The sequence below is a fragment of the Equus caballus genome, chromosome 4 (assembly GCF_041296265.1).
Source record: "Equus caballus isolate H_3958 breed thoroughbred chromosome 4, TB-T2T, whole genome shotgun sequence".
Classification (NCBI taxonomy): Eukaryota; Metazoa; Chordata; class Mammalia; order Perissodactyla; family Equidae; genus Equus; species Equus caballus.
The window spans coordinates 89,672,064-89,744,152 of record NC_091687.1 but is presented as its reverse complement, the minus strand read 5'-3'; the positions used below and the strand labels follow the sequence as shown (position 1 = coordinate 89,744,152).

At 43.1% G+C, this 72,089-nt stretch overlaps 2 non-coding genes across 2 annotated transcripts; both read left to right on the top strand.

The window, feature by feature from the left end:
- The first annotated feature begins 48,107 nt into the window (after positions 1–48,107).
- Positions 48,108–48,188, top strand: MIR29B (microRNA mir-29b). The gene has a single exon (NR_032825.1). It is a non-coding gene; the product is annotated as a microRNA mir-29b (primary transcript).
- Positions 48,189–48,502: 314 nt separating this feature from the next.
- Positions 48,503–48,567, top strand: MIR29A (microRNA mir-29a). Its single transcript, NR_032824.1, has one exon. It is a non-coding gene; the product is annotated as a microRNA mir-29a (primary transcript).
- Positions 48,568–72,089: the final 23,522 nt, after the last annotated feature.

Below are 72,089 nucleotides of genomic sequence, written 5' to 3'. Positions count from 1 at the left end.
AGCTTTTTTCCATTGGGCTCATCACCATATTTCAGCGTCTGCCAAGTGCGGTACCTGACACATGGTAGGTGCTTAATGCATGTATCTTGAATGACTAACAGACTCACTCTGTTCTCTGATCACTACCAAATAGAGTGGGGCCAGGAAGAGAGCACCGACCTGTGAGGGTGTTATGGACTCATGTGGATTTAGGCCCTGGACACCTATTTGAAGATACATTCTCTCTCTGTGCTTCAAGATGAGCATATCAGCCTGGGCTTCAGTCAGCTACTACATGGCCCTATCATGGCTCTCTCTTTCCCAAAAGAAACTAGATATTGTGTACATCCCCATCGTTAGTGTTCAGGACTGGTCTTTTATAGCTTGTTCTCCACATTGGTCTAGGACAACATCTAGGTAATGCTGGTACTTTTAAGAAATCATATAATTACGGATTTTTAAAACATTGCTAAACTTCTGTTTCCTCCATTATTCCAGATTCCTGTCTGTCTCTCTTTTTCTCCGTCTTTCTCTCATTTTCTTTCTCTGTGCATACACACTCACACACACCTTAGTTTGTTACCTCTCTCATAAACATACCTCCTTTCTTTTTAAATAAACTGCATGGTAATACCTGGAAAACCATTTTGTAAACCAGAACTGTATTATTTATATTTACATTTTTTCTCAGTTTATTTCCTTTACTTCTTATAACTGGAAACTAGATATTATATTCAGCACCATTATGTCAGCTTATTTTTCCTCTTGGAAATAATAAATTATGATGAGTTTGACCAAAAAAATATAAATCAGAATTAGGTGGCATTCAATACTTAGCCTTATGTTCTGCCTTTAACTGTGCAAGTATATGATGATTTCTGCAGACTCATAGTAAATGATGTGAATTTTCTTTTTTTTCCTCTGGAAAACAGATGGTATAGTCTAAAAGAGTGAGCTCTGAGCTTGTATGTTTCATGAAATACACAGGTCTGTGTACATAGTTACTCTGTGAGCCAAGGTTTATGCCTTTTATACTTTTTTTCACCTAAAAGAAACCTGGACAGCTAGAAACTCCATTAGTGTTAGTGTGAGCAGCCTTAGAACTTATATCCAAATCCAGGCCAGGCAAGAATGCAGATTCACTCAGTAAAAATTCATTAACAGCTCGCCTTGTACCAGAGTGCCCCTCCTCTTGGCTTTGGAAAGCTTCAAAGTAGGGCAGTGTGTGTTTGGGAATAACCAGTCAAAATACCAAGACTGATATAGGTAAGAATGTAATTTTTAAAAATGTAAATAGGGGGGTGGTGGAGCATACATCAAAACAGAACACAGTCTTGTCCTATTGGAGCTATAAAATTAACAAACACATTTGCAAAATGTACCTTCAACCTTCTCAAACTCAGAATTTTTGCTGGCACTCCTCTTTTTGAATCTCTATGCTGAATTGTTTATTCTTCTTTTAGTAAGGAGAAGAAAACGTTCTCCTTCAGAATTCATTGGAAATTAAAATTAATCTCAGCATTTCATATTCTTTAGAGTATGGTAAAGGCTGATGCAAGGGCAGTGCTTAATTTGATCAGCCATGGAAAAGGAGGACAGGCAGTCGTCCTGGCCCGCACATCTTCGCCATGTTGCAGAAATGGCGTTGTTTTAATTGTAATTCTTTCATTCCATTCCTTGCCAAGCCCAGTGGCTTCTGTTGTAACATGTGGCGACTTCTCCCTTGGAGACAACTCCGTCCAAGTTACCATAATATTAGGACTGGCTGCAAAGACATTTCTTCCCCTAAACCCATGCCAAATCTAAATCAAACTATCTTCTCCTCCCTGGCCATTCAAATAGATCCAGCTCTTATTTGAAAAAGACAAGAAATGCACAGGCGTCTTTCTTTTATGCCTGTTGGAACAGATAAATAAACAAGGCACATCACGCCTACTGTTGCTTTGAGCTTGGTCACTTCCTTCTAAAATAGACTCTGATACTGTGCTCATTTTAAGAATTGCAACTTAGATGTTCTAGAAAGAAGAAAGCGTAGTTTAAGTCTAGCTACAACAAACTGTCTGCTCTCAGTGCTGATGGAGGAAAGAAAGGTAAACTAAAATCACAGGCCTCCAGCAGGTGCGGCTCCACTGCTCCTGGACGAGCTTCAGCCTTGAGAGGCCCAGGACCGGGCAGGGTGGGGCAAAGTTCTCCTCCTTAGTGGCTTTGGACCATCCACCAGCTAAACAGTTAATACTAAACAGCAACATCAATACGTTCTGGTTTTTGTTTTTTTGTTTTTTGTTTTTGCTAAGGAGGATTCACCCTGAGCTAACATCTGTTGCCAATCTTCCTCTTTTATTTGCTTGAGGAAAGCTAGCCCTGAGGTAACATCTGTGCCAGTCTTCCTTTTATTTTTTATGTGGATCACCACCACAGTATGGCTGACGAGTGGTATCGGTCTGCGCTTGGGATCTGAACCCATGAACCCCAGTCACCAAAGCAGAGCGTGGCAAACTTAACCACTACCGCATGGGGCTGGCCCCGCCTTCTGTTTTAAGAAGGAAAGCCTAACACAATAGAAGAAAGATTCCTGATAAATAAATTTGTTCTGACCTGTAAACCTGGTCTTTTTTCCTTTGGCATGTGACCCATGTTTTTACATGCATGTTTTATTCATCCTTGTTAAAGTAATTATATTCCATAAGCAAATTTATTAGTATACATCAGTTTCTTCATATTTTTGGCAAGATTTAATTTCCTTCACTGCTTAGTTTATTGTTTTGAAGTGTGAGTAACTTTTAATACAGCTTATTTTCATGGGTCATATTTCTGTCTTTTTAATTTGTTGATTATTTGGTATATACAAAAGATTATATGTAACATACAAGGAAGCTCTAAATTAAAAATTGCACTCCAGTGAACCACCGCCCAATTTGTGAATTAGAACATTACAGATACTTTTGGCTCTCTCTGTGTACTTCATTCCTATTGTTCTCCGGCTTCCTCACAATTCTGAAATTTGTGTTTTTAATTCTCTTGATTGTTTAACAAATATATATATTTTATCACACATGTGCATTGCTGAAGGCATTTTGAGCCACGTAAAAAATGGTGACACACTGAGTGTGGTTTTTTGCAGCTTATGTTTTTCCCCCCATATTGTTGGTAAAACTGATTCATGTTGTTGTGGGGGAATAGCTCCAATTCCTTCATGTATGTGTTATAATATTCCAGTGTGTGCAAATATGTCACAGTTCACCCATTATCTTGTTTATGGGAGAGCAGAGAAAAACGAGGAATCGCGTTTTAGACGTGTCGACTTCGAGATGTCAGTTCCAGTGGAGATGTCGAGTAGACAGGTGGATATTCAACTCTGTCATTTAGGAGAGACATCTGAGACGGGGAGTTCAGTGTGGAGATGGCATGGAAAGTGTTACCTCTCCAGCAGTTTCTAGAATGCTGTTTGACCTATAAATTGAGATTTTTATTTTAAAAATTATTATTGTTTATTTCTTAAAGTTCTGTCTTTTTGTTTTTCCAATGCGAGGTCACTTGGCTGAGTTGTGACTTGCAAAAGAACAAATGAGGAGAGTATGAGCTTCAAAGAAAATAGGAGGAAATGTTTTACAAGCTGTATAAAGGTTAGGAATTATTATTACCGCTCTCATGGACTTTCATGAGGTCCAAATGAAACTATATATATAAATTTGCTTTGTAAACTGGAAGAATAGACACTTAATTCTTATATTTGATTTTAGTACCTTGTTAACTTTTAGCTAATGTTCACCTGGTGCTTACTTTACATGTATGAGCTCATCTGATCTTCACAAGAACCTGTTACAAGTAGATTCTATTTATTCATATTTTACAGATGAGAAAACTAAGCTTATAAATAGTAGACCCAGGATTTGAATCTGTGGAGTTGGCTCCTAAAAGCTGTGGTCTTATCTACTATGTGGGACTGCCCTGCCCCTCTTTTAAATGACAGATTTCACCCAGTTCCTTCAGCTTCAAGATATCAAAAATTTTAGGATAACGTTTCAGCATGGCCACCTTGAGCCCGGCTACAAGACAGCACTGCAGGCAACGGGGTCCTAACAAAGGCCTTTGTCTGTACTGACTTAGTTTCCCCACAGAACCCGGCCTCACACTTCACAAGAGCACTGCCTGCTTACCCAGTGCCCACTCTGTGCCCATTAAAAATCATGTCTGCTTATTTGCCCCAAGCCTCCCAGTGAGTCAGTATGGGCCAGGGACTAGAACCCGGATCTCCTGCCTTTCAAGCATCACATTTGTTCGGTGTTAATAAACCATATTTCTCCAGGGGATCTGGCAGAAATTTGAAAGTGCTTAATTTTACTGCAGTAAATACTAAGAATCCTTTTTAAAGCAAGGAAGCCAAGTCCCAGCCAGGGAAAACACAATTTGCTCTGAGGGCCTTTGACAAACTCACATGGGCACTAGGATTAGATCATAGTTCATTGGCCCTGATTCCATCTCTCCCTGGGGCTTGCTGAAGGAGGTGAGACCTCAGCTGGACCTGAGAATGCTCTTGCAGATCATGCTAGAGAGCACAATGTCCCACTCACAGAGTCCGCGGGTCACAGCTTATTGCCAACAGGAGGGTGTGATGGAGAAGGTTGCTTTCCCGAGACACTGGTGATAGAGGTCGGGACCCAGATGAATTAGCCCCACTGTCAGAATTGACGCTTCTCTGCTTTTCTTGCTGTGTGATGGGTGCCGTGCTGTTAGCTTCCTATGTTTGTGAATGCGCTCTATTTTCCAAATCCACATCAGTCAAGAAAAGGATGTAGGCATTTAGGAGAAGGAAGAAGGAAATCTGAATGATAAACTACTCGAGTGCAGAGACCAAAGGGAGTAAGTTATTACTTTTGTCATCAGAAGAATGCTAGATATATTGTAGACCCTCAGTGAATCACACGTTTTGATAAACTGATTAAGAAACAACTGAGAGAAAGGTTTCAGCAAGATGAGAGCAGAATTTCCAAGGTTGGTGTGATTGTGTTCAGATCGGAACTGAGTTTGAATGTATTTTTCGGATGGAAAGTTATCACAGGGGACCCACCATATTAAGGTGTACAAGGACTTGCTTTCTTCCTTTTGATTCTCAGGATTCCCAGGGCAGCCACAGGTGACAGAAGCTTATGTCCATCTCTGCCTTGACAGAGGGCGTTAGGCAGTTGTGGCAGAAACAGACCAGATTCGGGCTGCGCTCAGCTCAGCAAGTTGTTTCCGTCAGTGACTGTTTGTGGACAAGATGTTTCGAAGCTATAATGGTCTGTTGGACTTTTCTTTCCCTTAGACAAAGTCTGTGTTCACAACTTTCTCTGCCGGGCACGTGATTGCGTTGCCACTTCCTGCAGCCCGTGTCGCTGTGGAGACTGAGCACGAGGCTCTGAGCCCCGGGCCTGGCTCCCGGGCGGGGTCGGCCCTTCTCTGTCCTGTGTCGATGATAATGCCCATCAGAGGACACGTATGAGGAAGAACACCTGGATGTTCCCCCAGAGCCGGGTGATGGGAGGGTGCACCAGAATCCTCTTAGTGACACAACCTGCCTTCCTAGCTGTCAGGTCTGAGGTTGTCCTCTGTCCCCAGCGACCCTGCTTATTATCAGTAAATGATTTCCTCATCAGTCCTTTTCCCAGAAGCTACATTTTTATGTGGGTGGTAAAAAGGAGAATTGCTTGAGAGCTAGTTCTTCCTTTACAGAAATACATCCAAAGTTAAAATTGGGGCTTTGTGTTTCCAAGACACGTTGAATGAATAGAAGGGGAAGAGATCCTGGAGCTTTATCACGATTCTTAAGCTATCCACCTAGATAGCGAGACGCAGCTGTGTATCGACACACAGATAACTTGGAAGGTCAGTAAGGAGAACTGCCTGCTTTAGTGGCTGTTATACAGATAAAACATGAAAGATCTAGGTGCCAATTATGCCTCATTTCTATGCCTCTGTGTCATAAGTAATAATGTTAAAAGATCACTTGGAGTTATGTGATTTGGTGAGATGATAGTTACAAAGAATTTTAGGTTCTTTGAATGAAAAATCTGATGAAACTGGGAACGTCCTCCTCCTGTTTACTAAAACCAGCGTAGCTAGCGTTGCACTGTTTCTTTCCTTCCTTCCTCCTTCTCTTACTACTTCTCTCTTCTTCCCGTCCTTCCCCTCCCCTCCCCCTTTCCTTCTCTTCCCTCCTTCCACCCACAGTGTTTATACAAGGATAGCACAGGCGTTAATCCCGCCTTCATGGAATTTACAGACTGTGGAAGAAGGAGGCAGCATACAAGCAGACAAAGGCTGTTACAGGTCCTGATGTGCTGTGAAGGGAGAGAACGTGTAAGGAAATAAACCCCGGTGTGTGTCACTTCTCTGCGTACATATTCAGAAACTAAGGATGATGACAGAGCTGCTGTGTTGTTACCTGTTAGAGGGTAGATTTATAAGCATGAAGACTTTGGTTTTATAAAGCTTTCTAGTACAGAATCACTCTTGAAAGTTAGTGTTATGAGTTTGTTTTCATGTTAGTAAGGATGGATGGATGGAGGGATAGATAGATAGGTAGGTAGGTAGGTAGGTAGATAGATAGACAGGAAGAACTGTCTTTTTATCTAACTATTTATCTTTCTAACAAGCGGAAATGACAATCTGTGAAAACTGATTTCTCACCTGTGCTTTATAAGATTGGATGATGACTGTTGGTTGAGTTGTGATAAACCAGAGGAGAAAACTTTTTTCAGTTTTATTTTTTGACAAATAAGGTTAGACCTAGGCTATACATATTCTCTACCATTTTCAGCAGAGGAATTGGAAAAGGGAGAGCTCATTTCTGTGGTGTTTGCACTAGCGTCTGTTCCTAAAGAAAATTCATGAAAAGCCCCATAATGTCCTCAGATTGAAAACAAGGATCAGAACTGCTGTCCAGGCAAGACTCAGGGGGCAGGAGAGAGTGGGTGTAAGGAAAGCTGCCCTCCCTGCCAAGGGTGGCCGCCCTAGCTGGCGAGTCAGCTTGCGCCGGCTCAACCTCTGAACATGGATACCTCTGCGTGTGCTGGGAGCTGCTTGGCACAGCCCATTTCCTATTTCCCGTCACTTGAAAAGAGGGCCCTGGAACTCTGGTTCTTGCCAGTCCTCACCACTAAAGCAAGCAAAAACAATGCCTTCCGTGTGGGTACCATGTCCAGTGTGTAGATTCTCAGGGTCTGTTCTTGAGTCCCTTGGGGACAAATCTTGTCTTGTGTTCTTTGGCCCTTCTGACTAAAAGCAGCCAGGGTTTCTAAACACTGATTTTTTTAAAGATTTCCAAACAGAGGCAAAAATTAGAGCAGAAACCTATGAAAGCTGAAAATTCTCTTTAAAATTACCTTTTCTCATTAGGAGTAGAACACTAACTAGACCATTGAAAGTTTGTTCATGTTTGTGATTGATTCTTTATTTAAATAATTTTGAAGTAAATACCTCATCTTAATGTTAACAGTTCGCTGTCCGTCTCACCACCATCGTTTCCATGAGGTTCTAGGTCTTTTGTGAAGGAATCAGATGCGGTGCTTTCTTTATGAGATGAACTAACTCTAGGTCCCAGCGATAGTTGGCACCTTCTAAATACCCAGATGGGCACAGCATTTGCCTTGAAGTGAAGACGTGTGGAGGGTTTTAATCACATCATGTTTTATTTTTTCTCTTTTAAATATTGCCTTTTCAATAGTTGTTTTTCAATGAATGCCTGATTGTTTACTGTCTTTTATAACTAGGAATTTGAACATTAAAAAATTGTAGTCAAGATGCAGATGGAAAAAATGTTTTACCTCTCATTCTCTCCTCCCTTGCATTAGAATAAAAATAAATTGTCTTCCTTTTGGAAACTTAATAGTTTGAGAAGTGCCATCATTCTCTTCTTGAAAACTTGAGTTTAATAAATCAGTTCAGAGGGAATTTAATTATAGTTCTTAAACTATAAAAAGCTCTTCTAAAATAAAAACAAGGGTAGGGCTAGAATAAATTTCACCTCTTGACTATAACTGCCATTTGAAAGAAAATTCACTTAAAAAATAATTTTTGCTGTATCCTCTCCATTGTTTAATCACTGAACATGCTTGAATTTTTTTAACAGCAGGAACAAGGCACAGAGTTTCTTTTCTACCCAGGTGAGGTCATTTGAGTCCAAAGACCAGATTCCAGAACAGGCCCCAGATACCTGTAGGACAACCCGAAGGCAGAAAGGGTGTATTCTGTTGTAGAAGTCTTAAATGAGAGTTTTGGGTCAGAATTTTACCCTTTTATCTTTGAAAGTGAGTAAATCTTCGTAGCAGATAATTCTCGTGAAACAAGATTGACCCAGTGACCACAGGGAAGGCATGCTTTGGAAGTGCTCATTTAGTCAAGAAAAGAAAGAGCTGGTAAAAGGGACGGAGTACCTTGGAAGCGTTGTTCTTTCTGCTGAACTTCTTTTCCAAATACGAGCACAGAAAGTCCTGGGAGCAGGTGTTCCCACTGGCCTGGTTATGCTCTGCCCGCACACCCCCGACACACATGCACACACACACGCCTCAGCCCCTGGTTTTCCAGCATCAGCCGTCCCAAAGGACCCAAGCGCTGTTGGGTTCGGGCTAGGGTTTGGCGTTCGTGAAAGTTGTCAGTGCTCCCAAGGCGGAGGACTGAACTTCAGGCAACCATGTGGCAAAAGAAGGCAGTGGGATGAGGCTTTCTGATCCTGTCTGCAGGTGGCCCAGTATGTCTGCACTTAGCATTGCATTTCTAATGGAAATAAATGATCTGGCACTCACGCAGCTAAATATAATTTATAATTTTGCTATAAGGTGGAAACATGGAAGATCATGCTTTTCAAACTGCTTTGATGCCTTCTATAGACAACTCATTTTAGATGATGGTGCGTTAAGCCCGCTAGCATCTGACCATTTTTCACCCATTTATTTCAGACACCTGCAGTTGGGTGCTAATGCGCATGTTTAATTGCTTGAACTTAAATTATAAAATCCCTCAAAGGATGATTTTATCCTAGAAAATAAGACACATCTCTTGCAAAGACTGTCTGCCCGCTCTCATGAGCTTCTTGCATTTCCCCGGACTTCTGTGCCAGCCCCTCTTAGAAGAGGTCTGCTTTGAAATACAAAAAGTTTAGCTCTTCAGGGCAAGTGCAGACGTCTGAGCCATCAGCAGAATCATTGCAAGCGTTCCCTGGGAAGTCTGTTGTGCCCGAAATAAGTTTAATTCAGGAGCCGAAGTTTATCCAGGTTTCCTGAAGGCAGTCATTAGCACTGGTCAAAGGTCTGTTTTATAACCTCACAGACTGCCTTTATTTTTAAGCTCTAGTCATCCTCCTCTGCTCATGCCGATTCCCTGCAGCCACAGAAGATACCAGAACGAGATGAAAACAGCCCTGCAACAGAGCAGGGCGCTCTTGGCTTGCCCCTTATTTGTCCCTTCAGTGGTTCCTAGCTGTTGTGACGTCAAGGCTGCCATTCAAAGCAGAGAAAAAGGAAACCGTGGCCTCTCTTCGCATCAGTAGCCTGGACAAGCTGTTGTTTCTCAGGCATCCAAAACGCTCTCTGTCTGGCAGAGCTGTGCATTCCATGCCTGGGTGACCTGGTTAAATGGAGGAAACCAAATGCTCTCCGCTGAACGCTCTCCAAAACAAGCATTCCACCCCGAGCTTCTGAAGCACAGGCTTCACTGCTTCTGAGGGCTGTAAACGGAACTGCCGCCTGCCTCTACCTCATCTGCTTGCATATTCAGCTTGTGTGTCGAGTCTTACGAGAGAGCATGTCGTTATCAGTGGCCTTCATTAATATACACTGCAACGACATCATTATGCTGCCTTTGGGCTCGGTGCTGCAAAAGCCTTTCTGGAAAACCAGCGCTGTGTTAAAAATCTTTTGGAATCCTAGTCAGGAGTTCGTAACCACTAAACTGCCCCCTCTTCCTTCCTATCCACTTCTGCTCAACCCATTCCCCAGTTTCAGATTTCTGAATTCTAGAAAGGCTCTTGTATATATTTACATATTAATTTTGCACTGTGCATTATTGAGCTTATATATCCTTTCTGTATATATGAAAAAGAATCTCTAGTATAATGTGTAGGTTATAGGCTCAGGATTTTTCTTAATGAAGAGTAACTCCTTTTGCTTTTCAGAGAGAAGGAGCTATTTCAGAGTATCACAGAACTGCTATCTCTTTAGGAACATGCCAATCTCCACAAGGCAAACAACAATCTTGCAAGGCCAAAAGCTCATGAATAATGTTCTGATTGCTTACAGTGAATGCCCCAGAATTTGCCAATTTAAGACTCAATCCTCTGAGGGTGTGCCTTCTTGGGTTTCTTTCTGGCATTGGAGACAACATTATTTTATTAGATTCTTGGAGGTGGACATTGTCGTCACCAGAAAAAGCACAACAAACACACTTTGTATTCCAGAGTTGTCTTGCTTAAGTCAACATGCATCTGAGGTTTTATGTTACAAATCCCATTAAATCTTTCTCAAAATAGCCCTTCTCTGAACCTTTGATTGAAGGATATTTGCAGAAACCAAAGCCATTTAATTTTATTCACAAGTGTATATACATACTTTATGTTAGAAAGGATCTTGATACAGTGGGGCGTTTTTAAAGTGAATTATTATAAGGCAAAATTCTTCCAGATTATAAACTCTTGCCTTACGGAAAAGATGTAGAGATCTTCAGGTAGCTGGATAAAGATGGAGTGGATGGAGTGAATCTTATAAAGTTAGGATTTACACTGAGAGTTTGCTAGACTGCAGCCTGGTTTTGCCTAGATACTCAGACTTGCCCAAGGCCTAGCCTGATGCCGTGTAAGTGCCGTATCTGTGCCGCCATAGATGGAGTGGCAGGACTGGGGCATGGGGCTGATGAGCTTGGTTTCTTCATGGGAGCCTTTGAACTAGGTGAGACTGAGAATCTTGAAATTCAAGGAAAACTAGGATATTACTTTCCATTTGTAGGTCGAGAACTAGTCCTTTTTTATTGACTACTATTTGCATATCAGTAATCCTTTTATTCTTCCGTTTTCTATTACTGCTATTTCAAGAGATCCTTACATCTGAAGGTAACCGGTACCAGAAAACCACTACTTTAAGAGAATCGACTTAAAACTGAATCAGACATTTAAAACAAACAGTAAAACTTTTTAAAAAGATTTTATTGGGACTAAGTCTTAAAAAGTTAAAAAGGAAAGTTGAATCTAAGTTTGTATTAAGTTATGTAACAGAAATTTGGGATATGATGCAGCACTATGTTGTTTCTTAGAACAAAGATTGAAGGTTGGCTTCTGTGGCAGAATCATAAAGTGGGTGATCTTTGTACAAGCGTCAAATTCTCCCAAGGGCCTCTCTTAATCTTCTGATACACAAACCATTCTCTTGAAGAGTCTGCCTCTCATGTAATCATCTCTGTTGACTTTTTCTTCCTTAGTTGTCACCCGTTCAACTCTTTGATCCATATTTGTCAGTGACTGCGTGTGACTGAAGCAGTTCTCCAGTGTCGTTTTTATCAACTTTATGTAAAACCTGCAGGTTCACGTTACAAGTGAACCACATTGTATTTGCATTCTTACTCTGTGATACTAACCAACCAAGAAAGTAAGCAGGAACAGATGCTGATGTTCATGAGGAGTAAACGCTAAGTGATGGCTTTGTCAGTGTTATGACGACCTGTTGTTCCTTATGCCTCCTGGTAGCTACAGGGACTCAAAGATCGATTGCTAAAGTAGTTAGGGACACCCCCGCCCCCCATATTATGTTACCTTCAGAGCACTCAGTAGGGCTTAGTGGGCTTTGCAATCAACCACATGTAGACTTGTATGTCATTCCTGGCACTTAACTAGGTTATATAACTTTGGGTGAGTTATTCACAGAACTTCAGATTCTTAATTTGTGATGGGGAGTAATGAAAGCACCCTTGCCGAGTGGTCATGGGGATTAGAGCCCATGTATGTAAAACTCCTGAGGAGTACACAGTGCGTGCAGATCAAGAAATGATCCCTATTAGGGTTGCTGTTCTGTTTATGTGGTGCCTTACATTTTATATGAGTCTTTCAGATTTAATTCAGGTGGAAGAACTTAAATTTTGGCCAAGTTACTGAAGATTTTTAAGGTGTGCAGTGACTTGAGCTAAATTTCAGAAGATTCTATTTGGTGACTGGTATGTCATGGATTAGACCGTATAATTTGATAGCCATTTTCTTCAGGCCATGGATGAGAACACTGAGGCCCAAGGAAATCACGTAACTTTATGAGGATCACGTGGTTTATATCTGGCAGAGCCAAAGCCAGAACCCAATCTTCCTTCTCTTTACTGTATTTTCCCACCACATAGTCGCTCACTGGCAAGTGAAACAATTAAAAAGGCCATCATAACTTGTTCAGGAACAAAGTGATAAAGGTCTGACATGCTGAATGAAAGTGGGAACGGGAGGGAGTGGACAAAGGCAGCAGTCACTGAAAACAAGGGCAGATTAGATTTGGCCACTGATTGGCTCAGCTCTGCTCCTCACGAAGGGAAGCAAGGGTCTAAACTTTAAAGCCTGGTCAGATGACCATACAGTTAATTAAACTAAAATAAGTAAAGTTTGTTGGTTTTGTTGTTTCCTGATGAATTTAAAGGGACCGCCTTGTTCACAAGGAAATATGTAGGATTAAAGGTAGAAGACGATGCCAGTGCAAAAGAAAGAAATTTGAGACTCTAATGCCAAAGGAGGAGCATTGAAACCACTGTACGGTCTATAAGTCTGTGCACCTCTGTGTGTGTGTGTGTGTGTGTTAAACTGGACTCTGTGGCATATTCCCAATTCACGACTGAGCCACATTGTGATATTATATAACTTACTGCCCAGTTATAATCACAAACTGTCACACCTTCTTCAGAAAGAAGAGCGGTTCCCATAGATTCTTCTGTGTTTGTGTGTTTGTTTTGTTGGATGGATCCTGCTGTGGCACTGAGAGACAGACTTTGCTGGGCCCTGCTTTGTAAACAAATCTGCTCGTGCACACTTTCTTCTATCATTGTATGTGTACACTGGCTCTGCTTTTCCCACCAGACACAAGGAAGCCTAGGAATTTAGAAGCTTGTTTTCTTTTAGAAGTATGCAGGCATCAACGAAAAATGTGCACATGCATTTAAAATGTGCACATCCTACCCTAGGTAAGGTTGTGAATTTTCACAGTTTTAACTCCAGGCCATGAACTCTGCAAATACATTGCAGCCCAATACACACGCATTTCCCTTGGGAGGCATCCTGAGAGCCACCACGAACTATTGATTGAGCTCAGTGAATAAGGAAAGCTCTTTTTACCCTTAAAGTTCATTCTATGGCCCATAAGTGGGACTAGTCACCCAAAATGCTGTAGCATAAAACTGCTTTTTCCAAGAAGGGAAGATTCGTCCCTTTCTTAGATTAGAATGTGAACTTATAATAATATATATCCATATAACCACTTCCTACCTATAATTTTTCGAGTGTTTAATATTCCAACCAAGTTCACGTTTTTATGACAGGAAGTATGTGAATGATTATGACGGGAGTAAATAACATTTGATTTTATGATTACAGTACAGGAAGTAACTTTTCACGCCAAATAAATCTTGGGGGGTAAAAAAAGTGCCGGCTTATAAATTTAACGTACATAAATTTCCCAGAATCTTTGCTGTCTTAAGTGGAAATAAAACCAGAATGTGGCGTTGTTTCTTTCTCTTAACTTTTCTTGTCAACAAATGTCTTTGTTTTAGGAAGAGGCATTTTCAGGTATTTTGGCGTGACCCAACATGATATGGAACCATCAAAAAAATTTTGAGTGAAAATAATAAGGCCAAACTTTGTAAATAGCATGAAAAGCTTGAAGACCCTAAGTAGGAAGTTACCTTTTCCTTGAAAAGTAAATGGCCAAGTCATCATCCACCGTCGAGCCAAAGAGTTCCCCCCATTTCCAGTTACGCTTGTAGCCAAGTTCAGTCAGTATGTGGGAGAGACAGTTTGTTAGACGTCAAAGAGTCTGCCTATGAGCAAGTTTAAAGAGAAAAGAAAGAATTGGGTGGAACTTCAGTTACGTTCATCATAGGCAGAACTTTAATAGAGGCTTCATTTTTCCCTGACTTTAAAAAATAAGGTGAAGAAAGGATTTCTTTCCTCATCTTTCTCTTTTCTTCTTAAAGCATGAGGAGCTTGTAGTGAGAAGAGAATTTATAACTGACGCTCATTTCGGAGGAAATATTACATGTCCATGCATCACGTGAATGAATGGACGCCTGACGGTCAGGTTGACATACCCGGGAAGGGTGTCACAGTTCAGGTGCACTTGTAGACCCCGTGGGGCTGTGACGCAGTGGGTGGCACAGTGTTGCTCTGGGGCGTACAGGATGGAGGTTCAAACTTTAACTCTGAGACTGTGAGCCTCACGTAACCACACGGATTGAAAACACGATCATCTCTAAACCCTTTCTCCCTCTGAAACTCAGCGTCGCAGATTATGCAAAGAAGTAGTCTGCAAATTATACAAAGCTGTTCTCAGAGAACAAACTAATGTGTTAGAATTACTGATACTTAGTTGTCATTAATTTTTTGAAATTCTGCAGAGAATACATTTGCATGTGGCGTGATTAAAATTCTGCCTCGTGTTGTAGTTTTCAAGGAAGTTTCGTAAGTGCTGTTGTAGACTAGAGGATGTGCCGGTGGAAAGCTCTGGAACAGAGTGGTCAAGATCAAGCTCCCCGGCTTTGGGTCCTGACTCCACCACCTACTGATGGTGTGATCCTGGTCAAGTCCTTCAACTCCCTGGGCCTCAGTTTACTTATCTGTAGGATGGGGATAATAACAGGACTTAGTTTGTAGGGTTATCATGAGGATTAAATGCGTAGATAGGTATGTGTTGGGCTATTGATAGCACCCAGACCAACCGTGTACATGAGTATGCTGTTATCACTGGTGATTAAACTGGCTTAAGGAGGTTGCGTGATCTGAACCAGAGCAAAGCAGAGCCAAAGGAAGAGCTGGAACTCGAACACAAGGCCTTCTGACTTCCCGTGCTCTGGTGTCCCTTCCTGTCTAAGGCCACTCCCTCTCTTTTCTGTAAAAGTGCCACTAAAGAGTGCACTTTTTTCATTGTTTAAAAAGAAACTTTGCGTAAACGTTAAACATGAAGAATATTTGTCACAGGGGTTTATTTTGTTGGGGGCAGAGGACAGTGGGCCCAGAGATCTGGAGAGCAAATACTGATTCTGTAAACTTGGACTTCAGTGATGTCCGCAGCAGAGCACGTTACAGCAAGACCTGAATAGTCTCTGTAGTTCAATCACATTCTAAATACTCAACCTTAGAAATAACCACCCTTAGGCCCCCAGTTACCGGGAGCCCCTAAAGGGCAGCAGCTCCTTGGCAGCGGCTGCATCTGTTGGGTTCATGTTCTCTGTGCCACGCCCCCCAAACGTGTGTTTCATGGGCTTTATTCTGTTTTGCTCTACTTGTCCTTTCTCTATTTTTTTTTTTTTAAAGATTTTATTTTTTCCCTTTTCTCCCCAAAGCCCCCAGTATATAGTTGTATATTCTTCGTTGTGGGTCCTTCTAGTTGTGGCATGTGGGATGCTGCCTCAGCATGGCTTGATGAGCAGTGCCATGTCTGCGCCCAGGATTCGAACCAACGAAACACTGGGCCGCCTGCAGCGGAGCGCGCGAACTTAACCATTCCGCCACGGGGCCGGCCCCAAGTGCTTTCTTTTTTTTTAAAACCTCTGTCACTGGCCACCCAGGACTTAAGAGGAACTTTCCTGTAAATATAAAGCACAGTCTGAAATGGGAACCAACCGCACACAGAAGCTGTGAGAGCTGCGAGCAGGTCTGTGAACATGGCAGTAGGAAGTGAGGACACTAGGGATTCTAATATTTGAGTAGTCGTCAGGCCTCTAATCATTGCTTTCTCTTTCACCAAGCTCAGTATCAGCAGGACTTTTTAAAAAATTGTAGATATTTAAAGTTGCGCTCCTGTTCTTTTGATATTATGCAGAATGGTCCTCTTTCCATGGAGGAGATTCATGGGTCTTGGGGGTGAGGGCAGAGGGATGACTGTGGCGTAGTGCAGGTGGTTTGAATTAAATTCTTAACGCTACTTATCGATGCTCTTTTTACTCCTCCTCCATTTGAAGATCGTGTTCATATCATGCGAATGGTTTCCATATTCTTCTTTTTAAAATTAACAGTTTAATAAAGATTACATGTCTCATTAGTGAAAATTTCCTTCCAGCGTATAAGACACAAATAGTCTGATTAAATTTTTTCCATATATTCTTCATGTTTGTCTTGAGTGTTCAAAAATGAGAAATAGAGCAGTTGGGGTGTACATCGCAAAGTGTCACCAGGTTAGAAACTAAGGGCTTCGTGGTGCTGGGTAACAAATACATGGATGCACTTGGTTTATTTGTTTTTATTCTTCAGTTCTCATTAAGTGGAAGCCAGGAGTGTGCTCCTCCCACCTTCGTGAGCTCCCTCTCCCCACCCTTCCCGCCCAAGATAGAAGCACATGAACAGCCTGAAAATAAAGCACAGGCTTTTTTTAAGCTCCTCTCTAAGCAAAATATCTACTAGTCCCTTCAGAAAATGAGTTCCGTCCCCACTGGTACTCCTTAAGGTGGGATAAAAGCAATTTTTCTTGCTCCATTTGTTCAGTTGTCATGAAATTCTACTCTTCTCTGGTATAAATGATCAGATTTGGCTAAAGCCAAGAGAAATACAAAAGGTCATATTTCAGCCCCTCGTGGCCAGTTTTCAACGGGCGCTTTGGTGTGAAAGCCACGTGGCCACTGTGTTAATGTGACGGGGTCTTATAAATAAATGTTTTTCTGGCCCTGTCTCAGACAAATCTGAAAAAGTTCTTTCTTTTCCAAACCCCAGGGATGGCACTCAGAGGCTGTGTCTTCAGTGTCTCAGTGCCCCGTAGAGAAGATGATTTCCATATTTGAAATTTGGGGACAAATGAAAATAACTCCCATTCTTTCTTGGAAGGGTTAATGCTCTAACCAGCCTCAGATTGGTTCACTTGTATCTTAAAATTACTTTTCTGGTCACGCGCACTGAAGGTCCAAGCATTTGTGAAATGTCTTTTTTTCCTTTCTCCTGATGCTGTTCCCTGTTGGCTCTCTTAATTACACAGGGGTTGAGAAACCAAATTAAAATTAGGCGTGGCTGGTAAACAGTGATCACGTTGCATGCTTTTCGCTTTGCTCGTTGGATTTCCTTCTCCTCCCTGTGCTGTTTGCCTCCCCACTTTTCCTTTCAAAGGAAATATCATAAGCTCTTTTAGAAATACTCACAGGAAGTGAGTATCCATATGCTGGTTGCTCGCCAGCAACCAAGCATTGACAGGTGGAGAATGCGGCTGCAGCCTTCGCAGATTTATTTGAACATTTCCACCCGAGCAGAGGATTAAATTCAGGGTGTACAGACCAAAGGGTTTTTGTATACTGAGGGAGTTCTAAGGGGAAATTGGTCATCGCGTGTCATCTTGAGGGACAGTGATTCAGGGAACCGTAATAGGGGTCAGCAAGGCACGTGGCTGCCGTCCCTGAGGTTTCTGCTCACTTCTCAGAGGGCAGGCTCCCTTCTAAAAATTAATGCTCCCTCCACCGCCAACAACGATTCTTTTGCAGTGAATCACTTCCAGAAATGAATAGCCACAGTTTTTTGGAATGAACGTTGTGAAACCCCTCGTTTATAATGGCAGGTTTTCAGTTGGTGGTTTTATCAGAGACAATTTCTCAAGATCAAAACGAAACCTCCTCTTTAAAAAGAAAGAAAGTACTCTCGATACAGAAAGCAAAAGTATTTCCAGTCTCCTGCTGAAGAAGTGTCCCGGAAGGTCTCGGTACCTATATTTAGAGACACATGTCCATCTATTTGCCGGAATGTGTGAGTTCTTGGAATTGTGGATTCATTGCCGGTGGCTGGTGATTTCCTATGCCGAAGGTCGCTGAGTAGAAGCAGTGTTGTATGCGGTGAGTAGGTGGTAGATTCCGAAGATTAATGCTAAACCAGTGTTTATCGTCTTTGAGTTGTGGATTCACAGACTGCTAGCACGCTCTTAAATACTTCTGCTTTATATGATTTAATGCATGGAACTGCAGGACTCAGAGAAGCCTGTAAAGGGTCTTTCAGAACATGGATTAATTGAGTAATCCTCGAATCTTTTGAATATCCTAGTTCTTTTCGGGAGGAAAGGATGTTTTACAGAAGGAAGCCGTTCGTAGGGGGCTTTTAGATGTTCAGTTACTGCTCTTCTATATATTTTTTAAGAATCACTTTATCCTCTTGTGTGAAAGAAAGAAATTACTACATGGTCTCCACGGAGAAAAAGTTCTAACTCTTTAAGTGAAGAAACTTCATCCACACGTTACTCCTAACTGGATTTTTTTTTTTCCTCTTAAACATTCGCAAGGGGAAACTAGCCCGTGAAGAAGACTAACCTTCTGGCGGGACCTACGATGGGTCTCGTTCGGACCCACTGGGCTCTCCGTAGGTTGTCGGCAGCACGTTTATCAGAGGGCAGAGAGGGGGAATACGGTTACTGGAAACAGTGAGTGCAGTTTAAGGAATTGTTGTCTTTCGAGAGTGGATAAGTCGTTTGACCTACTGACTCATTTCACAGGAATTGGGAAAACAACGTAGTGTGGTTTTCATTGTTAGTCCTGGAGGATTCCAAAATCTGTGTCTGCAAATAAGATGAGCTGGAGCGACGTGCTGTGCCACTTGCTGTTTCTACTTGCCTGTTCTCCTAATCGAAGTGAACCCCTTGCTTCCAAGACAAGCCCAGCCCGTGCTCGGGGACCCTCGTGTGACTGTTCCGTGGTGAGTGTGCATGATGGCGATTTCTGATTTTCACAAGTTCTTATTTCTAAATGGCATTTCATCAAAGGAAAAGCTTTAAAGAGCATTTTTTCCTGGCCACGTTTATACTGTCTTTCATATTTACCTGTAGAAAACACTCTGGGTGTGGTGATAATTATAAACAATAACATAACCTGTAGACAACAATGAAAATTAAGAGTTAAGATATATTTTGATAGATTTTTGCAGCATATTGACATGAAGGCAGTTTTGATTTTGACATATTTATGTTAAGTGATTTTTTGTAATGTTATTTAAAACACAGATATGGAAGATAACAGTATATTCTAGCAAAAAAATATAATTACTCATAGTTAATGAAAGGGATATGTTTGGGGCTGGTAAAATACTATTTATGTGCAGAGAAACTTTGGATTCATGATGTTTTGGTTTTAAACCAATAAGCTAAAGGTATCAAGAGAAGATAAAGCAAGTATATTGAACTTGGATAAAAGTAGAAACAGAGATGTTTGAAGTGACTGATATTTAAAGTGTTAGATTATTGCCTCGTATAATTTCATGTATGCTGGATCCCCCAAATCACACCCTCACATTATATTCTTCATTAAGGTAAAAGATGCTTGCTGTATAATTATTATGGAATTTCTCATCCTCTCTGGAGATGGCTGAGTAGAAATTGAGTCAGTCATGTTGGTGCTGTTTATTCAGTTTACTGCTTCATGTCTGAATGCCTTACAATTGGAGTTCTTAATCTTTTCAGGGTGTCAGGCCCCTTTGAGATTCTGATGAAAGCCATGAATCCTTTTACCAGGCTCATGCACAAGCATCTGCCTGCATTTTTGGGGCATTGCCCCAGGGAAGCCCATCCTCGGCCACCAGGTTCAGGGCGCCGGCCTAGAGCAAGACCCTACCGCGATTCTGCCATTCTCTAACCTCCCAGTAAACGCTGTGATTTAAAAAAGGAGACATCCCAAGTCAAAAAGAAGTCACTCTCTGTGGTTGCTAGGTGGGGGTGCAAGGCCTGAGAGGAGGAGGAAGGGTGGAGAAAATACTTGACTACTATTAAATAAATAAAGGGAATGGTTAATATGACCAGAACCTCCAAACAGATAGCCCAGCATCCCTAAACATTTAGCCACATGTATGTGTAAAGTACATTGCGAATTCCAGTAGACACTTAAAGATTCAATGTTAAACACTTGGGGAGAGTTTTCCTCATATATAATGAAATCTTGTTTCTTTTCCATTGTGTATGTTACCAAATTAGGTAGGACTGCAAATCCTCTGAACTCCAGAAATATAACAAACTGGAAAAATGATTCTCTGTGAGCAGAAGAAATTTGGTGGCAATAGATATAAGGTAGTTTAGTTGAGTACAAAGGCATCCCATTTGCCCATCAACTAAATTTGTCAGTACTGTAAGGCTGTTGTGGAAAAAATAGACATGATTCTTGGCTGTACTGAAAGGAGTATGACATAAAAGGGTAAGAAAATCAGACTCATTATTGTGTCCAATTTGAGTCACATTTGAAAAAAGATTTTGGGTAATTGTGAAGAGCTGATACACAAGCAACAGAAGTTATACACCGTTCTAGCAAAGATAAAGTACCTGAGGATCTTAGTCCGAAAAAGGCTAAAGGATTTCTTGCTAATGGTCTGTGAGTAGTAAGGATCTGATTTAGCCTTATATCCTTGGGGCCTAACACACTGCCTGTTTTCAGTAAGGTGTAGAGCTTTAAATGACTGTCCTGTGTAGGGACGTTAGTAACACTTCTCTGGTGTACTTGGCAGGAACAATAGATTCAAATAAAACCAAGGAGGTATATCAGAACGTAAGGTATGAAATAAATAAATTTGTTGGCTGATGAATAAGTAAGAAAGACCATTTCGATTGCCAAGATAATAACACAGGTTAGTGGCTAGCTGATGGAAGTGACAAAATCTTTGGTTGAGATCTCTTTCAAGATGAGAATAGGTAACTCCGTTTTAGATAGTGGAAACGTTTATTAATTCATTCAACAAACAGCGAGGGCCTATTTTGCTAGGTGCTCACCATCTGGTAGAGGAGGCAGAGATACAAAAACAAATGCACAAGGCATGCTTAGTGCGACAGTCACATAAAAACAGCATGCTGTGGGACCTTGTAACACTTAACCGCCATCCGTGAGGCTTCCTTACAGAGGCGATGTCCGAATTGACTCTTAAAGGACAGCCTTCAAGGAATTAGCTAGACGAGGGGGCAGACATCATAGTGAGGGCTTCAGGCAGAAGGAACAGCCTATGCAGAGGCTCAGAGCTGTGAGATGTGACAGGGGTGGGGAAAGGAGTGATGAGAGAAGATGAAGCTGGAGGAGTCATTGATGAGAGAGGTAACTCACGCTCCAGGCCGAGCTTGCCTGAAGGTTTCCATCTGGAAGAGGAACGTGGCCGGATGTTCTCTTTAGAAAGATCACACAGACTGCAGAGAAGAGAATGAGTTAGGGGGAGAGGGAGAAGAGTGGATAAGTCAGGCAAGACAAGGGGATCCGGTGGAAAGCAAGCTGCTCTCAACATCCATGGGAGAAATGATGAGGGCACCAGTGGCGGTGGATTCAAGGGAGCTTAGTGGGGTTGAAACGAGGGAAAAGGTGAAGTGAGGATGGAGGCTTTGGTTATGACGCCGTCTCATTCACCGCAGAATGAAATCCGAGAGGAAAAACAGGTCTGAGGGGAAGATGAGTTGGCGTGTGGACGTGTGGGAGTGCACCCTGAGCAGGCGGGACTGCGAGACGGAGTGGGTGGGGGCGGCGAGTGCGGATGTGGGCCTTGAAATTTGATGAGCGACAGCAATTCAAAGTCACTACCTGATTGGTAGTCTTGACCTCTGCGAAGAGGGGTTTCTAATGCAATGGATCACTCTTTCAGATTTTTAACAGCGTATTTTTAATACTTTTCTAACTAATCTGTAATACAACTTCTTTTAAAACGTAGAATAGTGTAAAGAATAAAAATTTTCTCTGATCCCATCACCCAATGCTCTGTTAATACTTGCTAATATATTTCCTTCTAGTATTTTCACACACACACACACACACACACACACACACACACACGAGTTTGCAGCATCAGGATTGTTCTGTCTTGGCACTTTTGTGTCCCACTTTTTAAATGAGCATTTTTCTCCATGTGCTTACAAGTGCTTTAAAAACACTGTTAAGGGTGCATTATATTCTTGAATTTCAGACTGTTTACTTCAATTTTTTAAAAGCTACTTTTACATTACAATAATTATCCTTTTAAATATAAACCTTGGACATATTTTTAATGATTTCCCAAGGATAGATTTCTTGCAGTGAATTTAAGACAAAGGAGCGAAACTTTTTAAACATCATTGATACGTACTCTTTGCCAAATTGTTTTTTGGAAAACTTGTGCCAAGTTAATACACATTGCAGCAATGTATGAAATGCCTGTCTCACCATTTCTTCATTAGTACTCAGTATTGCGTTTTAAAAAAATCTTTAGACAAAAACATTACATTATTTTTGGTTCATTTATTCAACAGCTATTTAATGAATACCCACACTGTGCCAGGCAGGTGGCATTTTTTAATTGCTACCAGTAAAGTTTAACATTTTCCTGTGTTTATTAGTCCATTATTTCCTTTTATAAATGTTCTGTTCTTGTCCACCATCAGCTTTTCTATTGAGAGGTGACTGTGACTATAATTTATTTGAGGTCTCTGTGTGTCTTTGTGATATTTGGTCAAATACTTTTCTCATCTTTGATTTTTAATTTTGCTTATGATTTTTTTGAGATACAGAAACTTTACATTTTTTCTTAGTTGGCTAAATGATTTTTGTCTATTTTTTTCCTTTATGACTTCTTTTATTACCTTGGGCTTAGGAATTCCTTCCCACCCAGAAACTAGAAAATATTCTTCTAATTTTTTTTAATTTCATTTTTTACATTAAACTCACCAAATTAGAAGGATTTACACAGTAAATCCCTCAACATTGTGTATGGAGTCATTTCTCTTTCCCCAGTTAATTTTTCGTGCTTTCTTTATTTTATATTTCAAGACCTTTCACTCTTACATCCAGCTATAGGAGTCCATGAATTCTGGGAATATTAGCATTTGAGTTGGAGGTAATGATAATACGTTCTTCCAACATTTTATTATGAAAAATCACAAGCATACAGCAAAGTTAAAAGAATTTTACAGCAAACCTCCCACATATGCTACACCAGCTAAATTCTACAGTTAGGTCTTACCACGTTTTCCTTAATTACCTATGTATTCACGTGATAATTTTTAAACCTCTGGAATCATTATTTGAATTCAAAAGTGGAATACCAGACATTTTCTCTCGTTCTCAAACCTAATTTGTAGGTTTGATTTCTAGGAAACCTTTAGCAGTTTATCTTAGTACAGTAAAATAGTGAACATCATAATACATACCAAGAGAAACTGCTTTCCAAAATATGTTTTCGTCATTAAATTTTATGAATATGGTTTGATGTTTAAGGGTTATGATAGTTATTCACATACAGTGAATTTGTTTTTCCAACATAAGTCCCTCTTAAGGGGTCTGTCCTCCCATACAGGACCCTTGCTTTTTGCCCTTTTGGCTGGAACTGAAGAGTACATTTAAGAAAGGAATGGCAAGTCCCCACAGGAGGCACCGAGATGCTGTAGAATTCTGTGGTGGGTGGTCCCTGTCAGGGCTAGCGAGTGGGCTGCCTGGGTCACACTGGGCTTTGAAAGAAGACTTTTGCCAGAGTCAGGCCGCTTTCCCGAGTGGCCACCGTCACTTTCTGCCACGGGAGCCCTTAGTGTAAAGGCTGCTTTGACCAGGGTGGCCTGTCACCCCAGACCAGCCCTGCTGACGTTCAGCACTGAGTGTCCCTGGTTCACGGTGCGTGATAGGTCAAATAAACCTTAGCTCAAGGAGCTTAATCACCTCTTCCCAGCCTAAATGATGAGCTCCCTAAATTCCTGTGAGTTTTTGAGGCCTGTTAGCATCCCAGCTTAGAGATGGGTTTGCAACTGTGTCTTAACATAACCTGACCTCCTGCGTCTGCCTGTTAGCGTGGCCCACAGTGAGCCGAATGGGAAAATGCAAAACCTGCCATAAAAGATCCACCTCTGGTCACCACTAGAAATGACCCATAATTTCATTTTTGTGCTGTTTTTTTCCCATCCAAGCTTCCATTTCCTGTCTGTAAAATAAGTTGATTTTATTAGATTACGTAGAAGATTTTTTTCTTGATACCAGATCTGTGATTTTAATCTAGAACATTGAATGTAGGTCAATATCCGCCCCTTTCTCAAATCTGGGAAGACAATTTATTTTTCAGCTTCTCTGAATAATACTTTCCAGGGTGTTGTGACCAGTGATAAAGTTCCTCAGACTCTGGAGCTAGGGCTAGAATTTTAAAACCATTAGCTTCTGTGAAAGGAATGAGAGGGCATTCCTGAGATCATTCAGGGGGAAAAGCCTTACTCACAGGAAGCGTATTAGCTGACTAGCTACTTAGTGAGCAAGTTCCCACTTCGACCTCCGGGAGTCTCAGTCTGTGGTCCAGTGTCACCTTTGTTCTAAATTCTGCGCTCTTGGTGAAGAATGCTGTCATATTTTAGAAGTCTAGCCAGCAAATGCTTTGAAATTCAAGGATAGTGATACTGAAAAAAATTTACCATAACCTAAATTGATATTCTGGGGACATCAGTATTCAGAAGAGGCATCCATCCTATTAGAGTGAATGATTTTCAGGAAAAAAAAAAAAAAGAGCCAGAGTTTTTCTCCTGCCACTGTCCCCTCTCACTTTTAAGCTCCTGCAAGAGTCAGCTTGTTGCTTCCCAAACCTGCTGTGCTGTTTCCTGTTCCCCTGCCTTTGAGAACGCAGTCCGCCACCCATCTCCACCGTCCCCCCATCTTACTCCACTGTCCACCTCTCCAACAGCATCACGCTCCTGGGAAGCTGACTGAGAGGTGCTCCATCACGTTAACCTCTCCCAGCCCCGGTGCTGCCCTCCGCTCTACCGAAACACAGATGTTGCAGTGTTGAGTTCACATGGCTTTCATTAATTAGCCAGGAGCGAGGGAGGGTGGTCACAAAGCGCAACTGTAACCTGTTATTTTCCTTCCTGTTCACATGTCGAGAAGACTCATGTAAGAATCCACTCCTGCCACCAGTCATCTCCATGGTGTGCGGAGGGTTTATGAATCATCTTCTAAATCCACAGCTAGTTTTAAAATTTAGCTTCCAGGCCAGCTCTGCAGGAGATAAGATTGCGAGATCATAAACGCTGTGGAGTAAGTATGAAGTTATTTACCAGATCCCATAACGTTAGCAGTGGGAATCCTGAGGAGGGTGACATTAAGAAAGCTGCTTTATCAGCTGAGTCATACCTGGATAGACCCTGGTGTCTCCAAAGGTGTTAACATGCCAAGAATATAAAGAGCTTTAAAGTGAGTTTAAATTAAAGCATAAAATAAAGTTTGGATATATTCCTAGTCAGGGGGGATAAATAACAAGTTAGCAAGGAAAAGAAGAGAGATTTGAGGTACATCCGTAACTTTTAAGATACACGTCTTGAAGAGAAACTCTGATGAAATATACCATGGTGTTACCCTCAAGGATTAAAAAGAGGGCACAGAAACCGCGTTTCTGAGGGATCAGGGCTGGTTTCCAGTGTGACATTTTTAATGTGCCGGTTTACCTGAGAGTCCTCTCATATGAAACTGGACTATCACCACCGTGAAGATAAAGTGTCAGTTAGCTGTGACCTCGTGTGTACCAATAGTGACTAACCCAGGACTCCAGGTCACAGTGGTTGTATTTCCCGTGGCCTCAGAGTCCTGGGGTCAGGGTTAACAGAGGTCGTTCATTTCTGTGTTCAAGTCTCTAATTTTTCATTCGTGTAAACGAAGGTGAGGGCAGACCTGATCTAACACAGGTGCAAGCGATTAGTAACAATGACAACAGCAGCAGGAGCTCACACTGTTAGCTGAGTGCCGTGTGCCAGGGGCTGTGCCAACGACTTTACTTGGTCATCTGTTGTAGTAAACAATACTAAGCGGCAGCTACTGTTATAATACCCATTTTACAGATAGAAAACTAAGGTTCGGAGAAGGTAAATCATTTCCCCCAAGATGACAGAACTAGAAAGTGGAGGAGCCAGGATTCAAATCAAATTTGGCTCCTAAGCGCAAGCTTTTCATTTGTATCCTATTCAGTTTTCGTAAGTGACTCATATTTTGGAGGTATTTTTATCCTTTGGGGCCACTCAATTTCATCCAGTCCGTTCTCTCTTGCAGTGGTTTTAATGTTTAGAGAAAGATGGATGCATCCCCCACAGCTGGGCATTTTCGTGCCATACCTTGTTCTGGTCACCTGGTGACAGCATGTTGTTAATGGTGCATGTTACCACAACCCGCCCCCGTGACTCCAGCAGCCGTGCTGGTGGTTCTAAGAAGTGTATGTCCAGAAAAGGTCATTAGCAAAGCAACTATCCCAACTACTAAAAAAACAGCTTGGTGTGGCCCATGTTGGAATCCCCTTTCTTTTGTTACTGGAAATGAGTAGAAGTTCATTAACGCCGTGTCTTGCAGTAAATTCAGGCCCATAATTTAAGTGTGCTGTCAGGACCCAGAAATCTGGTGTCTTGTGATGTGTTGCTTGGCTGACTCCATCTGCCTCAGTCGGGGATGCTGGTTTTCCATTGATGGGGCACAAAGGCTCCTCGGCCAGTGTCATCTCTTGGCAGTCTTACCCCTATTCGATAGTCTCTGGTCCAGCCAGATGAAGCTGGTTGTGCTTGCCCTCTGCATGGAAGCTCTTTCCTTCCCTCTCTTTCTAGCCAACCACTACTGTTCCCTTCAGATGAAACCTCCCCCAGACAGTCTTCCGTGATTGCTCAGGACCGGGTCAGGCTCCCTTGTGTGCTTCCACAGCACACTCTGCTTACCCCTTTGTGCACACATCATACAAGGTTCTAATTTCTTATTTCTTGTCTATCTTCCCTGATGCACACTGGCCCCATAATAGCCAGGATTGGTGGTGTTTACATTTGGATAAACACTCTGACGCACAAGACAGTGCCTGACACGTGGCAGACACTCAGCAAATGTTTGAATGAGTGAGGGTAGAAATGACATACTTGGTGACAATGGAAACCAGTATGTAAAATGTCTAGCATTACGTTTTATAAGGTGCTTTCATATACATCATGTCACAGCAATTCTGGGAAATCGAGGTCTTGATCCCATTGTACAGGCCTGGAAACATCAGCTCGCCCCAGTGCGTATACATGGTTAGTCAGTGGGAAAGCCAGCATTTAAGCTTGTCTCCTGACCCCAGATCTGTGCTCTAACATGCCATGTGACCATTCCAAGGCCGGTCTGTAAAAACAGGTATTAGAGGATGGAGCAAAAGCAGTGCGTCATTCTTGTCCTAACCAACTAGATCCACAGGGAGAATCGGCCGATTTTCATTTCTCTTCCTTTCCTCCTTAGCATCCTCCTCCACCCCCCATGGATTTTCAGTGAAAGCTTTACACTGACGTGTGATGAATCCTGTCCAAGTTTCAAGGTGCTGACAGTGAATCTTCTGTATTCAGAGCAGGCTGCCTGCCGTCCTTCTTTTCCTGGGGGTAGAGCTTTTGGAACAGTGGAGAACTGGGAGGGTTCAGGTAAAGTCCTTGAGCAAATCGAATAAGTAGGATCATAGTATGTGAGGGAGTGAGAAATGAGCCGAGCGGGAGGTATGTGTGCGCAGGCACTGAGAAAGTGAGCAGAGGACGTGTGCGGAGGGCTGGTCTGGCTGGCAAGGAAGAGGCTGGAGAGAGGTGGCTGGCTGGGATGGGCTGTGCAGTTAAATAGCTGAGCAGATCTTAATAACAGATGGGGGTGTGGTCCACAGACCTGCAGGGGAGCAGGCTAGAGGCAAGGGGACTGGCAGCGTCTTTGGACACACAGAGCTAGAATGAATGACCCACCTGGATTGCAGAGCCTGGGCTGTTTCCACGAACAGGTAGCCCAGGGAATCCAGCATAATCAGAGGAGGGGGAGAGAGATTTGGGGTAGCATTTCCTAAACTTTAAAAATTACAGAATTTAATACTCAGCCCTGCTCTGCTTTAGGTACTCCTGGCAGTGTTGTAGAGAAATTAATTTTGCCACCACAGTAGAACATTAGACCAAGTTCATAAATCCGCTCAGCGATGGCTTGGAGTTACAAACGTCTCCTTTTATCCCTGGTTATTTGCAGTAAGAAGATAAACTAGCCTTTATTATCGTTCTATTAGGTGGGGGGCAAGGTCAGAAAGAGATGGAGATGCGGTGAGAGGTACCTTCTACAGGACATTTGGAGGTCAGAGCAGCTCAGGGAGGTCAGGGTTGGCTAATGTCGTTGTTCCTTGATTCGTTCAACAAAAATTTCTTGAGCACCTACTGTGTGCTAAGCACTGATTAGCACTGAGATGATGATGATGGTAGTGATGGAAAAAACAGGCATGATCTCTGTCATCATGGAACCTGAGTAAATGCACAGAAAAGCAGTCCAGTAAAACTCAGGTTACATGCATGAGGGGAAAGTGCTCGAAGAGGAACAGGGCCTCCTTTCAGTGGTTCTCTGAGAGGTGATGTCTAAGCTTGAGAGGAAAGGTGTCGGCAGAGGAGCTGGGGTGAGGGTTCCACATGGAGAGAATAGCTCATGTAAAGGCTCTGCAGGGGGAATGAGGTTGGCCTTTGAGGGTCCAGAAGAAGGCAGGGGTGGCCCGGGGTGAGGGTGGGAGGGGTGTGGCCCCTTCAGTGTGGTCTGTCTCCGCTCTGGACGGCTTCCGTTTCCAGAGTCTCACGGAAGTTCCTGATAACCCATGAGGTATCTCAGCCCAGGGCACGCCAGGCCCTTAGGTGACTCGTCCCTCAGAGGCTGCCTGCCTCTTCCCTCTTCCTGTTATCGTCACTTGTTGAGGGAAATAAACAAGGATATACAATGAAAGCAGATTTTAGTGGACTTGAAACCAGAAGTCATCTCAGGTGCCGAAAAGCATGAAAATCTGCCCCAGGGACTCTACGATGACTTTAAACGGAACTGGTTTTACAGCAGATGATCTGGCTTGTCCTGCTGTGGGTCTCACAGGCAAGGCTTGCGAGCTGAAGAGCTGGAGGTGAATGCAGCAAGGTGGTAGCATTCAAAACGGAAAGCCTGGTTAATTCTGGAAAGTGAAACCCATGTCATTGGCTGCCGGAAGTTCTGGGGAAGTTTGTCCATTGGATTAAGTGGAACTGTGTCCCCGGGGGCTGTCATCGGGCTCTCTTTCTCATGTGGAACCTCAGGTTTGGGAATGCTGAGCGAATGGCAAGGTGGCCTCAGGCCAGTGCCGTCGTCCGAGCCCTGAGCCCCCTCTCCTGCTGCAGTGCCCGCATGCCCAGCTCTCTGTTCTGCCTGCGACATTCAGGTGGCCTGGTGGCAAGCAGGTCTGCCTGTCTGTGTGCTCTTTTAACTACCTCTCCCTTCATTTAGAAGAAATGAACTTTGAACTTGGGTTGGGTGGGGGCTAGAAGGAAGAGCGTGCTAAAAAGTGTTGTGTAAACACTGCGGCTCTGATCCTTCTAATCTCGTACTACCTGTACGGACAGGTGGACGCGGAGAAGCTGCTGGCCGGAAAGGCGGAATTTTTCCAGGCCGTGTGTTATGCAATAGAGGAGCGTATCTTTGAAGCTGCAGGAGGAGGTCAGGGCAGCTTGTCCACTCGGCATATTACGCAGAAGTTTCCCTTTAGAAGCTCTTATTTGCTTGAGGATCATTAGAAATTCCTGTGCCAACGTTTAGCTGGATCTCCGGGGTGAGTTATCACCAGTCTGTAGTTAAAGCAAGCAATTTTTTTTTAGAGGACTCTCCTCTTAAAGTTTTCCTGAGATGTTAGTCTGAAACAGTTACCTTCAACAGTTGTTTTTGAATAGAATGTTGTTCTATCCCAGTCTGTAACCTTGTACTCAGGTCTGCGAGGGAGAAGAAAATGAGAATGTTGTCTCTTCATCCAGTTACAACGTGGAGGTAGACGGCGATTTCACAGGTCTGTGGACCAGGCCGTGCTGAGCTTGCGTCTGGGACAGTGACCAGACAGATAAAAGGAGAAGTGAGAGATATTTTTAGCCTGTCAGAGCTGCTTGGAAACATTGGTTTCTCCCCCACCCAGCAATTCCAGCAAGGAGGGTCAGGAGTCAGAGCCTTTGCCCTGACTCGGTGTGTAGAACATTGGCTTCTATGTGGCACTTTAGAACATTTGTCACGACTGGTGAGTTGCCCACCAGATTTGATGGTGTAGCTTTGAAACCCACACAGTTCAGCCCAAATATTTGACGTCACTGTGGAGGGCCTCCGAGGGGGCTCAAGGGGGCTCATGTGTCCCACCGTGGTCCAGGGACCAGGCCCTCCCTCGGTGCAGTTTTCCTGGGCAGTTGGGGCTTGAGGACATAGACTCTTTTTCTCTTCTCCTATGTTGAGGGGATTCAAGCGTGCGTTGAAGTTCGGACCTCGAGGGCCACGTGACCTGTACAGTTAGGTTCTTACAATTTTGGGAGCTCCAATTTAAACCACTAGCAATGTTAAATCAACCAAAAACTTCAGTGAGGTTGTCAATGGAGTGCAAATTCAGAGACGTGATGAAAGGAAGGGATCCTGTCAGGGACAGACTGGCTGTTAGAACCACTTGTGCAGACTATAGGGCTTTTGTATATGATAAGAAATGTGTCAGTCAGTTTCCATACAAGGGTGTTTACGCCTCTGTGCTGAACTTCTGCTTGGCTGGTCATTGCTTCAACCGAGGGCCGACCTCTCCTCCTGGCCATCTGAGCAGGCGGTGCCAAGAAGAGCACAGGAGAAAGCAGTCGGTGTTGGGAAGAAGCCTTGGGGTAGGATCAGGAAGCCGGCTGGGTTCTTGTCTCTTTCCTCCAACGCCCCCTCCCCCGCCACATCCATCCCATGTCCCCATGCCTTAGTTTCCTCATCCGTAAAATGAGAACGGTGAAGTACCCAGCTCAGAGGGCTGATGTGAGGCCTGAATGGGTTAATGTGTGTGAAGTGCCTGCAAGATGGTTTGCCTTTCCTACAATGAATCACAGGCACTACCTTCCAGGTGAGAGGCTGGGCTCTTTCTCCCCCTCTCCAGGCTGCTTTACCTCCAAGTGGCAAATGGTAAATGGCCGACGTGTTCACGAGAGAGCCAGTCAGAGGGAATAGACGGACCGAGGAAACCACCACGGCAGGGTGGGCTCTCGAGGCCCTTCCGACCAGAGTGGGGTCAGGTTGCCACCTCCTTCTCCTGATGCTTACACAGTGGTCCTTACCTCACCAGAAAAAGCCACCACCCTTTGCCCCACCTGGGACCCGTGCTCCAGCATCTCCCCCAGATGACCCGTGCAGTGGAGACAAGGGGCCTCCGGTAGGCAATGTAGCTGACCCGGAGACAGTGCCCCCACAGGCTTGCCGCAGTACCCGGCAGCATTCACCAGTTTTCCTCCACTTTGGAGGGTCATCGTCAGACTCACTCGTCGGGGCTGAGCTCTTTACTAGCTGGTTCTCCTTGATGGAAACTCTCTCACTGAAACTTTCCATTCTCAGCCTACGTCGTTTCAAACCCTCGGTGCACTTCTCTGAGGGCTCAGCTGGCTACCCCTAAAATAGCCTGGTGAAGCTAGGCGCTCTGGTTTTCATGCTGCTCCCCCGAAACAGCTGACACGTCAGGGCTTCTGCAGAGGTTTTCAGTGGGAGAAAGATATGTTTTGGGGCCAGCTCAGAGAGCTCGTGGCTCCTTTTCAGAATTTACTTCGTGGTTTGGCCCCACGTGGTGGAGAACCCTGTCCTCTTAGGTTTGGGTGGTTCCATCCAGTCTTCCACTGAGAATTACATCTTTAAAGGCCGCCTCTGGGCATCAGAGTGGCACCTCCCTGCTAGAGACCTGGGGACTCATGAGGGGCATCTGCAAAGCTGACGGGGGCCAGCAGGTGAGCACTTCAGGAACAGAAAGCCAGGGTGAGGGCCGGGGAAGTTCTGCTGATTATCTAGCAAGTCACAGACCTGAAACTCTGTCAGATCCCTGGGTAGAGAGAGAACCACCCGGAATAGATAATGAAGTCTGAAATCAACTTCGCAGTGAACCAGACTGTGAGAATGGCCACTGTTCTTTATCACTCAAAATTGTTAGTCCAAAAAGCTAGGAAAGGCCAGCCACTTCTGGTGGTCAAAACGAAGCCTTCCTAGTTTTCTGCAACAAACCTGGCAATGCTCTCCCCTCCCCCCCAGGGGCTGGCCGCTAGAACGGCTGTCTGAGGCTGCCCCCTTGCGGCCAGCACCTGGCAGTGCATGTGTGACCTGTTGCTGGATCCTCTTTGTGAAATATGTTGATTTTAAAGATCTTCTACCATGAGTTTTCTCAGTCCCACTCTCACTGCACGTATCATTCCATCTCCAGGGCTTAAGGGCTTAACCACTCTGCTCTGGCATCCGTCTAATCTGCTCTTTGCTCCATTTCGACTCCAGAGTCACTACGTTCCAGTAAGCTTTTCTTCTGAGCCTCCAGGCTGATCTTTCTAAAACGTGGATCTGATAGTCTTTCCCTGACTTACAGCCCTTCAATGGGTCCTCCTTTTCCCTGTTCCAGCCCATCTCTCAGAAGACTCCAAGCTCAGCTCCTCTGCCCGGGGTGGCATCTCTGCACATGCCCTTCTCTCTCCCTCATCTGTCTACCTGCCAACACCTGCTCCTTCCTAAGATTCATCTCAGGTATGGCCTCCTCCGGGAAACCCTCTGCATTATATTAGATAATGCAATATAACAGGGGAGGGAAGGAGGGAGGAAATAGGAGGGAACTTGACACGCCGCATTATAACCAGGCACTTTCCATCCTCTCCGACAAGACAGAAGCTACTGGAGAGTGGAGGCCTGTATCTCTGTATCACAGCGTCTGGCATAGAACTGTTGCTCACTAATTTTTCAGAGGAATAAAGGGACGGAGAATAAAAGCAGCAAAGACCCACATCACCAAGTGTTCCTCCTAGGGGTGATGGAGCTCAGGCAAGAGCCCGGTTAAGCTCCAGGGCCCTTGAGTAAAGATGCTGCATGTCAGTACAGACACTGGGCAACTCTTTCACCCCAATAACAACACTTACTCCCCTCGCCTTTGTGCTGTTCCCTGTCTCCAGTCAGCCCATCCTACTGCCAAATTAATCTTTTTCAAGCATGTGTCGATCACTTCCTTACTCAAAACTCTTCAGTAGAAGGGCCCCCGCCTTCTTTAGCCTGGCCGTCCAGGACTTCCACAGCTTGACCCCAACCCGCCTCTATTTCACACCACTTACAGGTGCCGTGAGTTCCATCCGTGTTCTAGGACTGAAAAAGTATTTGCTGGTGGATTTCATTACTTATTTGACAGGCAGTGTGGAAAAGCGCATCCTAACATTTCAGCTAAGACGTGTGTTATTGAACATCTGGGGGTATAAGGCGCTGTGCTGGTCACTGAACCATCAGAGAGGCAGGTGGTGGCCTGTGCCGGCCGGGAGCTGACAGTCAGCTGAGGAGCAGACGAGAAAATGCACGCGGCGTGAATGGCAGAAACGAACGTGTCACAAGGCGGCATGTGATTGATTCCAAATAAATGGCTCAGGACTGTGGTGTTGGTTAAACAAGATAACGTGTGTGAAAGAACCTCTACCCTATAAAACCCTATAAGGCCTGTGAAAGTCCCCTTGCAGGCTGCCTTGCAGTCTGCCTCTCTGTCATGCACAGAACTCTTGTTACACTTCACAAGTCGTAGGTACTCACCAGTCTTGCAAAGCCCTGGTCCACCTCCCCAGCCTCCTATGCCCCTACCCTCGAACCCCAGGCTGCAGAGATGCTGAAGAGAAGGCCCCGTGTTTTTTATTTGGTACAATGTCCCCAGAAACATTCTTTCCTGCCCATCTCCCTTCTTTGTCTAACCTAGTCTTCCTTTCAAACTCTGCTCTTCCTTTAGAATTCAGCCTAGAGTCCTCCAGAAAGCTGTGTCTGACATTTCAGAGCCGCCACTCCCTCCTCACTCCTCACAGGTGCCGCCGCCTCTGGGGGACTTGCGCCTCTGCCGCAGGGACCGTGTCTTTCTGCTCTTCACTGCCAGCACCTGACACAGTATGTGACATGGAGTACCTGTCCCTTAAGTGTCGTTGATTGAAAGAACTGAACGTATTACAGGGACTCAGTACACATCCGTTGATTTGTTGAGACGTAGATGCTGTGAGTGCAGAGGAGGGTGACGTGCCGGAGCAGTCCAGGGAGGCTCCGCGGAGCAGGTGGGAAATACTAAGCTGAACATTCAAGGTTTTGCACGTTGAAAATGGGCAAAGAACAAAAATACCCGAGGTGGAGGAGCTCAGCGTGTGCGACTGCTGGCAACTCCACCGCTCTGTCCACACGGCCCGGAGGCAGGGAGCCCTGGAGCCGGGGTGGAGGCGGCCTGCTAGTTGGAGCAGAGGGTTTATTGAAAGGAGATAGAGAGAAGGCCCTGAGGGTGGGTTGGATTTAGGTGGTGGGAAGGCCTCAAAGGCACGTGGGTTCTTGCAGGCGGTGAGTGTCATTATTTTTGAAAGCTAGTGACTTGGTCAAAGTGGTGTTGAGAGTGGGAGCTGCCTTGTGGCCCTGCCTTCATCTTCCATCCCGGCTTTGAGGCTCCTCTGGTGACCCCAGATGTGAAGCCCCCTCCTATCAAATGCCTCACCTTTAAGGGCTGGATCTTTTGTAAACAAAGGCTTTCCTTCTGGCGCTGCCCTTGACCTGGCTCTGAGCTGTTGGTCCTTTGGGCCCATTCAGCTCTGTCCCATCCCTCTCTCCTCGTGACTGGTAATGACCCGGAAGGTGGCAGCACCCACGCAGCAGGTGGCCCCAGAGCTGAGTCACCGCCCTGGGAACTGTGCCCTGGTGAGGCCGGCTCAGGCAAACTGGGGAACTCTCCACCTCACCCCGGCTCTGTGAGGCCTCTCAGTGCAACAGCCAGAGCAAAGGAAAATGGATTCTTTTATGCATCGAGCTGATGAGAAAGTGAAATAAAGCTAATTGAAGAACCTAAAGGAAGTTATCCTAATGGTAGTCTCTAGCTGGTGTCTTTGGCAAGCACAGAGTTTTTCCTCACAATGATAGTTATGGCCATGATTGTTTTATTTAAACACATGAAAATCATCCCTTTACACTTATCTTTAAAAAATGGGACGAAGAAGATTTTAAAATGATGGTTTACAATTCTGTATGACCTTATGAATTCAGAGAGCCTAAGAAATAAAATGTTGTGGAGAGATATCTAAGCTGTCAATGTTCTAGGAAATGTGCAAATGAGGTTTAGGGTTTTTTTTTTTAAGTGTTTTATTATTCATAGATACTCTGAGGGAGGTTGTTTTTAAAAATTATGATGCTTTTATTTCATTCCCAGAGAAGATAAAAATGTAGTGTTGCTTCTGAAAGAGGGTTTTAGAAAAAAAGGTCTGGCTTGTTTACTACACCAATGAATAGAGATGACCTCAGTCCGAAAAAACAAGTTAACCATAATATCGCTCCTTTGCCTGGCAAAATAAGCCTTTATCAAGTAGCAAAAGAAGTGCAAGTCTGACCACCTAGTCATCATTTCAGCTGATCAGGATTTTCCAAAAGACAAAACAAAAAGCTCTCTCCATTTTCACAACTGAACAATAGCTCTTAGGAAATACTACCAGCTTGCTCAGTTCCTATAAGGCCGTAAAAAAAGTCTGGTGACAATTACTCACTCAGTCGCCTGAATGCAATGCTGTACGTGGTTAACTCTGCTGTCGCCACTGTGAGCTTTCGAAGTTGGAAAAAAGGGGTCATGTCTGTTGCTTTTTGAGTATGGAGTTTTTTAACTTAAAAAGAAATTTAATCTTTTTTGCTTTATACATCCTGTGCCCAGTAAGCTCTGTACAGCTGAAGGGTCCCTACAGATGGAAGCCCGTTCTCTTGAGCAGATTTTCCTGAGCTCTGGGTACGTGGACGTGCTCTCTGACCACCGTGGGGCCCAGATGAGACTCGTTGAGCCAGTCCATGGAACTCCACTGCTTAGCTGGCAGATATGCTGTGACCCGGAAGTTGAGTTTTCTCCTTTATTTTCCTGTTTACTTTGCATATGCGTAAAAAAATGAGCCACACAAAAATATAGACGGTCAAAAGGCTTCCTAATTTTTCTAAGGCAGAGGAGTTGAGGCAGATTCTGCTAGAAAGCAGCACCCATATCCTAATTCCTACAGCCTCTGTGATTTCAGATCAGCAAAGGCCGAATCGAAACACACTGGGAAGTTAGAGGTCAGTTGATTCTAGGATCCATTCCAGTCAAAAGAATCTGTAGACTCACTGGATTTGGGAATGGGGTTTGGGGAAAGAGGGTTTTTTTAAAAAGAGGGAAGCTTTGTTCCTTATTTCTTGACCTGTGTTGGGTGGGAGAACGAACCTGCTTTGAATAGAAGTTGCAAAAAAGCCAATCCTGGTGACCATACAAGAAGATTAATGAGGACTCGGCACCAAATTAAATATGCCCAGCCTTTAAGAAAACTGCATTAATAGTGCCACTGTGACGGCGTTAACGATGGGAGCCATGGGAAGATGCTTGGGGAGGCTCAGGCGCTGATGAGTTAAAAAGGCAGAGACATCCAGTAAGTGAGTTCCCGCCCGGGCACGGGTTTGTTTATCCTGCCCTTCTGAAGTCAGAGCCAACATTCTTAATGGTTTTGAATGATTCAGAATGTTTCTCTTTTGGCAGGGCCACTTTCCACACATGGGCTTATGACTAAAACCCCTTAGGTGAGGTCCAAAGCAGAAACTGGCCTTACACTTAATGTCGAATTTTAGAATCGTCTTATTTTAGAGCAACAGGAAAACTGTCAATACAGCGTGCTGGTTTCAGAGATGAAGAGCTGGACCAGGGGGTTTGGTCCACCAGAGGTCACCCAGCGGGAGGGCGAGGCCAGTCTGGGCCGGGCCACCTTCCTCCAACCACACGGGCCCTGGTCCCAGCCTCGGGAGGAGGCTCCCGCCTGTCCTTGGCCTCCCAGCTGGGAGAGGCCAATGCCCTTTGAGGAATGTTCAGAAAATTGCTTAGGTCGGAAAGGAGAACTTCATTTTTACAAAATGAAACAAATCAGTTGTTTATTTGTCATGGGCAGCTTTTTCAAAATCTTCTTTGTCAGTATTTTGAATTTATTAGCTCCCAGGCAGAAGGAAGAAGAATAACATTTCTATCCATACGCCAAAGTAAGAGACTTGATATACCCTTTGCTCGCTCACTCTTCTTTTTCTTTTTTTTGGATGAAAATTAACTGTGCCACGCTAGTTCTTAATAAAACAAACTTTGAATTCTTCCCACAGGAGACAGAATTGAGCAATGTTCTAAGAACATGTTGTACTCTTTTGGGCACTGAGTAAATGTAATACTGAGAAGATGCTCTAGAAGCTTGAAAGTGCCTCTTGGTAATAGAGTCACCGGGAGAAGTGGCAGAAAGAACAGGGTAGAGAAGCTGGTCCTCGTGGAGGAGGGCTCAGCAGGAGCCGCTGGCTCAGCCTCTTCCTGCCTGGCTGAGGACCTGAGGGCATCACGGGACCCACAGGAAAGGACTCATTTCCCCGTAAGCCAGGGCGTGAACCACTGACCCCTGCTGGGCACACCCGACGCGGTCAGGACCCGGTCCTCTTCTGGACTGGGCGCTGAACTGCACGTCCACCAGCGCCAGAGACAGCATCTCCAGGAAAGGACACGCACCACAGGTCGCTGCACCCACTGCGCTGGCCCTCTCCCAGCAGCTCCCAAACCCCGGGGACGACCGTGTGGCCTTTATTTGTTTAAGGACGACAACCTGAATTAAGAGATGAAGCAATTTATCCCAGGAGGAAAAGCCATTCGAAGAAAGGGGATTTGCACCAGATTCCTGCCGAGACCCCCCCCCCAGCCCCCCCCCGCCGTCCCGAGTAGCAAATTGTGCCCTCTTCCTTCCGGGTGGCATTTAAGCAACTGTCACTTATTGCGTCCTTATATTAATTACACGATTATTACAAACGTGTTCCCCCGAAAGAATGTAAACTAAATATGTCATGAGTATCAAGTTAAGCATCTCCAACAGGATCTTTTCATAGGAAGAACGGCTCCTTAGTCCTAGTAACAACAAGTGCTATTTTTTTCCCTCTTCCCAGCCCGTGGAAACAATGCCGAGGAAAAATTATCTTGTGTTTAGCTTCCAGCGTGATATTGGAGATAAATAACAGTGTCTTTTTTTCTCCCCATCACCCATGCTGTCTTCATTTTTAAGGTAGACAGTTTATTTTAAGAAGAGCAGGAAGGAGAAGCTTTTGGCTCTCTCCAGGTGCCACGTGGCCCTGATGGCCTTTCCTGGGGTCATCTTCCAGGCAAGTGGAGCCATCCTCACCTGCTACACGGAAGCCAGCGCAGCGTTGGCTCTGCCTGAGCGAACCAGGGAGGTGTTGGGGGGCGGGGAGCAGGGGTGTGGATTTGAATCTCCCTTGGATTATTTTAAATTCTTGTGTCGTTATATTTGTGTGTACTTTAAAAATTATAATCTAGCAAATGTTTCAGATTTAAGCCGTGGGTAAAATTTTCCTAACAGAAAATGACACAGTCAGCTGGAAAAATGGAATAGAAAGCAGCACATGCTGTTTCCTTCTTAGGGTTTTTCTATTCGTGTTGGAGCAGAAAGCCCCTCGCCCGCCCTCGCTGCCCCTTTCTTGGGGCGGGTGCCATCTTGATAGCCTTCCTGTGTGAGGTGAGGGGACTGGGGGAGCGGGTTTGAGAACCCCCGCCTCCCCTGCTGTCCGCTGTCAGTCATGCTAACTTCCCTGAGCGCTGATAGTCATATGAGAATGTCTTAGCTGTGTGTGTGAAAGTCACGCCTGTGTTTCACCTCCAGTGTGAGTGCAATTCAGTGTCCTGGGACATGGTCATCCCCTTTGGCCCTCTAAAGGAGTTGGGGTCTGCGAATAGGACTCGTGCTGAGCTGGAGGGCATCTTATGGGCATCATTTCATCTGTTCTCTCCGTCTCCAGCCAGAACTGCATTCCAGACACATGGGTACATGTATACCCTATTCGAATATTCAGGCGTCCTGAGAAGGGGCTCCCAGCCTGTCTGGGAAACCCAGAAGGAGCTGATCACCCCCATGTCTTCCTGCCCATACCTCTGTGGAGATGGAGACTAGGAGGCCCTTGGGAAAGCTTATCCTGAGCCCAAAGCCTGGTGCCTCACCTGTGGGGCCATGGCCCCTGAAGTTTCCCCATCCTAATATCTATCCCATTGTGGTAATAACTGCCATTTATTTGTCTGCACCCCCTGCCGGCTTGCAGACTCCATGAGGACTGGTGCCCGTGTGGCCCACGTTGCGTCTCCAGCACAGTGCTTCCCACATGCTAGATATTCAACATCTGTTTCTTCTGCGCTTCATAAATTTTGTTTTTTGTCGTCTCCTGCCATCCCTGATCTCAGTTAACTTTCCCATTGTGTGTGTGTGTGCACGCGTGTGCGGGAAGAAATGCCTTCATGAGCTCACTCGCTCGCTCTTACCTTCTGCATCCTGTGTTATCGCGCAGCCATCGCAGTCTCACTTCCCAAAGGTCTTGTTTGCCGAATGCTGTGGCTTTCCCCATTCCCATTGAGCTTCACCTCCTGCTACAGTTCACATGACGTTACCTCCCCTCCCTGACACCCTCCCCTTTTTCCACCTGCCCAGGCCACCCTTGTGGAGCTCGGCTCAGGCCCCTTTCCTCTGCAGACACCCCCCCGCCCCCCCCGCCCCCTAGTCAGCCTGCCCCAAGCTCATCGAATCCTGAATGACTGTTGTCCCTCTCTGTCAGCATGGCACACTTAAGCCTTACTCGTCCCTATATACTCAACTTCATTCCACATTAGATTCCAAGGTCACGTGCAAGTGTATCCATGTCATCTGCTTAGGCACTTTTCCGGTTCAGCGCGGGGCTCTTAGGAGGCAATCACTGAACGCCTAGCGATGGATTCTAACAGATCTGTCTTTACCCGTCGTGTTGAGAAGTGACTTGTGGTTCTGCAGCATTGTTGTTGGTTAATTCCTCCCTGACAGACGTGACCGTCCCCGTGTGCACCCCCCCATGTGCCTACACCGGACTCTTCTAGGAGCCTCATCTGCCTCATGTCCTCTGAGCCTCATACGGCACCTGGGACATGGTAAACTCAGTGAATCAGTGGTGCTGAGACCAGATAGATGGAAATGCTGGAACATCCTCATCCCAGTTGCGGATCGTATCTGTCCTTTCACAGACTCGTGACTCCTTGTTTTGACGTCCCATGACCTACCCTTTTTCCGTCAGAGAGCCTCAGACCCAGTCTCTATGTGCTGATGCTCGATGGTATTTTAGTCTTTCACACCAATTTTAACATATTGATTGTATGTACCTTCTGGAAAATTTATCCAAAATGTTAAATGTGCTGTCCCCTCACAGGGGAATGTGGTGATGGTTCTTTTTCGGGGGGAAGGTTAATGTTTATTGAAAATCTCTGGACCATGGATTTTACTTGAGTTAGTTATATTTTCACAAGTCTGAGAATTAACATTATCATTTCCACTTTACAGTTGAAGAAACTAAAGCTCAAAAAGGGTTAAATAGCTTGTCCCAGGCTGTGTAACAAGTGACAGAGGGAAAATTTGAATCCAGGTCTTTCTGATCCCAAAGCTTATGTTGCTTGTCTCTCTGTTCCCCGCTTAAATGTGCCAATAAATGGGAGTTCCCTTAATGGCGCTCGACGTTGAATAGGCAGTGTCTAAGCACGTTAACTCAGATAAGCTGGTGCTCATGTGGAAAGGCACAGACAAGGACAAGATGTGTATTGGTACTTTTGGTTCTAAGCAGAGATTCAGAGATCAGCTTCTAAGAGCCTCAAGCTTCAAGAGGATGACGGTTGAGCACCTAGGAAGATCCTTTGGGGGACCCTCTGTGACACAGGGCTGCCTTGTTGAAGGTGTAAGTTGACCCTTGACTCCTCCTGAGAAAACACAGGAATCCCGTTAGGGAAGCATCCTCGTGGGCTGGGCTGCTCCACGCTCTCCCCTCTGGTGATGGGTTTGGTACAAGCCTCAGCCCTGTGTTTAGATTAGAGCCACCAAGAGCTACCGTGGGAGGCACAGATGCCAGTGCTCATAAGGGGAGGCACGGATGTTAGTGGGAAGCTGAAAATGCAGCCGTCAAACTCATATCCTCATAGTTAAGAAACCTTATCACTAACTCATATACGGTGTTCTTGACCGAACCTTTCTGTGCTCTGGTTTCCCCATCTACCAAGAATGCACATGCACCTAGATCTTAGGAGGCTGCAGGTGCAGTGGTCACAAGGCGCTCCTGAGTTCTTTAGAGGAGTGACAGAGAGGATGGAAGAGGCACGCTACAGAATTAGGCTTTATCATACGCTTTTACAGGAAAAAGTTAATTGTAGGAAGACTTTGCAGCAGCTTAAATGAACTCTTGCCAATACTGCAGAACTCCCGGAACACAGCCGACGGGCGTTCCTTGCAGCTGACACCCATCTCAGTCACCGTTGACGAGGGGAAGAGCTCCTCACTGACTCTGGGTCCTGTCGTCATTTTTATGAACAGACAATTTCGGAAACATGCTATTATTTTAAATTAGTATTTAAATATTCCAAAGCCGTGTGATTTAATAGCTCCATGTCAGTTTGAATTTTATGTTTACCCTGATAGATCCTCCTTCCTTTTCCTCTCAGCTTGAATATTTTAGATTTATCTTTCTGTCATAAGACAGTGTTGAATATAACAATGGCTTTTCTCAGCCATTTCTCTTCCTGGTCAAGATCTTCTTGAATTTTAATCCCAACTTTCAAGAATCTTCCGAACGTATTACGTCCGTGTTTTGATAGCATCTTGAAGTGTGTGAGCATAGTCGCTAAAGAACATGTCCTCCAGCGCTCGGCTTAAAGATCACACCTGTGAACCACAGTGCGTTGTCTTCCCCAGTCTGTCTGATGCACGTGTCTAGACCATATCACCCCATCCACTGGCCTCGGCCATGTTTCTGTTCCTCCATGGGGTTGTAATTGTTCACTTGGAAATTGCAATAGATAGTAATCTGACAGGACAGACTTTTCTTCCTCACACTGCTGAGTCACGCAGCCCCTTGCTGGGTGAAATGTGAGCTTTTGGGACTTAAGCCCCTTCTAAGGAACCCTCCTTGGGGCTGTTATGAAGGCACTCCCAGTGGCTGTGGCAGGTCACGTGCATGGAAGACTGAAGTACACCTTGAACGATGAGTTTTCAAAAACGAAGACCTCTACAACACGGGCCTCCTTTCCTATAATGTGGCAAAAGGTGCACTCCAGCTTTAAACTTAGACTACACAGGAGAGAACATCGTGGGGTTTCTGTTCTGTATTTCCTCCGCTTGACCGCGGAGCAGTGAGAGAAGGTTGCACTTGCAGACTGCTGCTGCCCTCTGCTGGCCTCTGCAGTCTGTGCTGCTGCAGCCTGAGGTTGCGAAACCAATTTTGAAAATAGAAACCTCTCCCTGTCTTCTGTGCGGGCTGCTTTCATGCCTTTCTTCCGTGACTGGAGCTATAGGTCTATACCGTGTTTTATTTCATAAGACCTCTTGCTGAGCAAACCTTAATGATCTGCGAAACGCACAGCCTCGTGTCGGTGGACGCACCAGTGAGGAGCATGTCCACCGCTCACTGTGCAGGAACCTTCCCAACCTATGCAGCAGGAAGGAGAAGGTGCTCCTTATTTCTTGTTTTTAAAAATTCATCTCTTTATGACGTTGGCGGAGGAACAAGAGAAAACAACTGACTTTTACTTCCTCTGTTGCTCTGGGAGATTTCCTAAGGGCTCATACTGTCATTTAAATTCCAGGTGCTGATCTTCTGAGCGGTTGCCTCCTGAGGATTTCTGTGCCTGGAAAATATCTGTCAACAGGTTGCTCTCACACTCCTGTGTAAGTAGAGGCTTGTGCTCGTAAAATCAACCTCAAGCGAGTTTCGTTTTATTTTGTTCCTGGCTGATTCCCCATAAATTTTTTTAAATGGTCATCAGGGTTGATCTCTATTCCTTTTCTCTTAAACCCTCAACTCCTAACTTAGCAGTGGGAAAAGTCTATAACGTGAACTCCTGCTTAAAAGGAAGGGTACAGATCCCGTATTCAGGTCTTAGAATGGGAAGAGGAGAAGAAGGTAAAAAATATTAAAGATACTCATTTCAGTTAATTCAGTTGGAGATGCCATTTGTAGATCTGAGGGCATCTTCCGATTTTAGTATTTGTCGGATTCCTCTGCAGTCAGCTGGGCTGACATGTATCCATGTACGATGAAATGGACGGAAGCAGGATCTGTGAGCTTTTTCCATTTACAAGCTGTGGCAGATCTCTTAGCCACCTCTCTGCTTATAATGTGCTAAGGGAAAAATGATTTATTATTTCTGTCATCGTGGCTATCATTTATTGAGTATTTACGTTGTGCCATTGCTAGTTCGAATTGCTGTACCTGATTTATTTAATTGTCACAGCAACCTTAGGTGTGGTGGGTACTATCATCATCCTTATTTTAAACAGCTGAGGAGACTGAGACACTGAGAGTTAACGTAAGTTACCCAGGGTTGTACAGGGAGCGAATTGCAGAGCTTGACATTCTGCCTCCAGAAGTCTACATGTGACCATGTCGCCATACTGCCTCTTAGAAACGGGGAACTTAGAAGGATAAACTGCGGGGCTGTATTTTAGAGACATTATTTTAGCGCTGTCATAATTATGTGAATGAGTGTTGGGCTAGTCACTATGCTCTTTTGACTTGAGCCTCCTTTAGATTAGCGGGAAGCCAAACTTTAGAGAAGATGTGGCTTGCTTAAGGGCACACTGCGAATCACGTGTGTGGCTGAGCGTCCAGGTCTCCGACCGTTCAGTGCTAGCCAAATCCTACTAATTTCCAAGTTGTCGCCGTCCTCTTGGTGGGTTGTTGGGTGCTGCTTCTGCTGATCAGAACCAAAGCTGGTTTTAATGGTTTGCTCATGTGCTTATTGGTGAAACCCTGAAATCGGAGCCAGTTTACATTCAAAGTTCCATCCGGCCACGTGGAGAGTAGCCGTTACAGTCTCTATAAAGCACTGAGCCAGCAGAGACTCACGGCTAAAAGCCTGGGCCTGGATTCGGGCAAATCCCGCTTTGCACCCTGGTCTTGCCCTCCACAAGCTTTGTGACCAAGGGCAAGTCATGTCCCCGTTCTAAATCTCTGTTCCCTCACCTGGGAAATGGAGATGACACCACCAACCTTGTCAGGTGGTTTTGAACGTTGAGAAAATGCATATTAAAGCATGCAGCAGTATCTGGCGCAGAGTGTTCCAAAAATGGAAGCTGTCCCTATTTTTCAGAGTACCTTCCCGTCCATTTCTCAGTTCATTTTGTACTTCACCCTGAAAAGGCGCTCCGGGGTGCTGATCCATCTAATAAAATAAATGTTTGTGTAGTGCTTTAAAAATTATAGAATGTTTCCATATACTGAATTATGTATAACCCTAACAACCACTGCAGTCTAGGAATTTATGTCTCCATTCTCTAGATCAGGATAATCAACCTCAGAAAAATTAAATGATTGCCCAGGATCACATAGCTAGTAAATAGCATAGCCAGGACTTCAACTCAGAAGCGCGGCTCCGGGTCTTGCGCTCCTTGTTCATCTGCTTCCTGCAGGAAAGCTTTCACTAAAGGCATGTGAGTTGAGAGAGAAGGACTTACAACTAGGTGATCAGCTCCATAGCAGTAACAGTTGCATCTCTATTCTGGTTTACTTTCTCCAGTCAGGACTGTTGTAACCTGATGTCCGTAGCATTTTGAAACTACGTTCTTAAAGAAGTCTTGTAGTCAGATACAGTCTCCTTGTGAACCTGAATCCCCAAGGGAAGTTATCTTAATCCAGTTCGCTCATGCAAGAACAGACTGGCATTTCACTTCAATGAAAACAATGTATTTCCACTGTTCCGCTTTTGCCACACGAGAGTTACTGGTGTGGTTTATGGATTCACATTTCAGGCTCCAACTTTCCTATCAGATTTGGAAGAAAAAAATCCAAAGAAGGGCAAGCTGCTCAAAAAGCATCATATAAAGTACGACAGTGAAGACTGGATTTTGAAATGGAAACACATTCTCATGGCTTGTGGGCTGAGAGACAATTAGGAAGGATGTTCCTGAAAGGTGATGATTTTAATGCTGGGGATGGAGAGTTTTGCAATTTTAAGTGTGTTCTCTGTGTGAGAAAGAGTTGTTAAAAAATAACATTCCTTTCAAATGATGCAATACCTAAAAATTGTTGATGATTAAAATAGAAATACCCTGAGTTACAGAAATTCAGCCCTACAGTATCCTGGCCTAAAAAATGCAGAACAGTCAGGTTGATTGTTGGAGCTGGAGGATAAGGAGGAATGGAAACATGGTAATGTTCACTGAGTAAAATCTTTCCTCGCGGTTGAATGTCACGGAAAGACTCAGCAGAGCCAGCAGATAGCAGCTGCTGCCATCCTGTTTCCTTGTCCATGTCCTGGAAGGAGAATGAATGAGCCCCTATTAATTTACCAACTGGTTTTTTTTTTCGTTTCCCTGCTAGCGAACAATGAGATTTTTTTCCCCTATGTTAATTTGGTAGCCAGTCTCTGCATGCAGATCTATTTTCAGGAAACTGGCCTCTTGCTTTAGAAGATTACGTGAAAACAGAAGCCCAAGCTCAACTAAGTAACTCACTTTCCCCCCAAGGGGCTTAAAATCTGAAGGGAAGTTTTGACTGATCTCTGTGTTTATTATGCTTTATCTGCTGAAAATGGCCTGTCAAACTGGGCTCACATGAAGAGACATAGATGCAAAAGAATATATCCATCTTTGTTCTTCTCCTGAATTCTGTAGAAAGCGTACTCAAACGATAATACAGAAAACTTACCATATCTATTTGTTTCTGCTAAGGGAGCAAAACAGTGTGGTTGTGTCTATAGTATGGATACATGTGTGTGTGGATGTACCTATACGGGTGTGGCATATATTTGATGTATGAGATATATATGCTTTTATCAGACATAAGTAAAAGGAAGAAATCTGTTTTTTAGGAAAATTTTCCCCATAACCGAAGTGTCAAAATCATTTGGAAAAAACTTCTAAGTGGCAGTAGGCAAAAGGTATGACTAGTCATTAGTAAAAAATAAACGGACCTTTTGTTCTGGATTTCAGATTTTTTAACTGATGAGAATAATCTGGCTGCATCTGACAAGTTCAGTTACTGATATTACGAATTAGAATAGCATATACAGAAGGATGCCGTGGACCCTAAATCAATCACAAAGTTAGTGAAATCGCTATTTGAGAGTTCCAGTGATTCTTCTATCTTGGCAGTCTTTCAAGTTAAAATGCTTGAATTGACTATCCAGTTGAAATATTTAATTGCCAGTTGCTTCACAAAGTATGTGCCTTTCTTTGCAGTCTATGAGCTGTTGCATCTTGGATGAAGTGCTTGTGACACATCTCTCTAGACCGTAGTGTTCTGTTCCCTTTTTTCAGAGATGAAAAAACTAGTCTGGTAGTAGTAGGCGTGTGCAGTGGATGCTTCTCCATTATGAATGATGAGTTTGTGTTGGGATCTCCTATGAAGAGATAAGCGCTATAAGGAAGAGTCAAGGCTATAAGGAGTAAGAACATTCAAGTGAAACACCCTGCCCCTCCTGGCTTGTTAGCATCCTGCTGAGCCCATTTGAAATCATCAGCCACAGGCACTTTGTAATTAGAGGTTCTTCCCGTAAGCATTGTAAATGAGGAAAGTCAAAAGAGAAACTAAAGTTCAGTTAATTGATTTCAGCCAAGAGAACAGACTAAGTGAATGGTACAGCCAGGATTAGAACCTACTTTTCACCAGGTGACGCTATCATGATAAAACCCAAAAAAGATGGGAGAGTGTTTTAAGTTAAAAAAGACTAAAGAATCTTAGTGAGTGAACCTGGATGGAATCTGGGTTTGAAAACAAACAAAAATTATAAAAGACTTTTTTGGAGAAAGTAGGAAAAGTTAAATACGGACTGGATATTAGATGATACTAAGGGAATTGCTCATTTTCTTAGGAATGATAAAGATATTATAACTGTATGAAGAATGGCCTCATTTTTGGGGGGGTCACCTCATTTTTTTAGACATGCTCAAGAAGTTAGGAGCAGAGTGTTGGAATGGTTGTCAATTTACTTTCAAATGATTCAGCAAAAAATACATGTACCTTACATAGAGATAACATAGCTAAAGCAAAAAATGGCAAAATGAGTAATTGTTGAATGCAGGCGGTATGAATTTAGGAATTCATTTTTTTGTCATTCAAATTTAATGTAAGTCTGAAAGTTTTCATAACAGTTATAAAAAAGAACGCACATCTCTTTAGTTAAGTGGCCCTAGTTACATCAAGTATCTTCTTGGATCCCTGGGACACTAAAGGGAATGACAGTAGACTTCCTAAGAAAATGATATCGAGAACCATAGTGGGAGGAGGAAAGACTGTGGCCAAAAATGATTTGTTAAGGAGAGCTGAGAGTACAAAGCCTTACTTTTGGAGGTGGGAGAGGAGAATCTTAAGTAAAGCTAACAAAAATCCTTAACTCATAGATGCATCTAAGGAATTCCATTCTGGAAAAAAAAAATTAGAATCTCATTAGCTTCAATGTATTACTTACCTCTGAACTATTTCCAATGAGCTGTCCTCTTTGGGCCCTGAAGTCATAGTACTCTTTAGAATCAAACAAAATTATCTCCCAAGTGAAAGCACTAGGTGTGGGAAAGGGTTTCCCTCAGCTTCTCCCAGAGCACCTGCTTACTTTGTGCCATTTATATGTATATTGTGAGGTTCACACCACCTCCTAGTTAGCGTGCACCTGGGTCCTTTGACCCCAGGATGAGCTCTGCCTCTTCACCTGAGTCAGGGTTTCCCGTGACTTCCCACTGGGAGTAAATGGGTTCACATGTGCCCTTCCCTCTAAATGATAAAACTGAACCTTTGTCTGGGAAGCTCAGGAATTGAGTCCCAGGCTTGTCCCCCAACACCAGATTTGGTGACGTCAGTACATATATGTATGCGATTTGCTAAAGCTCTATTTAGACCACAAAGTAAATAGCTCATAACCAGGTTTCAACTTTTTCCTTTCTAGGTTGTCTTGAGTTGACGCTAAGAGAGCATCCTCAAAGAGAAAAAACAAACAGATCATAAAGCTTCTTCAGGAAGCTGGTTTCATATGGTGGTTTAGATTTAAATAGTGATTGTCTAGCACCATTTGAAATCAGTGTTCTTGGGGGAGACCAGCTGCGCTACCAGCGGCAAAAGGAGCGAATGGGACAGCCCTGAAGAATTTGAAAGCAGAGACCAGACGGTTGTGAGAAGTTGCCTGATGTTGTAGCTGAGCCATTCCAACAGCCTATTATAAATAACAAGTTAATTGTGTGGGATGTCTCATTATTAGTACTTTATACTCGTTTGTGTAATAAACTTTCTGGGGTGCTTTTTCTGTAATACAGACTTCATCGTGCTTGGGTGAAAGGGCTGAATATGTGGGGGATTTGTTCATCTTCGGGCCCTCCCAACCCACAAGTCCTCCTGTGACCCCTTAGAGGATGACTGATTTCTTTTGGTGTTCAGAGTCAATATAATTTTCTAGCACCATCTGAAATCGGTTATAATGATGGGGGAAGAGCACCGTGCAGCCGATGAACAGGAGAAGATATATCGGTGACCTTTGGGGCTGTGAATAAGAGACGAGAAAACAGAAATACAAAGTGGAAATACCAAGGTGGTTTTTCTTCTTTCAGTTTTTAAGTTTTTCATTGCCTTGAATTACATATGTTATGCTAATAAATGGTTAACTATTAACATATTACTAATGGTTATATTTTAGAGAAGTTCCACAGAATTTGTGGGGATTTTTGTTTTGATGCAAGATACCTAGAAAAAAAATGGGTGAAACCCACGACTGCCTTGAACCACGTGAAAGGAGCAGAGAGGGAGTCGCTTGTGTTGGCAGTGAGATGCTGCGTGACCGCATCCGTGGACACTCCCACCTGGTCATTTTCTTAAAAGGCAGCGCCAGGCTCAAGCTGGCTAGAAGTTCAGCCTAATAAGGCACATGAGGAAAAATGGTACAGATGACGAGGTTTCTGTGTCTGGGACGAAACTTAGTGAATATGTTTCAGTTCAGTTTAGAAAGCAAGGTGAAGAAAGCCACAGGTTGTACTGGAACTGTTTTCCTAAATTATACTTTCTTACTATGGGAGGGAAGTTGGTAGACTGAGAACAACGGAGTTTTCTAGGTCCAAGCAAAGGGGAGAAAAGGCTTAAGAGTGAGCTGTCTCAGCCACTGCACCTCCCAGGGGCATTATGCTCTTCTGCCCCCAGGTACCAATTCAGCAAAGGTCAGCCTGCTGCCAACACCGGCTGTCTCCCTGCGGCATCCTGGAGAACAGGAGGGGCACCTGGGGGAGTGCCAGGCCTTGTGCTTCTGTTTTCTCTTGGATCTAGAGAAGCTAGATGGCCTCACAGTCAACTGATACCTACCCTGCTGAACGCAGCTCAGCTCCACCTTTCCCGCCCTCTCACACCCACCTCCCTCCCACACCCACCTCTGCCTTTGATGCTCCTACCTCTGATTTGTCTGGGATGCCCTTTCCCCTCAGGGCTAAGACTCAGAATTTGTAGCTAAAACATTGTGTCCACCACGCAAATCAGATGAGATCATTTCCCTTCGTCGTTTTCTGTCCTCTGGTTATTTCCCCAAAACTCCGTCTTTTGCGTTCTCGCCTGCTGTTTTCCCTGACTAATCTTACTTACATCCCCCGGTTCCAAATACACCCACCATGTGCTGATTTCCCCAGAACTAGAGTTCTAGCCGCAGATATTTTTCCAGAACTCAGTATTTCCAGATTTTCAGTGGCTCCTGGATAGTTGAACCTGCCATTTTAGATCTGTCTCAATTTAATAAGCCAAAGCCATGGTTGTTGTCTTTTCAGGAAACCAGTTCTCTCTGCTCTGCCCTATGGTTAAAGCTGACCCCCCCCGCCCCCCCCCCCCCCCCGCAATCAGATGACGTTTCCTGCCGTCCCCACCCCGCCACCCCCGCCACCCCCGCCACATCCACACTCACCAGGTCTGGTTGCTGCTCTTTCTCAACTCGCTAAAATCCACCCCTTTCTCTGTACTCTCATTAGCCTCCTAAGTGGCTTTCTTGCCCCACTGCTCCCCTTCAGTCCACTGTTTATGTTGCCACCAGTTATCTTTCTAAAACACACATGTGACTTTCTTCCTTCTCCATCCTTCAAATCCTCTCCCCTGTCTATACCCCCCCCCCCCCCCCCCCCCCCCCGTCCCCAGCCACCCCTTCTCAGGGCCTCCTGCTGCTGCTGACCCTCCAGGTACCTTCACATTTCCAAACCTCCATGTTTACTGCTTCCTCTGTCCAGGTCTTCCCGCTCCTTCTCCTCTTCCTCCTTCTCAGCCTGGGAGCTCCAGCTAATTCTTCAACCCTGACTCAATTGTGTGCTTATCTTCAACGTTAAGACCTTGAGCACGGATGTAGCTTTCTTCTCTGTCCTCCTTAAGAACCTTATAAGGCTTTCTTATTGCCCTGTGATTACTTGCTTACTCACCAGTCTTCTCTGCGGGCCCGTAAGATCCATGATTTAGGAGGGGCAGGAGATAACAGCAGCACATGCTGTGACAGTCATGCGTCGCTTAACCACGGGGATACATTCTGAGAAATATGTTACTAGGCGATTTGGTCGTTGTGTGAACATCGTAGTGTGTACTTAGCCAAACCTAGCCTACTGCACACCTAGACTGTATGGTGCCAATCTTATGGGACCCCCTTGGTCTATGTGGTCTGTCGTTGACTGAAACGTCATTATGCGGCACATGACTGTACGTACATTCAATTCTTACACATAACAACACACATATACAATATCCTCTGTGTAGATGTCTGTGGCAAACTTTCCTTCTGCGCTACTGCTTCCATTTTTCAGCCAATTCATAGTTTCTCTACATTTTCATTTGCCACATGCATGGGGGATGAAAACTACTTACAACAGTGACCTAAGTTAAATAGAAGAACATAAATTTGCTTCAAAGAGCATATATCCCTCTCTAAAACTTTAAATATGATTTTGATGTATCTTCCATTATGGATTATTCATGTGTTTTCTTTAGTCTATATGCATAAATAATTAGAAATTGGATATGTTTAATGAGTTAGGGAGTCATGTGTCTTTTCAGCTGAAGACACAAAAACAGACGTGCCCCAACTTAAAAAGGTAATAAATGTATGCTAAGCAGACTGAAGCCATTAAAAATAATAATTTACAGCTACTGAGTGCCAACCACACGATTACCGCCCGGCCCTCCAGACAGCCCTGTGAGGTGGGTAGTATATCTCCCATGTTATGGATGGGAAATAGAAGCACAGAAAAGTTAAGGAACTTGCCTGTGATTTCACAGCCTGTCAGTATTAGATTTGAATTCTAAATCAGATAATAAGTGGATGATGATGATGATAGCAGCTAATGCTGAGCCTTATTTTGTGCTAGCTACTTGCTAAGCACTTTACATGAATTATTTCATTTCAAAATAGTCGTATGAAGTATTATTATCATCATCATTCCCATTTTGTAGATGAGAAAACAAACTGAGAAGAATTAAATAATTTGTCCGAGGTCATGTAACTATCAAGTGTTTATGCAAGAGCGCAAACCCAGATCTCGCTGATTCTGGTGCCTACGCTCTTCATCAGTCGTGTTCTCTTCATAGTGGTAGATGTAATAATGTTGGGCGTGCTCATTTGGTAGGCAGTCTCTGAAATGGCCCGCATTGATCCCCACCTACTGCATTCATGCCCTGTGTGATTTCCTCCCCTTGAGTGTGGGCTGGACCCAGTGACTTGCCTCTTAGGGACAGAACACGGCAAAAGTGATGGGATGTCACTTCCTAGATGAGATTACAATAGACTGTGATTAAGTCGTGCTTGTGTTTGCTCGCTCGCTTTCTCTCTCTCTCTTTCTAAGGAAAACCACCTGCCATATTAGGAACTGCCCAGTGGAGAGGCCCACATGTCAAGGAACTGAGGTCTTAAGGCAACAGCTCACTGGGACTGGGACCTGAGGCCTGCCAAGAGCCACATGAGCTCGAAGATGAATCCTCCTGCAACGAGTCTGGAGATGCCTGCAGTTCCAGCCAACACCTTGATTGCAGCCTGTGAGAGACCCCGAGCCAGAAGACCCAGTTACAATGTGCCCAGACTCCTGGCCCACAGAAGTTGTGACATAATAAATGTTTGTTGTTTTAAGCCACAAAATTTTGGGGTTCTTTCTTATGCAGCAATAGATAATTAATACAGTTCATAGTACCCGTATCTAGACTCAAACTTTCTGCTTATGGTACCTTATTTTTTTAGATAAACTTTCTTTGGAATAACTTTAGATTTACAGAAAAGTTGCCAAGATAGATAGTACAGAAAGTTCTCTCCCTCACCCAGTTTCTTCCATTGTTAATATCATATAACCATGGTGCATTTGTCAATGCTAAGAAACCAGCATTGGTACGTCACTCTTGAGTAAATTTCAGACTTGTCTTACATCTCACTAGTTTTCCACTAATGTCCTTTTTCTATTCCAGGATTGGTGTCATGTTTTTAATAGCCTAATGATATCAAGCTCCATAACTCTGTGTGTGTGTGTGTGTGTGTGTGTGTGTGTGTGTATAGAAAGAGAGAAGAAATACATATATGTTTCCTAAAATTTTGGAGATTTATCCATAGATAATAAAGGGATATTAACAAAGTCTTTTAATGAGGAGTCTTGTTTATAATTATTTGGAAAAATAACCATTATGTTAGCAACTGAAAATGTCCATTATGTGAAATTACTGATGGGGAGGTGGGAGTGGCAACAAATAAAAAATGATAAGACCCTAACAAGTCAAAAATACTTTAAAAAAGTCAAGTATACCTTACTAAAAAGGAATAATGTTTTAATAAACTAAAACTTTTTTGATTTTCATTTCTTAATAACTGTATCAAATATTACCAGATTCAAAAATGGTTATTTTGCATTACAAGTTGATACAAATTGATTTTTATTTATATAATATGGAAGTACTTAATTTTCTTGTAACTATTTATATCCAAACTATTCAACTAAAAGTAATAATTCCCTTTTTTCTTAATTCCTATGCCATGTGATCCTGGCCATTCACTTAGTCTTTCTGGATTTTTCTTTAGTATCGATTTATATTGCTAGAATTTTCCAGTGACTTAATAATGTACTACAACCACTTGATAGTTGTGAGCATTTTGCAAACAAAATTGTGAAAAAGGATAATAAACTTCCTATTCCCAATTGCTTAAACATTTAGCTGCATTATTTTGCAACATTTCCAGGTGACTCTTAAAGAACAATCTACATAAAAGTAAAATCTTTCAGGAAAGAGAGTGATGTTGCTTAAAGGAGAACGGGCTTCCTACTTCTGCATATACCCTCTTGGTTGAATTTTTAAAATATGGTGTATAAATGAGAAAATCAGTTGACTTAGGAGAAAATAATAAGCAGCTAAGATTTGAATAGATCCTAAAAAGTCATAAACAAGACAAGATTTTAAAAATCATCTTGGCGACCTACTAAAAAACCCAAATAAGCCATAAAAAATGAAAATAATGACAGAAACAAACTTAAACTGAAAATAATGCGCACGTGAGCCCTCGAATCTTAGCAACTGAGGTTTGCTGCTTAGCTTGACCCTGAGGGGTTCAGCTCTTCTTTGTAGCTATAATGACTCTCCTGATTTTCAGAAATTGACTACTGAAAACAAACAGACAGTGAAAGATGTTGCAGAAGGAGGGGATGCCAAAGGAGGTAGAAATGAAGTGTAATTGGAGAAAAAGGAGCAAAACACAGTGTAACCTCACTCACAACACATTGCTTCCCAGAACTCTGAATTCATTCTTTTCTGCATGTCTCAACTTTGAAATGAAAGTGTCACATGACAAGAAAGCAAGCTGTTAAGTTTACTGAAGAATTAATACTGTAATATTTGAAATATTCATTTAGCCAAAAAATAAAATAGGGATTGAATACTGTATAGACAGAATCCATTATGTTGTGTTCTTTACAGTTTTTTATTGAGGTAAAATTCACATAACATAAAATTCACCATTTTAACCATTTTAAAGTATGCACTTCAGTGGCTTTTAGTACATTCCTGACATTGTGCAGCAATCTCCACTAATTCCAGAACATTTTCATCACCCTGCAGCCATTACGTAGGCCCGCCTCGTTCCCCATCTCCCTGGAACCACTCATCTGCTCTCTATGGATTTGCCTGTTCTGGACATTCATACAAACAGGATCACACAATGTGTGGCCTTTTGTGACCGGCTTCTTTCACTTGGCACGTGTGTTTAAGGTCTACCCATGTTGTAGCACATATCTGTACTTCATTCCCTTTTGTGGCTGAGTCAAATTCCTTTGTTTGAGTAGACCACGTTTTGTTTATCCATTCATTGGTTTGATGGGCATTTGGCTGGTTGTTCTTTACATTCACGTTATTTCTCTCAGTGTCATACATGTCCAAAGACTAACAAGTCGGACATCACTGAGTCCTACAATGACAAAGGGCTGTCCTCTGCCCTCCCACAAGGAGCCACTGTCAGCCCATTTATCTGTTCTGACATTTCCCTCCATTTAAAATGCTCCTATTGCTAGTTTTTCATTTTGACTTTACTTTTTTACTTGGTGTATTATGGGAAATGAGGGTTTAGCTCTGACACCAACACACATATGTGTACTACTACATTGACCCTCACAGCTTGATGACAGCACGATTTTTGGTTCAATCAAGAATTAGTGTTGATAATTATATAAATACTGTTGATAGCATAGCCACGTAGTTTTACATTTCCTTTTAAAACTTTCTAAATTCTGAAATCAATAATTTCGTAATTTTTTATTTGCTTAATTTTCCATATACTTATTTAATTCCTGGTCTTTACTACAGAACTTTAACACCCATCTCAGCGTTCTCAGGCCCCGCCCACAATCATTCAGGTGCATTTTTTTCTCGGAGCCGTGCATCCTCCTGTGGCGAGCTGGACTGGCTGCTCTCTGGGCCCATTTCCCAGCCATCCTCCGGGGCTTAACCTCATTACCATCCTGGAAATAGCCTTTATTCTTTCCTGGGTTGGATTCCCCACCCTGGATCCCAGGATCTTTCTGGCTTTACTTTTAATTCTCATCCTCTCCTCTTACCGCTTTTTGTGCACACTCTTCAGTAGTGTCCTAAGAAAGGATTTCCGGGAGGTAATTTTTTGAGGCTTTTCATTTTATTCTTGTATTTTATTGATAATTTGACTAGTTACGGAATTCCTGACTGCAAAAACATTTTGTCTCCATTACTTGTTGTCTAGTTCTCAGTGTTGTTGAGAGGCCTGAGGCTGAGACAATGCTGACTTCTGGCCCTTGTTCTCTGGAAGTTTTAGAGATTCTGTTTATCCCCTGTGTTGTTTGAATTTCATAATTTTGCGCCATGACAGAGGTCTTTTTCATTTATTGGCCAGGCATTTAGTGTCCATTTCAACCTGAAGGTTTATGTCTCAACCCTAGGAAACATTCCTTTGTTATTTCTTAGAGAATTTCCTCTCCTTATTTTCACTGTTCTTTTTCTCTAGAACTATTATTCTTCATGTGTTGGACCTCCTGGACTACCTCTGTGGTTTTTCTTATTTTTTCCTTTCCAGTTTTCCATCTTTTTGATCTTGTCCTACTTTCTGGGAAAATTCCCACCTGTGTTTCCAAAACTTAACACTGAATCCTGATTACTGCTGATGTATTTTTGCTATCTGAAAGTTTTGGTTTTGTTTTTGTTTGTTTTAGCATTTGTTCCTGTTTTGAGGGTTCACATATGTTTCTGAGGATGTTAAATAGGTATTTTGTTTCTTTTTAAAGTTTTCTGCTCCCTACATTGTCTCTGTTTCTTCCAGGTTCTTCGTGTTTCCGGTTTTGGTGGTGTCTTTCGTGTTAGAGGTTTGCTCCGATGTCTGATGATCCTTGACTATCCATTCGTATTTAAGGATGGGGCCTTAAAACTGTTGGAAGCTCTCTATACCTTATCAGGACTTATCAACTGGTCGGCCTCATTTTAGGGTGTGTGGTAGGCAGAATAATGACCCCCCAAAGATGTCTACATCCTAATCCCCAGAATCTATGAAAATGTTCCCTTATGTGGCAGAAGGGACTTTGCACAGGTGATTCAGGTTAAGGCCCATGAGATGGGAGGGTAGCCTGCGTTAGCCAGGGGGGAATCCATCTAATCACAGGAGTGCTTAAAAGCGGAGAACCTTTGCCAGCTGTGGTCAGAGGGAGTCGTGACTGTGGAAGAAAGGCACAGAGAGACTCAACGCTGCTGGCTTTGAAGATGGAGGAAGAGGGCCCTGAGCCAAGGAATGCAGTGGGCCTGTAGAAGCTGGAAAAGGTAAGGAAACAGAATCTCCCCGAGAGCTCTGAGAAGGGAGCACAGCCCTGCCAACACGTGGATTTACCCCATAAGACCTGTGTCAGACTTCCGGCCTCCAGAATGGGAAGACAATAAATCTGTGTTGTTGCGAGCTGCTCAGCTTGTAGGAATTCGTCACAGCAGCAATAGAAAACTAGGAGAGGGTGCTCGGATGGAGATTCAGCTGTTTCCTTGAGGACTCCCAATATCATCATTTATAGGTTTGTTTGCTTTCTCTCTCTCGGTCTGGTCAGTTTCCTCAGAGATGAATCCCTGAGTCTCCTGCTGGGGGTTTGATCAGTGAGGCTCAGTCAAACAGAATCGCTACTGATTTTACCAGAAGAAAGTGTTTAATACAGGTATCATGGCCTCCACATTGTGGGAGTTGCTGAGGGAGGGAAGGTCTTTAAAGGTGCACCTAGGGAATTAGTGAAATTCTGGATACACTGGAGACTTGAGCCACAGCGCTGGAGCAGGAGAAGCTGGAGGTCTCAGTAAAATCTGAGAAGACACAGCACCTACCCACCAAAGGGGGCTGCAAAGTGGGAGCTCTGTGGGGAGATCCATGAACCCAGCGCATCTGACCACTGGAATGATGGAGTTCACTTATGCGTCCCAAATCTGAGGCACAATCCTCTCACTGGCAACTGGAACCCGGAACCATACAGGGAAAGGGGTTCTGGGAAACATGGTTCCCAGCCTTAGACGGGCATGGTGATTGGCCATGAGTTGACTGAGTTGTCCAGCACAGAGGTACAAGCCTGGCTGCCAGATTCTGGAAGCTGAACTGAGGAAAGAGTCTGGGAGTCTCACTGTTCAGAATATGGACTTAAATTTAACCCTTCTTTTTACTAAGGCACCTAATTCTTCCTTGGCTGTGCCTAATATCCCTAAGTCCAGAGCTGCTCCAGTACAAGCTCTCCAGAGTGTGAAACTTGTGTTGGGGAGGACGGGAGAGAAGACCAAAATTTAACAGAGGCCTTCTACAGACTCCCAGTCAGTCCTCTGTTTTCAGTCCCATCCCCTGAGCCTTTCCGCCATTCTGTACAGCTACCAGATGGCTGCTGGGAGCTTTCTTCTCTGGGGTCTTAGGTTCTGCCTTTTTCTGCTATGCTAAGGTCATTTCCACTTATTTGTCCATTCTCTAAGATTTCGTTGACAGCTCTCACCTGCTGCTGTCTACTCTTGCATTCTCTTTGTCCTTACTGGGTCATACTTATTTCATTCCTTTATCATCATATTAGTGGCATTTCAGAAAGAAATCAACAAAGCCATGTGTTCACCATGTTTAACTGAAGTCTAATAAGATTTTTCAGATAAATAGTATGTAGTGCAAAGAGCTCAAAGTCAGGTGACCCAGCCTGTTCCAGCCATCTTACCCTTTTACTTTTAAGGAGCCCAGTTTTCTCATCTCCAAAACAAGTTGGTCCCTTGGAGTCCTTTTTAAAGACTCTAATGAAAGCTGTGGCCCCCTCCCTTAAAAAAATAGTATAAGTACACATACACACAAAATTGAGTATGTTTTAAAAGATTCACAGGTCCCCGAAGGCCTTCCATGAACCCTTCAAAGGTATTCACCCCCAAGTTCAGAGCACCTGGCTTAGATCATCTCTGATGTTGCTTTTAGATCTGACATTCTGATTCTCAATGCTCTAAGATTTAAATGCAATAGATTTCAATGATGACATTTCAAGCTGGCCTTTTTAAAAGTTAATGAAAGAGTTTTCAAAGTACTATTTATCAGGAAACCAAGCAAGCTTGAGTCCAAAAGTTACTCTGACTTCAGTTCAGAGAGGTCAAGGGGCTTAGAAGTTCAAGTGGCTTGTGGACTTCTAGATGGCTGATCAGCATGGCTTGTGGAAGGAGTGCCCAGAGATCAAAGAAACCCTCTGTTGTTTGCTCACCATGACCAATGCCATGGAATCGTTGCAAGAAATCTAGGCAGAGGCTTGACCAGCAGCATCTAGTGGCATCCAGGTGACATTAGCAGTGGCCTCCCTGACAGTGCATTTTCATGCTGTGTAATTTTGAATAATGGTGTCTAGAAAACAAGCTAAACTGAGCTATGGAGTAGGGAATAGCATCCCTATGTACCCAAGAGACCTTACATTATTTTTGGTCTTTATTTCCAGCTCTTCAGAACCTGAAAGGCAGCATAGCTCCTGGGACTGTGTGTGTGTTATACAGCGGCTAAGGAGGAAGATGATTTGTTTCGGGCTGTGCGTAAGTAGCTGACAAACGGAACTGTTTTCTATATTGCTGAAAAAGATGAGAGGAATGAGGAGGACTCAATTTTGGCCCAGACCAGGAAGAACTCTTAAGGGAGTGGTCTCTACTAGCCAATCTCCAAGAAATTGGAGCAATAGTGCAGTTACAGTTCTCCACCTCTAGCCTCGAAGCGAGCTGAGTTCAGTCTGTGATGCTCATTGTCTTCCTTAGATCTCTGGTTGACGCTACTTGGAACCCAGGTGTACTGCTACAGTGGGATTATTGAGTGGATGGATGCCACACACCTGTAACCTTTGTGCCGTCTTCCTTTGCCTTAGTAATTTTGTCCATCCTCTTCTTTCTTTTTCATGCTATAAATTTCTTTAGAGAGTTGAGTCTGCTGGCTAAAAGTTATGTTTGATTATTTCATATATAGTTAAAGCAGCAGCTCCACCAGCCAATCATTCCTTTAAAAAAAAAAAAAAAGATTTGAAATGGGCTTTAACAGTAGTTACCACATTCTACATCTGGAAAAGAGATATCAGAAGGAAGAACCGTGTCTCAGTACCCACATGGTGGGTCAATAAAAGTTGAGGAGAGGCTCTAGCATCTTCTGTTTTATCCCATCTAGGCATAATGGCCACCCATCACTGTGGGTTTTGATTTTTCTGAGAATGGAGCTTAGAACTCCATAGAAATGGTGTTTTGTTACTAATTGACTGAAAGATTTTTTGGCATTGATTTTTAATTGCCATGATCTTCTTCTAGAAAAGTTCTGGGCTCCACACCCCTGATTTACTCTCTCTAAGGGCCAGCAAACAAACTTTAGCCAAGTGCTTTGGAGCCACCCTGCTTTGAAGAGGCTTGTTCCACCCAGGTGGCCTTAGTGCCCAATGGCCAACCCTGCCCACTGTGTGGAAACAATAGATCACTGCCTTAGCTGGCACTGTGCTGGTATGTGGGTGCGGTCAGGAAGCTCTGGGCCAAACTGTGCAGACATGTTGTCTCAGGATTAACATTTTCTAAAGCCAGAGAAGAGGTGAGGGTTCAGTAGGCACATAACTCTTCTTCTGGGAGGTGAGAGGGGTCTGTATGTGGACAGGGAGCTTGTTCATCAGAAGTCACATGAGAAAGTCAAAGAAAAGGAGGGAAGAAGGATGGCGATGCTTCTATTGCTCCTACAAATCCTGCCTCCATGGAAGAAAAAGTTGTCCACACAGTTATGGCCCCGTCCCAATCTGTATCAACCCTGAACATGTTGGACACCACCCACGATGGTTTGGGCAGAGATGGTGCAGGCCTGGCAGAGATTGAGTAGCCAGTACTGTGCCAAAGGCTTGATGTGGCAGGAGGTGACAGGACAAAGGTATTGGACTGTGCCAGTTGGGCCCCAGCCTTCTTAGCTGTCAGAACTGGTCTCAGAAAAAAAGCACAGCCCTTGGGTATAGTTCTGTAGGAGGCATTTTTACTCTATGAAAACAGTTGCCTCTCCCTTCAGGCTTCCTTCCTGTGACTGAACAGGCCAGAAGGGAAGGTCAAGGGCAGGCATGAGAACAAGGACAAAGGAATGAGGTGTGGATGGTACATAGAGCCATGTTCTAATCCTAGCTCCCTTACTGACTTCCTGCATATGCAAAACAAACCAAAAAAAAAAATAGAGTTGGGTAGAAAAACGGCTGGGAGAAATGTAAATGAATAGAGCTTTAACAACAAAACAACGAATAGATATGAGATTCCTGGGGGGACCTTACCCATGAATGACTTTGTGAATGACTTTTTTCACTGACTGTCCGTGAAAAAACAGTAGACCAGGAGTGACATCAGCATCACGGTGGAGTGAGTTCCCGTTGCTGCTCCCCTCTAAGTTACAACCAACTGGACACCCATTGGCCAATAGAGGATTCCCTACACGGCACAACAGGACACCTAAGAGATCCATGCACCTGTACATCTGAAGATGGGTGGACTAGACCCTGGGAAGCAGTGGAACTAGAGGAGCAGCCCCCCAACCCCCAGCATTAGCAATCTAGGGCTCAGATCTTCACACTGGCCCACATGCCTGTGAGTTATCATGGGGGCAGAAAACAAAAAAGAAAAAGAAAAAACAGGCACAGCTTTCTCCCTGCACATCTCCCAGCCAATCTGCCTGCCTTCCACCCCCAATGTCTGCAAGCGGTTGTGGCAAGAATGGAGAAGGCAGACGTGGCTTGCTCCCTGACCGTCTCCCAGCAGATCTAGCGCAAATGCCCCTCCCCCTCCTCTAGCAATGGCCGGGTCTTTCTCACGGTAGGGAAAGTATACAAAACTCAAATTTTGGGGCCCACCCAGTGGTGTAGTGGTTAAGTTCATGTGCTCCACTTCAGCAGCCCAGGGTTCACTGGTTCAGATCTTGGGCACTGACCTACATGCCACTCATCAAGCTATGCCATGGCAGCATCCCACATAGAAGAACTAGAAGAACTTACAACTAGGATATACAACTGTGTACTGGGGCTTTGGGGAGAAAAAAAAGAAAAGAGGAGGGTCGGCAATAGGTGTTAGCTTAGGGCCAATCTTCCTCACCAAAAAAAATGCATACCTTTAAAAAAAAAAAAAAAAAAGCTTGAATTTTCCCAGCTGGAGCAGGGTGCCCTGACCTGAGTTCTCAAAACATGCCAGCTAGCGACAGAGACCGGAGGCTACACAGTGAGCATGAACAAAAACCTCTCCCTACTTAGCCCCTGCTCCCCCCTAGTGGTGGCAGGTGGAAAATACAATCAGAACTTCAGGAACCACAGCAGAACTGATGACCCAGCCCCCAGTGGTGGCATCCCCGACACCAGCTCCACCAGCAGCAGGGGCTGCATATGAGTCCCCAGGTCCCTCAGACCCCGGCAGCAACACCTGTGAACCCAGCACCCCTAGTAGCAGTGCAGCCAGCATCCCCAGACAACCCAGGAGCAGCAGCACAGGTGGTGCATGGGGCAGCAGCATCCAAGCCCTGGAGAGTCAGTGGAAGAACATGAAACCTAGGTGACCCAGGAAGCAGCAGAAGTGCTCACAGCCTGGTGACGGCAGTGGTGTCACCTGAGACTGCAGAAATATCATAAGCAGCAAGGCATGAACAACTTCAGAAGCACAAACAGCACAAGGAGGGCATTGATGATGCCTCTGGCAGAGGCGGTGAAGGGCGGAAAGGGCAGGTTCTCAAATATAACCAGAAGCAGCTCAGAATCAAAGTAAACAAAGCTTTCCCCAAATAAGAAAGGTGGTTACTACCACAAATGCACCAGCAGAGGATCAATTCATCAAACATCTTGAAGAACTACAGTAACATGGCAGAACAGAAGGAGAATGACAGCTCTCCAGAAACCAAACTTGAAGTCACAGAAGATTACAATCTAAGTAACAGAGAATTCAAAATAAGTGTCATAAGGAAACTCAATGAGTTATGAGAAAACTCTGAAAGATAGTTCAGTGAGCTCAGAAGTAAAATTAATGAACAGAAGGAGTACTTCACCAAAGAGATTGAAACTAAAAAAAAAAACCCAGAAATTTTGGAGATGAAGAACACAATTAATGAGATGAAAATTAATTCAGAAAACATTAAAAGTAGAGCAGACCACATGGAGGAGAGAATTAGTAACCTTGAAGATAGAAAGCTAGGAATGATTCCAGTGGAGGAGGAGAGAGAATTAACATTTTTTTTTAAATGAAGAATTTCTTTGAGAAATATCTGACTCAACTAGGAAAAGTAACATAAGGATTATAGGTATCCAAGATGGAGAAGAAAGGGAGAAAGGAGAAGAGAGCTTATTGAAAGAAGTAATAGCTGAGAACTTCCCAAACCTGGGTAAGGAACTGGACATGCAAATACAAGAAGCTAACAGAACTCCTAATTACTTCAATGCAAAAAGACCTTCTCCAAGGCATATAATATTAAAACTGTCAAAAGTCAATGACAAAGAAAAAATATTAAGGGCAGCAGGACAGAAGAAAATCTAGAAAGGAACTCCCATCAGGCTTTCAGTAGATTTCTCAGCAGAAATCCTACAGGCTAGGAGAGAGTGGAGTGATATATTAAAAATACTGAAAGACAAAAAACTTTCAGCCACGAATACCCTATCCAGTAAAATTATCTTTCATATATTTTGGAGAAATAAAAGCTTTCCCAGACAAACAAATGCTGAGGGAGTTCATTGCCACTAGATCTGCCTTGCAAGAAATGTTGAAAGGAGCCCTCCTGCCTGAAACAAAAAAGCAAAGGTTTACAAAGATTTGAGCAAGGAAATAAGTAGACAGAATCAGAAAATTGCAGCTCTATATCAGAATAGGTTAGTAAACACTCAATTATAACTTAAAGGATAAAGAGAAAGAAAGGATCAAAAATAACCACTTCAATTTGGTCACAAACTCACAACACAAAAAGGAATAATCTGTGACAACAGAAACATAGAAGGGAAAGAGGAAAGGGACAGAACCCACATAGGCTAATGGAGATAAGAGGCTATCAGATAAAGGACTATCTCATCTAAGATCTTTGCTACAAACCTCATGGTAACCACAAAACAAAAAATCAGAGTAGAGTCGCTAATCATAAATAAAGAGAAAATTGAGAAAAACGTAACCGAAAACCACAAAACTGAAATGGCAGAAAGAAATACAAGGAAAAATAAACAATGGAAATATAGAACAATTGGAAAACAAAAGATAAAATGGCAATATTAAGCTCTCATATATCAATAATCACTTTAAATGGATTGAATTCACCAATCAAAAGACATAGAGTGGCTTGATGAGTTAAAAGACAGGACCCAGCAATATGCTGCCTCCAGGAAACACATCTCAGCTCTAAAGACAAACATAGATTCAGAGTGAAGAGCTAGAAGATAACACTCCAAGGAAATAGCAAGCAAAAGAAAGTGGGTATAGCCATACTTATATCAGACAAAACAGACTTCAAGATAACAAGAGACTAAGATGGGGATTATATAATGATAAAAGGGACACTCCACCAAGAAAATATAAGACTTATTAATATATATACACTTAACACAAGAGCAACAAAGTATATAAAGCAACAAAAGTCAATAAGGAAACAGTGGCCATAAATGAAACATTAGACCAGATGGACTTAATAGATATATATAGAACATTCCATCCAAAAATAGAAGAATACACATTCTTCTCAAGTGTGCATGAAACATTCTTGAAGATAGATCATCTGTTGGGAAACAAAGCAAGCCTCAATAAATTTAAGAAGATTGAAGTTATGCCGAGCATCTTTTCTAACAATGCCATGAAACTATAAATCAACTGTAAGAAAAAAGCTGAGAAGGTCAGAAATATGTGCAGCCTAAAGAACATGTTTCTGAACAACTATTGGATCAATGAAGAAATCAAAGGAGAAATAAAAAAATACGTGGAGACAAATGAAAATGAAAATACAACATACCAAAACTTATGGGATGCAGCACAAGCAATCCTAAGAGGGAAATTTATAGCAATACAAACCTACCTCAAGAAACAAGAAAAATCTCAAACAATCTTACACTGTCCCTAAGAAAACTAGGAAAAAAGGAGGACAAACAAACTTCAAAATCAGTATAAGGAAGGAAATAATAAAAATCAGAGCAGAAATAAACAAAGTAGAGACTGAAAAAACAATAGAAAGCATCAATGAAACTAAGAGCTGGTTCTTTGAGAAGATAAACAAAATTGACAAACCCTTAGCCAGACTCACTAAGAAAAGAAGAGAGAAGGCTCAAATAAATAAAATCAGATATGAAAGAGGAGAAATTACAGTGGACCCTACAGAAATACAACGTATTATAAGAAAATACTATGAAAAGCAATACACCAACAAATTGGATAACCTAGAAGAAATGGATCAGTTCTTAGAATCATACAACCTCTCAAAACTGAATCAAGAAGAGAGAGAACCTGAATAGACCAATCACAAGTAAGAGATTGAAACAGTAATCAAAACTCTCCCCCAAAACAAAAGTTCAGGACCAGACAGCTTCTCTGGTGAATTCTACCAAATGTTCAAAGATTTAATTCCTATCCTTCTCAAACTATTTTGAAAAATTGAAGAGGACGGGAAACTTCCTAACTCCTTTTATGAGGCCAACATTACCCTGATACCAAAACTAGACAAGAACAACAACAACAAAAAGGGAAAATTACAGGCCAATGTTGCTGATGAACATAGATGCAAAAATCCTCAACAAAATTTTAGCAAATTGAATACAACAATACATGAAAAGGATCATACACCACGATCAAGTGAGATTTATTTCAGGGATGCAGGGATGGTTCAATACCCACAAATCAATCAATGTGATACACCACATTAACAAAATGAGGAATGAAAACCACGTGACCATCCCAAAAAATTCAGAGACAGTATTTGATAAGAGCCAACATACATTTATGATAAAAACTCTCAATGAAATGGGTATAAAAGGAAATTACCTCAACATAATAAAGGCCATATATGACAGCATCATACTTAATGGTGAAAGACTGAAAGCTGTTCCTCTGAGAACAGGAACAAGACAAGGAGACCCACTCTTGCCACCGTTATCAACATAGTGCCAAAGGTTTTAGCCAGAGCAATTAGACAAGAAAAAAACTTATCCAAATTGGAAAAGGAAAAGTAGGAGTGTTACTATTTGTGGACGATGTGATTCTATGTGTAGAAAACCCTGAAGAATTCACCCAAAAACTATTAGAAAATAATCAATGAATACAGTAAAGTTGCAGGGTACAAAATCAACATACAAAAATCAGTTGCATTTCTATACACTAACAATGAACTAGCAGAAAGAGAGATCAAGAGTACAATCCCATTTACAATAGCAACAAAAAGAAGAAAATACCTAGGAGTAAATTTAACCAAGGAGGTGAGAGACCTATACACTGAAAACCCTAAGACATTATTGAAAGAAATTGAAGAAGACATAAAGAAATGAAAAGATATTCCATGCTAATGGATTGGAAGAGTAAACATAGTTAAAATGTTCATATTACCTAATGCAATCTACAGATTCAATGCCATCCCTATCAGAATCCCAATGACATTCTTCACAGAAATAGAATAAAGAATCCTAAAATCTATATGGAACAACAAAAGACCCCGAATAGCCAAAACAATCCCAAGAAAAAAGAACAAAGTTGGAAATATCATGCTCCCTGAATTCAAAATATACTACAAAGCTTTAGCAATCAAGACAGCATGGTATTGGCAGAAAAACAGACACACAGATCAATGGGACAGAATTGAGAGCCCAGAAATAAGACCACACATCTATGGACATCTGATCTTTGACAAAGGAGCCAAGAACATACAATGGAGACAGGAAAGTCTCTTCAATAAATGGTGTTGGGAAAACTGGACAGCCACATGCAAAAGAATGAAAGTAGACCACCACTATCTCACACCCTACACAAAAATTAACTCAAAATGGATTAAAGACTTGACTGTAAGACCTGAAACCATAAAACTCTTAGAAGAAAATATAGACAGTACACTCTTTGACATTGGTCTTAGTAGCATCTTTTCGAATACCATGTCTACTCAGGCAAGGGCAACAGAAGAAAAAATAAACAAATGGGGCTACATCAGACTAAAAAGCTTCTGCAAGTCAGAGGAAACCATGAAAATAATGAAAAGACAACCCATCAACTTAAAGAAAGTATTTTCAAATCATATATCTGACAAGGGTTAATTTCCAAAATATATGAACAACTCGATTAAAAAATGGGCAAAGGATATGAACAGACATTTTTCCAAAGAAGATATACAGATGGCCAACAGACACATGAAAAGATGTTCAACATCACTAATTTTTAGGGAAATGCAAATCAAAACTACAACAAGATATCACCTCACACCCATCAGAATGGCTGTAATTAACAAGACAAGAAATAACAAGTGTTGGAGAGGATGTAGAGAAAAGGCAACTCTCAAACACTCTTGCTGGGAATGAAAACTGTTGCAGCCACTATGGAAAACAGTATGGAGATTTCTCAAGAAGTTAAAAATACCATATGATCCAGCTATTCCACTACTGGGTATTTATCCAAAGAACATGAAATCAATAATTCAAAAAGACATATGCACCCCTATGTTCATTGCAGCATTATTCACAATAGCCAAGATGTGGAAGCAACCCAACTGCCCATCAACAAATGAATGGATAAAGAAGATGTAGTATATAGATAGATAGATAGATAGATAGATAGATAGATAGATAGATAGTAGAATAGTACTCAGCCATAAAAAAGGCAAAATCAAGCCTTTTGTGACAACATGGATGGACCCTGAGGGTGTTATGCTAAGTAAAGTAAGTCAGACAGAGAAAGAAAAACACTATATGATTTCACTCATATATGGAAGATAAACACATGGATAAGGAGAACAGATCAGTGGTTCCTAGAGGGGAAAAGGGTGGGAGGGGGAAGGTGAAAGGGGTAAAAGGGCACATATGTATGGTGACAGATAGAAACTGGACTGTTGGTGGTGAATATGATGCAATCTATACAGAAACTGATATATAATGATGTACACCTGAAATTTACACAATTTTATAAGCCAATATGACCTCAATAAAATAATGGGTTTTTTTAAAGTCATCACCAACCCCCACCCCTACAAAAAACCCCACTAGCCTCGTTTTTCCTGTCTAGAAGATAAGGTCAATAGCGATACCTCATTGAGATTTCTTGAAAGTGAAAGTGGCAATGTCCGTAAAGAGAAAAAGAGGGATTGTGACATGTATTTTGGCCTTTTTTAACTGAAGATGATATAGCCAGCAGAGGTGGGCTAGATTCTGGGTCCCCGAGTGAGCTTTTCCTGAGCTCATGCCTCTCCTCCCAGCAGTAAGAGTTCCTCAATGCTATGGAATGTGAGGATTGTGGTCTGCTGAGTTTTAGGAGTGTCCCAAAGGACCAGAATGTGTGATTTGTTCCTCTTTGCCTTCTGGAGTACAGCACTCACCCTGGGAAGCAGCTGTCTCCCAATTCCTTTACTATCTTAGCAATAATTCATTTGAACAAAGATTTATTGAGCTCCTGCAATGTTGCAGGCATGAGCTAGGCACTTAGAGGGGGATTCCCCTGTAACATGCCCAGCACTGTGCTCCTCAGGCCATTTCCACCTCCAGATCTTGGGAAACTGATTGTCGGTGCCATCTTTTCATGCTATTAAAAATCCAGGTGGTTCTCTTGGACAATGTTGATGCCACAACTTTCTCTCTGAAGTACATTAAATTCTGAGAAAGGGATTCTAGAAGGGGAAGGGGGGAAATCTGTTGTTTAATTAGGTGAGAGATACTCTGATCCTTTTGCTGACCAGTGTCCTCCCAAGTCAGCCGAGGAAAGGCTGATTGTATGGTTTGTCCTTCCTAAACAAATTCCTGTGTGTCCATTTGTTTACACCACCTCCACATGAGAATCTCTGCTTTGTTTGTTTGCAGAGAGTGAGTGAAGATGGAGCTGCAGTTAGTGTCCATGGAACAGATGCAACACTATCTGCCTCACCCTACCTGTGACTATCCTCTCACTGGTTGGCAGGGCTTGAAGGAAGAAACATAATCCACCCAAGCTCCCAGCAAGCAGGAGTCCCTAAGAGTCAGGACCAGGATCTCATAGCAAAGTGGAATTCATCTCTAAAAAGAGGTTTATGGCTGACCAGACTTCATCAGTTCAGATATGTCTGCCCCCATAGGGAAGGCGAGTGTATGGTCAAGACCAGAGCTCAGTATTTCAGAGAACTCTCTGGTTAGATTCCACATCAGAGTGAATTACTGTCCTGTCACAATTCTTGTAACACATGGTATCTCTGTTAAAGCACATAATACATTCTACCTTGAATTAGAGTCACTCATGTTCATGTTTTTCTCACCTAATAGACTGTAAGCTTCTTGGTCAGGGTCCACATTCCCAGCACATGCCTAGCATAATGCAGGCATTCTGTGTTCAATTGAATTGGCATGAAGAGTGCTATATCCTCTTTAGAGGATTAACCTAGGATAAAGCTTTATATAAACACAAGTTTCCTGAATGTCAGCAGTGAAGCAGCACCACACTGAAGTCAGGAACCTCCACTCAGAGAAGCAGAAGGCTCTTTGTGGTCATCGTCTTGGGAACTATGGCCTCCTTATTGTTATTTCCTAGAAATTGAGGGAAAAAATATTGTGCTTAATATGCATTCAATTTACTTTGGTGCCAGTTGGTTTTCTATTTAGAAATTTTCTACTGATATTCACATGGAACTCAGAAACTGGGAGCATCTTAATCCATAAATTTCAGCCAGAAATTCTCCCAAACCTTATTCCTCAAAAAGATCTCAAGGGAACAGATAAACTCTATAGCTTAAATACGTGGTTAGTAGAGTTACGGAATGTAAGATGGGCAAGCACTCTTCCCCATATCACCTTTAACACGTCCCATAACTGAGAGAGGTTGAATTTACTGCCTTTGTAGGAGGTAAATTTTCAAGATCAGGGGATTCAGCACCATGGTCAGAGCCACGGAGATTAAATCGGGGCCTGAAGGAATTCCTCTCTGTAGGAGGAAAACAAAGCGGATCTTTAGCTGAAGAATTCTACTTCCAAACAACGAGATACCACTGCATACCTACTAGCATGGCCAAAATTCAGAACACTGACAACATCAAATGCTGGCAAGGATGTGGAGCAAGACAAATTCTCATTTATTGCTGGTGGGAATGCAAAGTGGTACATGCAGCCACTTAGGAAGACAGTTTGGCAGTTTTTTACAAAACTAAACATATTCTTTTTATTTATTTATTTATTTTTTTATTTTTTTATTTTTTTATTAATGTTATGATAGATTACAAGCTTGTGAGATTTCAGTTGTACATTATTATTAGTCATGTTGTGGGTACACCACTTCCCCCTCTGTACCCTCCCCCCACCCCCCCTTTTCCCTGGTAACCACCGATCAGATCTCCTTCTCAATATACTAATTTCCACCTATGAGTGGAGTCATATAGAGATCGTCTTTCTCTGACTGACTTATTTCGCTTAACATAATGCCCTCGAGGTCCATCCACGTTGTTGTGAATGGGCCAATTTCGTCTTTTTTTATGGCTGAGTAGTATTCCATTGTGTATATATACCACATCTTCTTTATCCAATCATCAGTTTCTGGGCATGTAGGCTGGTTCCACGTCTTGGCTATTGTAAATAATGCTGCGATGAACATAGGGGTGCAACAGACTCTTGAGATATCTGTTATCAGGTTCTTAGGATAGATACCCAGTAGTGGGATGGCTGGGTCATAGGGTATTTCTATTTTTAACTTTTTGAGAAATCTCCATACTGTTTTCCATAGTGGCTGTACCAGTTTGCATTCCCAACAACAGTGTATGAGGGTTCCTCTTTCTCCACAACCTCTCCAACATTTGTCGTTCTTGGTTTTGGATGTTTTTGCCAATCTAACGGGGGTAAGGTGATATCTTAGTGTAGTTTTGATTTGCATTTCCCTGATGATTAGCGATGATGAACATCTTTTCATGTGTCTATTGGCCATATTCATATCTTCTTTTGAGAAATGTCTGTTCATGTCCTCTGCCCATTTTTTGATCGGGTTGTTTGTTTTTTTGTTGTTAAGCAGTGTGAGTTCTTTGTATATTATGGAGATTAACCCTTTGTCGGATAAGTGGCTTGTAAATATTTTTTCCCAATTAGTGAGCTGTTTTTTTGTTTCAATTCTGTTTTCCCTTGCCTTGAAGAAGCTCTTTAGTCTGATGAAGTCCCATTTGTTTATTCTTTCTATTGTTTCCCTCAACTGAGGAGTTACAGTGTCCGAAAAGATTCTTTTGAAACTGATGTCAAAGAGTGTACTGCCTATATTCTCTTCCAAAAGACTTATTGTCTCAGGCCTAATCTTTAGGTCTTTGATCCATTTTGAGTTTATTTTGGTGTGTGGTGAAAAAGAATGGTCAATTTTCAATCTTTTGCATGTGGCTGTCCAGTTTTCCCAGCACCATTTGTTGAAGAGACTTTCTTTTCTCCATTGTAGGCCCTCTGCTCCTTTGTCGAAGATTAGCTGTCCATAAAACTAAACATATTGTTACCACCATGATCCAACAGTCATGTTCCTTGATATTTACCCAAAGGAGCTGAAAACTTACGTCCACACAAAAACTTGCACATGGATGTGTATAGCAACTTTATTCATAATTGCCAAAACTTGGAGGCAACCAGGATGTCCTTCAGTAGGTGAATGGATAAATAAGCTGTGGTCCATCCAGACAATGGAATATTATTTAATGCCAAAAAATGAGCTATCAAGTCATGAAAAGACATGGAGAAAACTTAGATGCATATTAGTAAATGGAAGAAACCCATCTGAAAAGGATACGTGCTATATAATTCCAACTGTATGACATTCTGGAAAAGGCAAAACTATGGAGTCAGTAAAAAGATCAGGGGTTGCTAAGGGGAGGGAGAGATGAATAGGCAGAGCACAGAAGATTTTTAGGGCAGTGAAAATATTCTGCATGATACTATAATGGTAAATACATGTCATTATACACTTGTCCGAACTGATAGAATGTATAACACCAAAAGTGAACCCTAATGTAAACTCTGGATTCTGTGTGATAATGATGTGTCAGTGTAGGTTCATCAGTTGTAACAAATATACCACTCTGGTGGGGGATATGGAAAGGCTACACGTGTGTGAGGGCAAGGGACTTATGGGACGTCTCTGAGCCTTCCTCAATTTTGCTGTAAATCTAAAACTGCTCTTAAAAAAATCTTAAAAAATTCTCCTTCTTACCCCACTCTAGTGGTCTTCAAGCCAATGGTTAGGTCACCCAGAGAAAAGACCCTAGAACCCCCAGCTCCATGCTATGATAGGCACCTCTCTTCTGTCTTCAGGTGTTGCCTGGACCAGGACCCGGATCCACAACCATAGGTCTCAATCTGAACTTAGCCCATTAAGGATCTTTCTGACTTTGGAAGTAAATGCTTTACCCATGTTGATTTTTGGTGTCTGCTAATCTGTGAAATGAAAAGAGCTATCATATCTCTGAGTGTGTTAATCCAAATGTCTGAGAGCTCCTCCAAGACAAAGAAGATGGGAGGCTGGCTTCAACGGCCCTGGAGGAAGATCTCTTGGTCCCAGAATCATATCTTTGCCCCTCTTTATGGCTCTTCTAAGGGAAAAGTTAAACTGATGCAAGTCCAGATGGCACTGCAGGGACAGAGAGGAAAGAGATAACATCTGTTGAGCATCCCCTGTGTACCAGGTGTGACATGGAGATTGCCTTGTTGCGACCTCACAGCAGCCTGATGCAAGTTAGAGTCCCTCTCCAGCTCCCTTTCACAGGAGCATAAGCACAAATGTGGATGCAGTGCACGGCCGGGTGGAGGAAACCATTCTTGTTAATATCTGTGTGCCTCACATAATACATACCTTTCTAAAGAGGTACAGGAGTTAAGCTT